The following is a 63,114-nucleotide window of genomic DNA, read 5'->3' as shown; positions in this document are numbered from 1 at the left end:
CTTGAATGACACCTCGCGTTGCGAATCTCGCCGTCGAAGAGACCTGTCTGTGGGTGCCCATAATTGCACCGCAGAAAATTTGCAATGCAGACCAGAATCCAACGTGGTGATTTCGAATGCCACACTGATAAAGGCAGAATGGTCATATGAAAAAGATTTGCACTTTGGCATGGTAAAATATTATTTTCTCCGTTTTGTGTCTTGTTCACGTCGTATAAAGTTTCGTACGAAGGATCCAGGAAAACAGCAAAAACACGCATGCATTTAATTTCTAGAATTAGCGCTTGAGCACAAACGCTTTCTTCCGCTACTATTGGCAGCGCATCATTTGATATGCTCATTAACGGTTAGCACGTGGCAGTGTCAAACAGCTCACAGTTCGCGAAAGCTTTCAAGACGCACAATCTTATGCTATCTCAAGTGGTGTAGGAATATACACATCGCCTCGAGGAAGTGTTGTCTTATCGGCCCATATCTGCATGTGGTACAGATAAAATTAGGCTTGTTCGCATGATACCTTTAGCCGCTGCATAGAGGGCGACGAGTCACTTACGCCACCTACCTGGTCTATTTCGCCTTTCGCCATATATGCAGGCTGACAGAAGAGCATGACGTCAAATGACGCGCTTCTCTGCCACGTCCAACTCAAGCGGACGGGGAGAGCACACCGCACTGGTTAGGCGACACAGATATAATAGCGTAGAGTGCGCGAATGACCTCAAAAGTAATCGACAGAGTCAGGTCACAAATGTGGAAGCGAACGTTGTAGAAACAAAACCATCTCCGACGCTTGGAAAACAAAGAAAGAAGTAGGTGGTCAACTTTTTGGGAGAAACGAAGTGCAAGAGGGGCGAAGAGTCAAACGATGCGGCCCCAACGACTGCTCGGAAGACCATGGAGGGTGCTGGCATAACAGGAAGTGGGCTGACGAAGGCGAGTCTCCTTGTTGAAACGTTTTCTCGAGGTTGATGATCATTTTGTTCTGCCACTGTAGAGAGAGAAAGAGAGAGAGAGAGATAATTGAGATACGAAAGGCAGGGAGGTTAACAGATAGATATCGAGTTTGCTACCCTGCACTGGGGGAGGGGGAAGTGGAGACAGAAAGATAAGGGAAAATGCACACACATAGAAAGAGAGGGAGAACACAGAAAAAAGAAAGAAAGAACACGTACACGCACAGACACGAAGGAACTCAGGAGTGTGACATTCGTTCAAACAGGTCGCTTGACCCGAGGAACTTCAGTAGTGCCTTCACGAACTTACGGATGAAGCTGCTATAGAGGGCTCCCGAAAATGCTCGGTATGAACTCATCCCATTATCGAGAACCAATGCAGCAACAAAGTTTCGCATATTCACGTGTGATGCCACACGATCCATGTGGAAGACGCCAGGTTTCCGGCATACTCGATTTTGCACCACCTGGACCCATCCCTCCGACTACGCTTTCCATCTGGACTTTCGCGAGTCGAGACAACTGCCACTGTATAGACCACTTCAAGTATACACCTTGCTGTGAGCCATATGTCTTGTTAGGAGGTGTCCTAAACCAGGAGGCGGAAATGGGACAGTGTACCCCGAGTTTGTCACGAGGTGCTCTTTCGGAAGGAAGACAGGGGGTGATGGGGCGAATCCGACACATCCAAAGCCACCTTAAATTAGGTAAGTGCGCGCCTACACGTACGCCACGGAAATGTGCCGTCGTTAACCCACTGCGGTCCGTGCAGTGATATATGACCCCTGAATGTGTACGAATGTAACAGTGATTACGCGCACTAATCGTCTGTGTCTGAACGACATCGTCTGTCTTGTCGTCTGTATATATAAGGGCGAATCAGAAAGTCATTGCCCCTGCTTTTTGTTAGCCAAAATAAGGTACACACAGGTAATTACAAATATGCGTACTATTCTACGTACCTTACACTATTTTTCCACGTAGCCCCCACACCGGTTCAGACATTTGTCCCATCTCAGCACTAAATTTGAGATGCCCCTGCGGTAGAATTCGTCCGGCTGACTGTGGAACCACCGTCGGACTGTTGTCTTGGCTTCATCGTTGCACGTGAATCGCTGTCCTGCCAGGAACTTCTTTCGCGGGCCGAAAACGGGGAAATCACTAGGGGCGAGGTCCGGACTGTACGGGGAGTAGTCCAGGCTCTCCCAATGAAATGACCAGAGTTTGTCGGCGGTTTTGATTGCCTCATGTGGCCTCGCATTGTCGTGGATGATAACCGCCATCATCAACAACTGACAGCAGCGCCATGCCGCGGATCTACCGGCAGGTAAGGTCGGGCCGGTCCAAGAAAGGTCCAGCGTTGGGAATGAATATGTTGACTTCGCATTTACAACCGTTATTTCGCTAAAAAAAAAAGAGCGACCTCTTTCTGATTCACCGTTAGATGCATTCGTTTCATGCAGGTCGACGTCGACATCTTGGTGTTTGGTGCGTGTACAAACCACTAATTGCCGTGAGAGCTGGCCTGTCTTTTTACTGTGTACAGTCGTGTTTCCTGAGCGGTCATGATCTGCGAATGTTTTGTATGCATACGCGTACAACTTTCCGCAATTTAAACAGCTTCGTAAACTGTGAGCTAACCGTACATACGTACCTCACCCAAACTTGCTATTAGAAAAAAAACGCAGCAATTAGCAAAAGGAAAGGATGAATTTGCATCTCAAGTAAGGAGAAAAAAAGAAATTGCAGACAAGACAGATGAAAGTTTTAGCGAAAACTATAGACCAAGAAAAAAGCGTGAAGAAATGTTTGAATATGGTCTGAGCGTGTGCACCGCCAGGCGAACTGAAGAAGCAAGGCGATGTATATTGTAAACTATACACAGAAGGTTAATGCTCAGTAAAAGACATTATCAAAGAGGAGAGGTCTTCTTGGCTATGTTTAGTGGACACGTCGAATGTTTGTCAAAAACGGAAGTGTGTGTGTTCGACACAAATAGGCATAATTTATGTTACTGTAACCTAAGCAACGCTCTATTTTACTTACATGCAGGAGCAGAGAACATTCCTTTAATGGTTTATGACGCAGCAACTTGCGTTGAACAAACCGTTCAGGAGATGTAAATCGAGAATATATGTTCTAATAGAAGGTCAGTGGTTGGTTACTGCAAAGTGCCTGGTATGAGGCAAAGAGTGGTTTGTATAAATAAATAAATAAATAAATAAATAAATAAATAAATAAAAGGCTGACAATGTTTGGCTTGGGTGCTCAGCCCCATAGATTATATGAAGAGCGAATGCGAATGCGCACTCTGGAGAATTACTGAGTAGATCAGAGCTCCACTTTGGTAAACACCAAGTGAATTTCCCCACTGCAGAAAGTGCGATTTTCCCTTCCCACAGATTGGAAAACGAATGGTGAGACTGACTTAGTTTCACCAGAATCAGAATCAGTTTATTCAGTGAAGTAGGAGTTGCGAGATATGTGTGTTCAGAAGGAAGTCTAACAGTCATAAACTCAATTGGGATAGTTTTCGTCAGACGACTTGCTCCCTGCTTCCTTTTGTTTTTGCATCAAGAACATGTCGAGAATATTAAGTTCTTTTTTACGACTAGGCACATAAATAATCCGGGTAGCACGGGTATATATATATATTTTTTTTGCGCCACAAATCTCCACACTGAACCCAAAAGACCTAATCAAGACCACCACCTTCCGTTTTCGCACCTGCAGACATTCTCACCTCAGACGCAGACATTACCTCCCCTTCGAGAGAAAAATACAGAATCAAAAAAATAAGGAATGATAAGAAAAAAAAGGGAAAGGAAAGAAAACAAAAAACGAAAAGGAGAGCAAGGCATCAAGGAGCAAGCTCTCCGCAGCGCATCCCAGCGAAGGGCGGTGCGCGCTTTCGACGAGCACGTGCGCGCGCGTTCGGCGCGGCGACGAGGGCGCAGGAACGCCAGGACGCGAGCCAGCCGCGGGCGGGAGTTTCATAGCGCGAGGAAAATACGGAGGGAGGAGAGGAGCGGGTCGAGGGGCGATGGCGGATGCATCGGGAAAGGCAGGCAGGCAGGCACTAGCGAGTGCGAGCCGGTTCCCCTCTATTCTAGTTCCGAGACGGCTTGCGTGGCGGCGCTAGCTGCCTCCTCGCTGTTCTTGCGGCCGGCCCGGCCCCGTCCCCGCCTCTCCTCTACCTCCAGCCCCTCGCTGTGGCATTTACTCCTCTCGCGCGACGTATTTTTCTTGCGCGCGCGTGGCGGGATCGCAACCCCCCCCCTCCCCTAGCCGACCCCCTCCTCCCTAAAGATGGGGGAGCCGCGGGACTCGGCTGCAAACGCGTCGTGATCGTCGGAGCCGGTGCGTGTGCGTGCGAGCGGCGCGCGGAGGATGCAGCAGTCGCAGCCGTTGTCGTTGGCTCCCGCGGCGGCGGAAGGTTGCAGCCCGCCGCCTCTGCAGCAGTCTTCGACGGTACCAGCCGCTTCGGTGGCTTCGCACAAGCCTGCCCGCTTCTCGCTCTACAGCATCGAGAGGCTGCTTGCCGGAGCGGCGGCGCATGCAGCCACCACGCCGTCGTCCGTGGCCTCCACCGTGCTCGACTTCAGCGTCGCCCAGCATCCGTCAGCTAGGATAGGTGCGTGCACGCGAGCACCCACCCTTGCGCCTCTGTCCGCAGTCGCATGGCCCTTCTTTTTTTTTTTTTTGGTCCGATCTTTGATACTTTACATAATGTCATCCTCAGTGCTGAGCCCTTTCACTGCTACAGTTGACATATTGTGCACTAGTCCTATAACTTTCCGTTTCATTCCTTCACCAACATTCATGAAGGTGTTTCTGCAGGACTTCAATGTAGTCGGTCTATATTACCTGTCCCCGTCTCGTACCTAGCAGATATGAGCTTAATCTGCTGTTTCGCTTGCTGCCGTGCTTGTCTCTGCAACTTTTTCGGACCGTAGCTTCGATTCTGTCTCCCTTATAGGTAGCGTAAGAAGAAGAAAAAAAATGCAAGAAAAGTGTTTGTTCCTTTCTTTACACTTCACACAAACGCAATCATAAGTCATGGTAGAGATAATCAAGAACGTCATTGTTTTGAACAAATTTGCGGAGCAGCATACACTTGGCACTTTTCAGACATTTCATTAGAATCGTCTCATGTACTGTTAAACTCGTGTGAAAGCAACTATTTTTTCAATGGCAATTCATTATTTCATTTCTCTTACCCACGGGAATCATGCTTTTTGTAACGATGAGACCTGCCACCCATTCGTGTGATCACTGCCTTTGCATTTCAAGCATTCGTGATAACAGGCGAACATGCACATCCGCGCCTAACTACCTGATCATGCAGCGTTCAGTCGTGTACTACTGGACCGAAGATGGACCGTATACAAGAACATAAAATAATAACGAAATACATGTTCCTATTAGGAAAAGGGATGCCTGAGAATTCACGTTGCGTGACGGTGGTTGCAGTCGCATGCATTCTTGCTGTTGCTACGGGTTGATAAATGAAAACTTCAATTTATGATATGGGTCCGCTATTTTCATGCTTAGAGTACTTCACTCGCTGTGCGATTTGCTATTATCACTGTAGTTTCACGAAAAGACCTAAAGGTGACGTGATAAAGCGGCTTTCTCCCTTCGAAACTAAATTTACGAGACGCGGTTTCGACCATGCAAGACAGTGGGGAGCGGTTAACAGAAATCAAGCGGACTTTGTTCACTCCGGAAGTTTGCTATCTTCAGCTGCCACCGGGCTCGCTTATGAGGCATAATATTAAAGGCAATCTGTCAGTCTGATCTATCCGCATTTGTAGACTTCCATATCTTATAATGATTCGACAGAGTTTCTGTGTCAGTTACTCAATATTTAGGGAGCCGGGGGAGGGGGAAGGGGCGTATAGGGAGAGACATAAAGAGAGAGATATATAGAGAGCTAAGGAGGGGCATGGACAAACACTTCTATGTATGTAAGCAATACACAGAAGTTATTTCAAAGAAATTGACTTAGTTGCCACTGCGAAAACAGAACATATTGATATTAGCCATGTGAATGTAATTGCTACATCGTGTCGTTAACTTCGTGAATAACAGCAGTTTACTAACACGAAAGTCGATACTACACACTTTTCGTTCTTTCAAAACTTCTTCTAACGCTCTAAGGCTTCTTCCCGCCTGCAGTAAATTGTCCTCCCTGCGAGTAACATCACTCTATAGAATAGCTGTCTAGATTTTTTGGGAAGTTTCTAGCGCACTTCCTGTTTATCGATTCTGGTTGTTCGTGTCTTCAATGACCTGCACCATTTTACGACATATTGTGTCTCGCTCTAATTCTGTGACTTTCACCGGGCAAGCAGAGAGAGAGAGAGAGAGAGGCATTAAAACACGTAAGTGTCGTGTGAGCATGGTTTAATTGCAACGAGAGCGTTTCATTTGTTATATAACTCCTTATAATTAGCTATGCATAGCGGCCCACTTTAAGGCTACAGGATCATTGGTCGAAATGCCAGCGGTAAGAAAAAGCGTTCCTTACCTCTGCGCCACAAATGAATCAAAAGATGGATGAGGTGTTGATACGGTCGGCCACCGGTAATCGGATGCGGGCACTGCCGAATGTTACATCCTTTACGTCTATACCACTTGGATGTCGCGAATATTGGCAGATGTTGAACAGGAGAAATGCGTATGTATTCCCGCAAGTAATCCAACGAGGAACGTATACGTTATATATATGTAATCGTTGCGTGAAACTGGTTTCGAAGTTCGCTCTCGTCTTGCACACGGTCGTATTTACGAATACCATTTTGGTCACATGCGCGTGGGCCCCAAGCTGCAGGGACCACCGTAATTGGCACGTGCGCGGAAGGAACCTTATTTCATACTGCCGTCTATAGTAACATCATTAGAATAATAGAAATCATTTGCGCTCAGAGCCTCGAAGAAAGCGAGAGAGGAGGGGGAGGGGAGCGTAGACAGACGTGAAGGAAAGGAGAAATGCAGTTAGTTTAACCAGAAGAAATAATCTGCTTTTCTACTGCATCGAGTCCCATTATGGGGACGTGAGAGCACTGCGTATTCAGTGCGCAAGCTTTATGTTATTATTTGTAGATGGCGCTGCCCTCGAATGCCACGGAAGCCATTCGCGCATTCGGAACAGATTGCACTAGCGTGCCCGCCGTGACCGGCATTCACGTACTGGAACCTTTCAAGGCTTTTATCTTCTTTCGAAAACGACAGGTTAGCTATAGTGTCATAGAGATGGGCATCACGCAGCACGTTTCGTTATGTTTTGATTAGTTTTTACCTTTCATCTTTAGATGTTTTGATGACATACATATTTTGATTACCCTACTTCATACCTGGGTCCAGGTAAAAAAAAAAAAAAAAAACATTTCCAAGTAGTCAATAATACATTTGCTCTTGTTACGTCCTTGTCGTCGCTTTTTTTTGCTTTTCTTATGTAAGTGCACTTTGTGGTGGATTTGCAGTCATGCACCGGTCAGTACTCAAGGCTTCTCAGAAGTGTATATGATCGCCGCCACAGAAATACATGTTACCCTTCTGGTTCTTTGTGCTCCTGTGACCTCCGGCTCGCGGAGTTGGTTGCACAGCGAATCTCTTATGCCGCTGTGGCGATTTCTACCGTGTTTCGTGAGAAGTCACCGTTGTGACATAATGATATTGATTTGCCTAACCATACACGTCGCTCTCTAAAATTTTTATTACTCTTCAATATGTCTATGTACGTCATGCCACCTTGGCCTCTTCAGAGGACAATCAAATGTTACGCAAGAGCTGGAAACAAGAGTTGTTGATCAATCAATCAATCAATCAATCAATCAATCAATCAATCAATCAATCAATCAATCAATCAATCAATCAATCAATCAATCAATCAATCAATCAATCAATCAATCAATCAATCAATCAATCGTACCTCTCTACATCCAGAGACTGCGGGCCACTTCCCAGGAGCCTTGAACGGCCGTTCGAAGGGCAGCACTGCAGCTTCCTCGGACAAGAGTGCCACTCCTTCGCTCCACTACAGCGGCGACAAGGGGCCGGCTTCATCTCTGCATCAGCACCAGCAGCCGCAGCAAGCGTCAGAAGACGGCGGGCTGTCCGGCAAGCCGCGCAAGATCCGGCGAAGCCGCACCACGTTCACCACCTTCCAGTTGCATCAGCTGGAGCGCGCCTTCGAGAAAACGCAGTATCCGGACGTGTTCACCAGGGAGGAGCTGGCTCTGAGGCTGGACCTAAGCGAGGCCAGGGTCCAGGTACGGTGGCCCCCGATTTTGTTTTTTTTTTGCTTTTGTTATGCCTGTGTGTGGGGGGGGGGAGGGGGGGAGAGGGGCTTGTTGTAGGCAACTGTATACTTATGGCTGCCAACTTTCTTCCGAAGAAAGTCGAGACAGGATAGGGATATGTTCAAGGAAGGCATGTGCTGTTAAATGCGGACTTGAATTAGCGCATCTTTGGGGCTTCTTTTCTGACTAAAATAATACCTCTCGTGACTCCTGCCTGCCATTAATACTGTATTGTGCGGTCCTTCGAATAGTAATCGTGGAACTTCTCTTGGTTCAGGCAGAATTTTACCACATCATGGCCCGGCTGTTGCACGTTCCACACGCATGTGATTTCTGCTTGAAATACGCCATGAAATCCATCCGTTTTCTGCCCGAAAAGCTGCATGCTTTAGAATATTAAAGGAAGAACAAGGTTTAGGAATTAAGTTACAGCGAATCGCGCACTGTTTGCGCTCATACCCTTGCCCAGTGAGGCCTCAGTGCGACGTAGACACCTGCCCCCACTGGATCGAGTCGGGACAATTTGAGGAAGTCAAGAACAATCTCCCATCACACAGGATGGGTGCCAACTCTCAGCACAGCGCGTGAAAGGAGGCGGAGGAGCTGTCCAACAGATGACAGGAGTGCCGTTTGTCCTCGTGTATACGTCACTTAAGCAGCGCGAGACAAATGTGCTGATTGGCTTGCGTTTTGTTAACAGGGAATGACGAGTGAACGGTTTATCCGTAAGACGTCCCATAAGAGATCTTGTTGAATATCTGCTGAGCGCAAAGCAAAAGAAAAGAGAAAGACAGCCGCCTTCATTTCACCATGGCAAAGTGGTGCATAGAGAAGCTGTCGCCGACGGGATACAAGGTCAACCGACGTTGGACAACTACCACCAGTCGACCAGACGTTAGATGACGTTAGACAAGCACCTCCACTACAAGCGACGTTAGACAGCCACAAACGGCTGATGTAATGTTTTTATGTCGTTATAGTTGTAACGGTGGCCTTGTGGTCGCTGTGATACACTGCGATGGGTTCGGCGACCTCCTTGGACACGTTTGCAGCCAAGACCGAATCCAGGCAAGATCTGTACCGTGTTCTTGGATCCTTTGTGTCGTTGAAGCATGAATGTGCAAATTTTCCGTCTGAGGGGCCGCAGCCGCTAGTAGGTGGTGGTGCTGGATATACGATATATATCCAGCACATTTGTCCATATATATATGGACAAACCAAGGCAACAGATATATGAAAACACCGAAAAAAAAACAATAACATTAAAGGGGAAGAGAAATGCAGCCATAAAGAAACACAGAGTGCTATGGGGATACAATAGATACGAGGTGCCCCGGGGTATGTCGAAAGGTGTAATGGTTCCAGGACTTACATTTGGAAATGCGGTTGTTGGTTGAAATCAGGGGTACAGTCAAGAATGGATGGCAACCAAAGGTCAGTGGGACGCCGCGCATTGGGCGCTCACGGGAAGACTACAAATGAAGCTGTGCAGAGTGATATAGGCTGGACTAGTTTTGAAGTGAGGGAAGCTCGCAGTAAAATTGATTACGAAGAGCGACTGCGGAATATGGAAGAAAGTAAATGGGATGGGAGGCTGTTGAGGTATTTGTACAGGAAAAAAACATTGATTCACAGTGGAGCAAAAGAACTAGGAAGCTTACCAGCAAGTATGCGGCCTGTAGGGCGAACAATACAGCAACAAAGAACGTCAAGCGGAAAGTCAGAGAGGCTGAAATAATCTCATTGGTGGCGGCAATGGAAAAGAAACCTGCCATGAGTAATTACTTAAGAGGAAAAAACGAAATCAGGAAAGAAACAATATATGACAACTCAAAGGGAAGCTCATTACTTTTCGAATCGAGATCAGGATTCCTTAGAACACGCACCTATAAAGCGAGATATAAGAAGGAATAAGAAGCATGCGCTTGCTGCGGTAAAGCTAGGGGAACGATGGAGCTTGTTCTATTAGAATGTGAAGACATCTGCCCAGCGGTCGATTTAGGTACCACTGGCCTCCTTGAAGCTTGGGTTCAGCGAGAGCAGGGGGAAAGTAAACATGTCCGCAATAGAGATTAGTAAGAGGCGATTGGAAGATTAGTGGAAGTAGGGAAACGGCAAAAAACGGAGACATACAAAAACAAAGTTCACAATAGGTGGTCAAAAATTTGGTTATGGTAATTCGTCGTGCATTTTGTTTTTCTTTTTTTTAAACCTAGGTAGGACATTAGGCAGTATAATAGCAGAGCTTGGTGGCGCAACCCACCACTCCGTTCCAATGTGGACGCTCATAACATCCATCCGTCCATCCATCCATCCATCCATCCATCCATCCGTCCATCCGTCCATCCGTCCATCCGTCCATCCATCCATCCATCCATCCATCCGTCCGTCCATCCGTCCGTCCGTCCATCCATCCATCCATCCATCCATCCATCCATCCATCCATCCATCCATCCATCCATCCATCCATCCATCCATCCATCCATCCATCCATCCATCCAGTGTTTGCCATAATGTATATTACGGTCGCAGCACGCGATGTGCGACATATTCAATGGGCAGAGCGCCCACGCATCAATAACAGATGAATTGTGGACACGCGTACACCACGCGCGCACGCAGTGCAGTGTGCGGAATTGCAGCCTACATCCTCATTCTTTGTAGGCCCTCCGCCAAGGCAAGTGCCTTAATGAGTTATTTAATTTTTTAGAGTAAACTGCGTCAGAAAATTCCTAAAGTACGACTTACACACAAGCTGCAGACGAGATAGCTTAGGACTGTAAATCGAATATACAGGGTAACATAATTACGGTATGAGCAAACTCAGACAAAATCCTTTTCCAGCTGACGTTTGAGGGAATGGCCACGGCTGCTAGGTGGCGGCACTGTTTTTGGATGAGCCCGAGCCGACGGAAAATCCCGACGAACTAGTGGCTAACAGGTTCGCTGTAAGATAACAATACCTTAAGGGATTTGATTAATTGATGAGGTATATAGGAAGAAAGGTAAGCTTAACACCCCAAAACAACATTTGTATGGATAACAGACACCCTTGCAGAGGATTCCGGATCTTGACCTCGTGTATTTTTCTACTAATGTAAAGCTAAATCTCCACTCCGCAGTGGACGTAAAATAAGCAGCAGCTACTGCTGATCATGACGAGATGAATATATGTACGCGCGCGTTAGTACGTTAATTTTGCTTACACATAAATGTACCGTGGTAGCTGAATATCGTCGTTGAGACGACGGTGATCAACTGGTAATATTTAATGACCCAGAAGCAGACACGTGAGCTATTTAAGATTCTTTAGTGAAAAGAAGAGGAGGGATTTTCCTCATCTACGATTCTCTAATGTGCCCCGATAGCTAACTACGCAAGCGTTTTTGAATTCGGCTCCTATATAAACATGAAGCCTGGAATCGAACAAGCGCATGACACAACCTTACTCGGCGGCTGAATTCTATTACCACAACTGAGCTACAGCTGAGGGCATTAAAAAAGATCACCGGCGATTACGATACTCCCTAATTGGAAATTTGAGCGCAGCTCTATACGTGTTTTCATATCGCGATAGAATTGGCTGGCGCGGACTTTCTATCTCGTGCGGCACGTTGCAAACGAGACGAAGAGTGGGGCAACTGCCTCGCTGATCGGGAGGTCGCGAGAGGCTCGGTTACGTCGACGGAGGCCGAGGGCACCGAGGCCCGCCGACGCTCAACGAGGGAACGGCCGCCTAAGAGTTGCGCTCTAAATAATAAAGATATCTACTTTTGGTGGCGATGCGGCACAGGACTGATAGGGGGATGAAGCATACACACTAAGGAATATTGCACTCCTAGGGGTGTTTTCTCGCGTATATTTTTCTTACACACTTATAAAAGGCTGTTACAGAAAACAAATACACCCGTTTGAAAAGGTGATTTCTCAGAATTGGGCCCTTTCCCCCTGTGAACACTACGTTTTAGTTTTGCTGTGATATATTTTATTCGATCACTACCCTAGTCTTTCGAACGTCCGCTGAAGTAATCAGCTACCGTCAAGCACAAGCAGAAAGAAATTACTAGCGCTAGGCGTATACACCACCTTTGAGGAGCTAGCAAGTGCCACGCTCATAGCGCAGAGGGAGCGCCTCAACAAGACTCAACAGGGAAGACACCTTCTTCAACGGCTAGGGTACCCGCTGACACCTCAGTACTGCAAAGAAGTAACACAACTCTTGCCTAACCACATTAGAGAGAACATTGTAGTAGACCCTATCCCCAAGAACATGCACCCCACCCACAATCAAGAGAGGAGAGCAGCGCGTGCCCGCATGTTGCACAAACGCTGTTTCAGAGACCCAGATACGTACTACACGGACGCTAGCCCGTATCCCTCGTCGCCACGTTGCGGGCCCAAATACACACTCGCCGTTGTCAATCAGGGGAACCTGGTAGCCTCAGCCTCCATCCGCGCCACATGCAGCGCAGCAGCAGAAGCAGCAGCAATCACTCTCGCACTTCGCGACGCCGAGAGCAAGGGAAGGTCCGCCCGCGTCCTTACGGACTCACAAGCGGCGTGTCGTTTATACATGAATGGAACACTCCCTATACAAGCCATTCGAATCCTGGGTCGCAGACTAGAATGGACCCACGGTATCGTCTGGTGTCACGGGCACGAAGGCCTGCGGGGCAACGAAGAGGCGGACTGCGCAGCTCGAGGTCTCACTAGCCGAGCGGCAGACCACACCGTTCTTCAGCCCCTGACAGACCGACGAGCGACCCACGAGTTATTAACGACAGGTCAACAAATACTACAGGACCAACGGCTCGGAAGAACGCAATACGCTCCCCCACACAAAGCTCTCAATAAACTCCAGGCAAGGGACTGGCGCCGCCTGCAAACTAACACATACCCACACTTGTCTCGTCTACACGCAATCTCCCCAGACAGTTATACGTCCCGAACATGTCCCTGGTGTAGCAACCACATAGCGACACTCGCGCACATAACACACGAATGCACCGACAGTCCGGGCGACGCAATTTCGCCACGAGTCACAACACACACACTCACTACGTGGTCTTGGGAGGCGAGACTCTCCGAACTGGACCTGGGAAGCCAACTGGCGACCCTCGACCAGGCCCGGCGAGCCGAGATCGCCAGTGGAGCCCTGTCAGAGGGAACCACCCAGGAATAAACCGCGCAACGGTTTCTGCAATAATAAAGTACCTCCTCCTCCTCCTCCGCACTGTTTTCCGAGACGTATATACACATATATATGAAGAAAGGGCCGCGCAGCTTGGATTCGAACTGTCGACCTACACTACAGATTGCCAGTCGGAAGTGTTTCCCCTCGACCACTCCGCCAACGTTCTTTTTTTTTTTTAATTAGTGCAAAACAGACGTAGCGGTCTGCAAAGATCTAGGCTAACAGTCTCCCAATATATTCAAGCAGACAGACACGTGCATCACATAAAAACGTGCAATCTGGTGTCTGTTCTTGCACCGCACACGCACTACGCACTTAATATGCAGTTTCAGGGGAAAATGACCTCGTAGACCGAGGAGCTTCAGCGTGCGTCACAGTCCGCCAACACAACTGCAGGGTATAATACAGCCCCCTAAGAGTGCAGTAGCGCCTCTAGCTGCTCTGATATATTGACGCCACGCTCTTCAGTGCTTAAGTTTATCTATCAGTCAGCACCAAGGTGAAGCAATTTAAGCGAACCTAGCAGTAATATTTGAAAGGCAGGAAGGCGGGAAGAGGACGAAGTAGTTGTGTCTTTCCACATTAAGACTTGGACCCGCCTCCTCCACAATATATGTGATATTCTTATCGGTAGTAGATGGTTGCGCCATGCACCTGCGATTGTTCATTCCAACCGATACTGCATATCTCCTAGGTAGCACAAGGCTGACGCGCTTACATCCATGATGCCATGCTACCTTTTCCGACTGCCATAGAATGTAATCTGAAGCTTGTAAATGGAAATTTCGGTCCAAGTAGCATGACGTCATAAAGCAGAGTGCGCAGAACTGCCATCTAGGAGGCTTACTGCGCATAATATTTCGTCGGCCCCGATGCTACATTATATTGAACATGCGCTTGAAGAACCGCTGTCGTTCGTTGACGATTGACAGCTGATCTATTAAACAACACCGAGCTTTAACAACTTAAACAAAGCCAGTTGTAACAAGCAAAGGGCAGGGTAGGAAATAAAAATTGACAGTCATTGAAGTATCCTTACATGACTTGAATGCGAAAACATTATGACTTCACTAATTAATTGGTAATGTCCGTGATACGTGACATCATACATTGTCACGCGTCCTTCGCAACTCTACCTTAATCCATCTTATTTAGCCTTAATCCGCCTTGCCCTTAATTGTACAAACTTTAATCCCCTGTAATCCACTTTAACCCTCCTTAATAGACTTCAATTCACCCTGCTCCCAATTTGTACTTACCTTAATCCATCTTGCTATAGATTGTACTAACCTGAATCCCCCGTAATTCACCTCAATCCACTTTATTGCACCTTGATCCACCTTAATCCGCCTTGCACCAATTTGTACCAACCTGAATAAACCTTAATCCACTTTACTCCATCTTAATAAACCTTAATTTAACTTAATTCACTTTAGTTCTCCTTAATTCCCTTTACTCCACCTTAAGTCATCTTACCCTAACTTACACTAACTTTAATTCCCTATACTTCACTCTAATTCATATTAACCACCAATAATTACTACTGATTAACGTTGTTATACTATCTACTATCTCTGTATTACTATTGATGCCATAGAAGACACTGATGAAGTCATTGATGATGCTGATCTTTGGTACCATCGATTAATCACACCGGATTTTCTGCCTCATTGGACGTATAATGCTTTCGCATTAAAAAGAAGAAAAGCCATGTCTTTCCACTTCACCACAGGAGACGCCATGCGCATGAAGTAACAGGTGGACCTCCATAGACTGATTATTGGCAGCGAGGACTTACGGAGTCGCCATCTGTCGGAAGCGCCTCGCTTGTGTAGTATGACGGATAACGCGGTGCGCTCCTCACAGGCTTGGCTGTCGACGTTGAATAAAAACACCGCGCGGGAGCCCTCCTGGACATTTCTGTAAGTATTGCCGAAACGACAGAAGTTATTTACTGTGAAAATAATAATATTGGGCGAACAGAAAGCACATAATAGCTTACAGACGCCATTTCTTTACCGAATGCCTACAGTGAAGGCCCACTGCGCGCGGTCGCCGCGATGGAGTCCTCCAAACCAGTTACTTGTGTGAAAGGTAGACATTCGCTGAGAGCAAACTATGTGAAATATGTTATTATAGTGGGCTCTCTGCCTAACCAAATAGAACGTAACAGAACGAAGCCTCAATGCAGCGATCGCATTGGTTCGCAGCGACCGATTGCGCGTCTGCATGCAACTCCGCGCACAATGTTTCGCTTTCGCTGCCAGTGCGTTTTCGGACCGTGCCGTGGGCTTTAGGCCGCAGAATATGAGCATTTTACAGTACACAAGCAACCATTGTTGCGGAGATGCTCTCAGAGCTGTTCAGAAATAATATCGTTATAACTAGGGACTTCGACGCCTACGGGGACTTGTGATGTGCCGTCGCGACGACTCAATCTTTTTTTTTAGTCGTTTCTTCTAAAATCTTGGACGTTTCACTATCATTATTTCTTAGGTTGCATCGCACTGCATGTTTATTGGTCTTCTCAGCGAGCCATCTTCCACTGCTTCTTTTTCTTAATCCAGCATTCATTAATTCTTTGGTGCTAACACAAACACGAACATATGCCATGCCTTGTTTTTTAATGTACTTCTTGCCGTTCCCTTTCCATTCGAGTGAACTTGCCAGTATCTAGCATCAACAAGTTCATAGATCAAAGCTTCATGACATTAGCCGGGCAGCGCGTGCGGGCGAGCGAGTCAGTGCGCGCTTTCTGCTACTCACTGAACATCGCAGCGGAAGTGCTTGCTACACCCCCGAGTTGTAGCTGATGGCTGCTTGCTGGTTCTAAGTTTCGCGATCCAAGCTTCAGGCAGCTTCTTGTCCTATGGGTACGTGTGAAGGCTGACACCGGGCTCCGTTGCGTACTTCCGGCACTGCGGCACCGAGCAGTAGCGTACCATGTTGGACGCTTTCAAAGGCAGCCACTACCTATTATGGTGCGTTCAAGTGTTGTCAAGTAAACACCCGAGCGCGAAAACCTCCCCACTTAATCAGAACTGAAGCGCAGGTGGGACTTTAAACTTTCGTTTTCAGCTTGCTTCGGCGCTTCTGAACAGCTGACGCTGCCACTCTGTCTACGTTATCCCTCATGCAACGTCACGCCGACGGCAGGGCCAGCTTTTCCAGTGGTGGAGCTTGCCTCCAATAAGCCGCGCTCGAATAATGATTGACGGAAACCACTGGGTGTTGAAATGTTAAAATGCTTGAAATGTTAAAAATGCACGAGTATCCTTAATTTCTGCAAGGTATATGTACCGCACAAGCCACTCTTTTAGCACCATGCAAATAATGAAAGGGTGCACTAAGGGTGTTCTGCTAAGAAATGCACCCATTTCCAGAACTCTCGGAGAAATTAATGGTGAAAAAAGGGCGTTTTGACATGCAATCTACCCTCGAGGGTGCAGTTTCTATTAGTGTGTAGGTACGTTCAACAGGGACGTTCAACAGGTCCGTATACTGCTCTCTGAATCGGTTTATAACGATGCGGAGGCCTCTCACCATTGGAGACAAAGCACGCTGGAGCCGTACGTTCACAGCAGCTCCCATAGCAGTCGGAGGAGCTACGTGATAGAAATAGTGCCAGTTCTCGGTCGCGCTCCCAGTTGAAAGGTCAGAACACCTCCGATCGCTCCGATACAGAGCGTGGCGCCCTGAGTGAATCGAGCGAATATGTCCCGAGCTTTCGCTTTCGATCAGCGGAGTGCGAACCGTACCGCGAAAACGTTCGAAAGCGACCAGTTGAATGCACTAATAGATAAGCGTATTATGGGAGTCTATTGTTGAATTTTAGAGCCCAGCTCTTAGGCGCCCGTTCCTGCGGCGAGCATCGGCGTCGTACCTCGTAACCGAGCGAACGAGCACAGCGAAGGATAAGGGCGAACGCAGAGGGCAGCGGGAGATGAAGGGCGGTGACAGCAAAGAGAGCGCGAGGAGAAAAGCGGAAAAGGAGGGTATGGCGAAAGCATGAGAAGAAAAGCACAGTGCCGCGCTAGACGGACTCTGCGGCGATGATGGCTACGAGCTGGCGCCAGAGCTGCGCGTGTCGTCTGTTCACAAAGCACTGCATGAGCGGAGGTCTGTCTGCGGCGATCTGCTGCGGATCGCGCCCACGCGTCATCCCCGCGCTGCCTCTCGCGGTCTCCTGATTAGCGAGGCAGCCGCGCCACACTTCGCTCCATTTGGAACGCGCCGCCCGAGACAGATTGTCTGCGCCGGCTAATATATCGCGAAATGAAAACACGTACAGAGCTGCGCTCAAATTTCGCAGTAGGGAGCATCATAACTATTGATGAATTTTTATTTATCACAGAATACGCTGAAGTAAGTGGAAAGGGGAGTGCGATGGCTATAGGGAGGATGTGATTTATTCTGCTTACCTTAGTAATCGAACGATCGCTGCGTAGATGGATGAATTACTATCACAATAATTTAATTATCTCTGCCTTTCTTTCACTCGCATGATTGTCTGCAAGTTGATAATGGTCCATATTGCAGCGTATTCCAAGTTTTATCATTAGGCATGGAATATTGCCATAATAGAAATACGTAAATCAAGAAAATAAATAAATTCATACTTCTTTTTTGTACTAGATTGCCTGTTCCCTCTGAGCGCTTGTTACTACGCCATGTTCGAGGTAAACGCTGACCTTGCCAAAGTCTAGTTGCGCTTTGCTAAACGGTGAACAGAATAAAAGAGGTAAAAACAGCATACAGTAGAACGCCTCTACAGCGAACGCCTCTATAGTGAACGGCTCAACGAAAAGACCTGTATAACGAAGGACTGATTACGTCCCGGCCGATTTTCTATCTTTCTTGTCTATACTGTGAACGCCTCTACAACGAAGACCACTATAAACAATTTGCCGGTGTGTGTGTGTGAAAACTTTTATTGTGATGAGGTCCGGAGGCTCGACTTCTCAAGCCAAGGCGGGTCGCTCCCACGTTGGCACTGTCAGGCCAAGCCTTTCAGCGACATCATGGGCCCTCTGGACTGCCCTTAGTTGGTCCTGAAACAATGGGCTTTGAATCATTTTCTCCCACTGTGTCCATTCTTCAACGAGGTTGGGGAGAGCCGCGGGACACCCAGCCAGCATATGTATGATTCCAATGATGCCATTACAATCATTGCAGTCCATCTTAATCTCCCTCTCTGGATATATTTTATTAATGGTGTACGGTGTGGGATATGTACCCGTTTTCAATAAGCGCAGTGAGACTGCCTGAGCCCTGTTCAGTTTTGGATGTGGCAATGGGAATTGTCTCCGTCCTAAATAGAAATGTTTGGTAACGTCATTGTATGTTATTAAATGATCTCTAAATTCCCTGGCTTGATGGTGAACGGCTCGGTTGTGACTGTCACGGTTAGCAAGTCCTCGTGCCAAGTCATGAGCAACCTCATTGAGGTTTACCCGAGTCTCGTCCACTTTCCCCATATGCGCAGGAAACCATCGGATTTCAGTTGTCATAATCCCAATGTTTTCAAATAGTTTAGCTGCAACTCCAGCTACGTAGCCTTTATCAAAACACTTTACAGCGGATTTCGAATCACTGTAAATGCAGGCCCACTTATTACTTCTGATGGCTAGGGCAATTGCCGCTTGTTCCGCCACCATGGGGTCCTTGGTAAGAATAGTGAGAGCGTATTGCACCTTCCCTTGAAAATGTGATACAATGGCCGTATATGCTTCTTTACCTTTCACCCAGGCAGCATCAACTATAGCTGCCAGTTGGTTCTGCTGCTCTATTTCCTGCAAGAGTGCTTTAGCTCTTGCCTTTCTCCTTTCGACATTATATTCTGGATGCATGTTTCTGGGGAGAGGGTTGGTTCTGATCTTGTTCCTAACTTCAGTCCTTAATTCTACTTCAGCCTCTATTGGGCTCCTTGATGTATTTAGTTCTGCGCCTATTGCCTGTAATATGTTCCTGCCAGCTCGTGACTTTGTCAATCTTTCGTGTTGCGCTAGCTGTTGGGCCTCCGCAATTTCTTCCATTGTGTTGTGCACCCCTAGACTCATGAGTTTGTCGGTTGCAGCGTTACTGGGTATGCCTAGGGCAACTTTAACGAGCTTCCTGAGCATCACATGAAGTTTGTTAAGTTCTGCCTGCTTCCATTTGAATAATCCAGCCACATAAGTGAAGTGACAGAGAGCAAAGGCATGTATTAGCCTCAAAGCGCTGTCTTCTTCTAAGCCTCTGTGTCTATTGGTAATTCTCCTTAGTAACCTAATGACTTCATCTGTTTTATTCGAGATATGTTGTATTGTCCTATAGTTAGTATTGTTTCCGTCTATGTGATACCCAAGAACCTTGATTTTTTTCAACTAGCCTGATTGCGGATCCTTCATGAGTGTATAAGCACACTCTTGGCTCATCTTCCGGAATGTAACCTCTTGGTTTACAACCTTTTCTGCGATGTTTAATGACTAAGAGTTCTGATTTGGCTGCCGAGCATTTCAACACCAATATCTTTCAGTGTGTTCTCTACAACGTATAAACTTTCCTGCAATCTGGTCTCTGTCTGTCCTACATTGCCCTTAGCACTCCATATGGTTATATCGTCGGCATATATCACATAATGTATACCCTCAATTTTCTCCAGATTTCTCGCAACCTTGGACATTGCTAAATTGAATAGCATGGGTGAAAGCACAACCCCTTGTGGAGTGCCCCTATTTCCCAAATTCTTAGCTTCTGATTTAAGCTCACCCAGCATGAGTTGTGCAGTTCTATTTCTAAGAAAGTCCTTAATCATGTTAAAAAGTCTCTTACCTAAACCCATCTCCGAGAGAACGTCAAGGATTGCCTTATGCTTTATACGATCAAAAGCTTTTTTTACATCCAATACCAAAAGAGCTTTCGTATGCGCTGGGCTGGCCTGTATAAGTTGATGTTTGATCAGCAGCATGGCATCCTGAGTTGACAGCCCTGGACGAAAGCCGATCAAGTTGTATGGGAGGATCTCGTTCTGCTCAACGTATTTCGTGAGTCGATTTAGGATGACATGTTCCATAGCTTTGCCTTGACATGACGTTAAGGAAATAGGACGGAGGTTGTCTAGAGTTGCTTGCCTGGCTTTGGTATGAGTATAGTATTGGCCACCCTCCATTCCTCGGAGTATACCCCTTTTCTCCAACATTCATTGAAGTGTTCAGTTAGATAAAAGATTGATTCATCATCTAGATTTCTTAATATCTTGTTAGTTATTCCGTCAGATCCAGCCGCCGATCTACCATTAAGACTGTGAAGAGCCGCCCTCACTTCACTCTCAGTGAAGTCCCGGTCAAGTTCACATATGCCTCCCGTATACTCGGGGCTCTCGTCTCCTTCGTTTGGTTGTTTAAGTGGGAGATATTTGGCTGCGAGACTACCCATGATATCCCTCTCTGTTTTTTCTTGGCTTTCCTGATGAACCAACTTAGCTATAGCTGTTCTCTTGCTTGTCCTTGTTTCATTCTCGTTGAGCAAGTGCTTGAGGAGGTTCCAGCTACCTCCATGTTTGAGTCTACCATCAGCCGAATTACAGATCTCATCCCACTGTTGCTTCCCGATGGTCTTCGAATGATCATCAATTTCTCTGTTCAATTGCGCTATTTTTTTCCTTAGCCTTCTGTTAAGTCTCTGCATTTTCCATCTCTGTAATATAGCCTGTTTGGCCTCAATCAGATGCGCCAGCCTGCTGTCCATAGCTTCAATATTTTCCTCTGTCCTGATTTCTTTAGTGGCCTCCTTGACGTCCTCTCTGAGCTGGATGACCCATGTCTGAAGGGTATCCTGCTCGGCATTTAGAGGCCCCACTTTCCTTCTGTTTGCCGTAATTTTTCTGAACTGATCCCAATCAGTGAACTTGAAGATTCTAGTTTCCTGTCTCGGTATGCGTATGGTTATGTGTATGATGTAATGATCGCTTCCGAGATCCAAGTTTGAATTTTCCCAAATGGCTCCTCTTGAATTGTTTACAAAAGTAAGATCTGGTGCGGAGTCCCTGCTTGTGGACGTGCCACAACGGGTGGGACACGCCGGATCAGTAATCAAGCATAACCCCAGATCCATGGCAAGACTCCATAGCTCCTCTCCCTTCTTTGTGTTCCAAGTGTATCCCCATGTGTGATAGGGAGCATTAAAGTCCCCTCCAATAATGAGCGGGGAGTTTTTGGCAACCAAAAGCACCTTGTTGAAGAGCGCTCTAAACCTCTGTCTCATGTCGTTAGGACTGCTGTAAATATTCAAGCAGAAAATGCTTTGCGTCTTACCTCTGCTCCTTTTAAGTATAACCTCATCTAGAATAAATTCAAACCTGGAATGTCTAAGGTGAATATCATGCTCAATGTATGGCAACTTTTTGTCAATGAGGGTCGCCAACCCCCTCCCCATGTTTTTGTCTCTACATATAACTTTGTACCCAGTGAGCATAATTTCGTCCGCTAAGGTTTCCTGCAGGATAATTACCTTTGGCCTGGCCTCAGATGACTTGATCACCTGTTGCAGTGCTGCTTTTTTGTGTTGGAACCCACGACAATTCCATTGCCACACTTTAAATCCATGATTACTGTCCATTGTTATTAGGTGAGGCTGCCTTTCTATTACCCGCTACTTTCCTTTTTGTGATGGCCCCCGACAATCCAGGCATGGACTTTATACTATCCGCCTCCGATGGCAGATACTCATCGTCGTCATCCCCTCGCGCCTCCATTTTCCTAAGTCTTTTCTCCGCCGTTAGCCCCCATTTCCACAATTTGTCCACTTTAAAGTTGGTCGTTTCCACTGTATCTCTTATCGCTTTAATTACCTCTTTTATTTCACTGAGGGCTGAGAAGACTGAATCACCCTCGGAACTCACCGCCCTCTTTTTAGGGGCAGGGGAGCTGGATTCCCCTGGATCGTTGCGTTTGCTCACAGGTCTATCTATCTCTACTCTAGCAGGGCTTGACTGCTCTTTTTTACGAAGCTCTACTACCTGCCTGGTCAATTCTTCATTAGCTTTTCTTAAAGAAGCTACTTCTTTAATTACTTGCTCTATTCTGGCATCATTGTCATCACCCACAGCCGCCGAGGCGCCCCCAGCAACCCTCGCCATACCTTTGACTTTGTCAGCCCAGGTGGTTCCTGGCGTCGTCTTCTCGCCAGGTATTGAGTCCCTTTGCACGAAGCGCACCTGCGCTTCCCTTGACTTGGAGCGCCTTCTCTCCCTGGATAGTGAGCGATGCCTGGATCTGGTGCGACTCCTGGAGCGTGAGTGCTCCCTGTCCTCGGGGCCCTCGGGGCGATGGTCGGGCGCCAGCTGTTGCGCCTCCGACTGCGCTCTTGTTGACGACCGAGTCCTGTTGCGCTCTCTTCGACGAAGTCGTACGACGTATGGGATTTGAAACCTTTGCTTACAAAACTTGTCGCCGGTAGGGTGACCACCGTCACAAAATTTACACCTAGGTACACACACATGTTCATCTCCTGGGTTGCGAGTTCCACAACCCCTGCACTGAACAAAGTCAGGTGTTGGACACACATCAGAGCGGTGCCCGACCCTTCCGTAGGTGAAACAGACGTCGAATTGCTTCCTGTAAAGGTAGCATCTCACTAGTGTGGATCCATACCTGACAAAATTGGGCACTTTGAGTCCATCGAAAAGTACAATGACCGATTCCGACGTCTTGATGCGCTTAGCAGCCAGCGCAAGCGGGTTCAAGTCATGCACGATATTTCTTGTTATCATAGCTTGGGAGTCTCTGATGTCCACTCTTCGGATGACGTCTTTGCATGTGGCATGTGGTGCCGCTTCGTATGCATTTACCTCGTATTCCGCTTCCATGATCTTGAAAGACTTGATTCTGACGTACTTCGCAGCATGTTCGGGATTAGGTGTGCTGACTACGATGATGTTTTGAGTGAAGTTTGGGCAGACAACATCTTCACGGGCCTCGTCTTCCGTTAGGCCGGACGCCTCGATGACTGCAGAACCAATCGTGGTGGTGCTCACCTTGTTCAAATTGAGCCCTCCTCGAGGCCGTATAATGATCTTTCTGTGCTCCTCAGGCAGTTGAGGCATTCTCGAAGCTCTGATAACCCGATTCTTAACCATTCCACCGACGGCGGTTTTCTTGACGCCATGCTCTCGCTGATTGCGTGGCAATGTGCTCTCCTTATCCACAGCCTTTGCGCTAGCTCGTGATCTTCGGCTAGCCACTACTTGCCAGCCGAAGTCGTCCTGAGCGTTGTTTCTTTCATTTCCAGAAAAATCTTCATCTTCCATGCTTGTATCCGCCATGCCTGCGGGCAGGTGGGCTTACTAGGCCCAACAAAGGCCCCACTCCTCACTAAGCTTAGCTCCGCTAAGCTCAAGTCGGCGTCTAGGAGCAGAAAAGGTTCCGCAAAATTGTGAAAATAGGAGCCCCACCTCGAATCTTGGTGTCAGTCGATTCGCCGTCGCTTCGTGGATCCAGTGGTATGCTTGTTTTCGTTGTACTCTCGATATTGGCGAGCGGAGCATGGAAAAAAAAAAAGAACAGAGCCGATGCTTCCACGTCTGCACTGCTCGGCGCTTCTTCTTCTTCCCCCACAATTTGCCGGTACAACGAAGAAATTTAGGAGTCCTGACGGCTGATTTGTTGTTTTACAAAGAACATCATCATAGTGGTGCCCCCTGACTTCCGAAGACGCCACTTGCTATGCTCTGGACTATATCTATAGAGCTAAATGCACTTGAGGAGCGTACCGGCGTCAGCGAGTGTTACAGTTCTGCTGTACTGTTTCGGGAATCACTCACGCGCTGCTTGTTGCAATACAGCACTGCATGTGGTGACTGATGAATATGCCGCAGTTGACGACGGCGTGATGATGTTCTCGTAACTGAGGACCGACCGCGTTTGGGTCGGGTTAGCAGTCGAAGGTAAACTCGAAAAGGTTCACGAGAGATGTAAACTTCAGTTGGATAAGTCGGTGATTCCTCTGTGGTGCCGGAGGTTGATGAGCACCGCGGCTGGCCTATAGGCATGTTTGCAGTGCTTGGTCCTGAAGGCTCTCCAGCGTACGAAGACAACTTGAATGCATATTTGATGACACAGGCATGCTATAGCATAGGTAAAGCCCAAGACAGCGCCTGGCATAGCTGCAAAAGACTTTGTTCAGAGAAAAAAAAAACGTGGAATTTTGACGACAAAGAAGGTGATAGCTATATTCGACGATGGCGATCTGCAGGTTCACCTGGCGTAACTTGCGTGTTTCGCCGAGGAGTACGCCGTGAACGTCGGCGCAATGAGGTCGGCTGTAGTCGCAAATTGTGCAAGACAAGTGTGAACAAGAAAAAAAACAGCGACCTCCTTCGCTAAATCTCTCCTTGAATTCAAGTTAAATAAATGTTTTCTTCTGTTGAATGTGTTTAGGCTGCTATATTGTGAGCGGTACAGTGCGCGATCTCGACAACGAAGTCATCTGTATGATGAAGGACTTCAGTGATCCGAAGCAGTTCGTTATAAAGCCGTTTGGCTGTGTTTAATTTCTCAATATCGGTTGCTGCGTGTATTTTCAACACGTTTGTATACCGAGCTCAGCCATTCTGAGCGTTCGAGCTCGTGCACGCCATATTGCACTGCCGTCAACGGCGTCTGCAAATCATAATCACCAGGCGCAATCGCCAAGGACACGACACTCATTACAACAACGGGCCTGTCTTCGGGCCGCTGTCACTCGTTGTTGCGGCTAGGGTGGTGTTCAGGGCATGGAATCCGCCAAGCCCATCGACTACTTCGTCAGGTCGTAGAAAATGAAAGAAAAAGGGTTTGTTTAGCTTGGTTCCAGCACGGAAGCCCACTCCATGCAGGAGCGAGCTAAACGTGTCAATTCACCTCAGGACCCTCTGTCCCGACTCTCGAAAAGTCTCTCCTTTTAATACCATCGTCTTCCCTAGGCGAGTCGACTAGGGAATCTGAAGACTGCTGCAGCAACTCACCATCGTCGACACCATTACATTACCACGCCCATGCTCGCAATAAGCCGCAGTAACTACCCACCGAAGAAACTGGCCTGAAATCTGTGGAAGAAAGGAATCATCCGGCGACACCTCGTTCGTTCGTCGTTGCCCCCCCCCCCCCCCCCTTTCGTCTTCGCTCAGGCTGCCAGAAAGGGCGGGGTGAGGGCCTTTCGTGGAACCCTGCAACAGCCGGTTTACACGCTGTCTTGACGGCTGGATAAGTGATGAGGAATGGGTGGTGATTTGACTTGTCGCAAACGTTTAACTGCGCCTCTCAATTAGTTGTCGTGGTTCCCTCCTTTTCATCTTTTGCTGAGGTTTCTAGGTAATGGCGGGGTTAGTGCCTTTCAACCGTCAGTGTCCACACAGCGTTGTCGTCTAGATAGGAGCTGCGGTGGTTTGACGCGTGGAAAACGTTCAATGACAAGACCTTTGTGTTATCATGTTACGTCTCAACACCTTTGTGGTGTTGAGACGTAACAACGTGTGGGGCATTAGTTATGATTTACTCGAGCAATTGATTGATTTATGGGCTTCAGCAAATTCCTATGACGCGGCTAAAGCTACAGTTTCTCGATCAGGACTGAAGCACGTACATATCATATGACTTGCTGCTAGGCGAATTGGCTACTGCCGACATAAGGTTCTTTTGTTTCCTCGATAGCGCTACGATTCCATATAGGTCATATGCCGGGGAATTCATGTTCTGGGTACCTTCCAGGGATCATACCAAAATAGTTTAATGGGGAGGCTCGGGCGCGCACTCTTCACGTGTCATTTCTGCAAAGTACAGTACCCCCCCTCCCCCTCCCGTTTTCCCTCGATGCTATTGATGTAAGCAGCAAGTGTCAGAAGCAGAGTGGCATGGGAGGCTTCCCTTCAAAGCTTAAATGAATATCAACTAATAAAGCTATTAAGATAATCGAGACTGGAATACTTTCTCTCAAATAACACGCAGGTCACTTCGCAAATATGGCCGTAAATATTCGTACGTAGCAGCAAGGTACCAGCGCCACCTAGAAATTTCCGCGCCAACCCCTACGCAACAGGCTGCGGTACCGTCTGACTGACGCTATACCGCTTGTCCCAGCTTACGTTAGCGAAGCTGCTAAACGAAAAAAAAAAAAAAATTAAGGGAAGACGGTGCAAGATACATATATGACTTATGATGTTCGATTGTCAGAGGACTGACACCCGAACATCCTATAGGTCTTAAAATCGTACAATGCGCCATGTTTTTAAAATATTTCTTTTTTTTTTTTCGTTGAACAGCTCCGCTAAAGTTAACTGGGACACCCTATATAGCTTGCTGCGTACAAATCAAAAGAAAATATTATTTCGCATTGTAACACAGACACAGCTCAACCTGTTAACTTAAATAAAATGAAGCAAAGTACACGAAGATAACACAAAGCGCCCTTCCCTCTCCCCCCTCCCCAACCCGGCCCCCCTCCCTCCCTCCACGTTACGCAGTAACATCGTCACGCCGCGGTTACGATGCGAATAATAATAATAACAAATCAAAATCAAATTAGAAATAAAAAGGCACTTTACGTCTGCTAATAAGCCATACGCTAATAAGCCATCCGGTAATAAGCCATGTGCTAATAATCCATCCTAATAAGAGCGAACTGTACTAACCTAGCCTGATTTACAGTCCCTTTATGCTAGGGCCGCGTCCCTGCCGATAGCTCACGAGCGAATCAAGGACTAAGAGCGCCGACATTGGCAGCATCAGGCGACAGTGCTGCGTTATTTTTTTAGCAAGCAGAAGGCTTTATTGGTTAGGGAGCGGCACTTACAGTGACGTTGCCGGCAAAGTGGCGTTAGGCGCGAAGTATTTTCGCACCTCGACGGCTGCAGAGAAGCACTGCTGCACCCGGGAAGGGGAAGAGGGTGCTTGCACGCCCCTTCTGATTGGCTAATGAAATCACTGCTGCGCAGGCCAGCGTGCGCGAGGCACGGACGACTCGTAAACGCGTTTTTTCCCTGGGAGCGCGCGGCAAAGCAAACAGGGCGTCCCTTGCTCTCTCTTCAACGGGGGCTTGCCCCCGCCCGCGTTGGGACATTCGCAATAAGGCCCTTTTCCGGCAGCCCGTCATCATCGACCGACTCCAGCGGCGTCTCGTATTTGACCTGGCCGGAAATGACGTCACGCCCGGAAGCGCGGCGCTAATGCACGCGCAGCCGTCGCAGAGAAAAGCGTGCCCGACTAGCGCTCCCCCTTCTACGCCGCGCAGGTCTCCCATGACCGAACTCGCCTTTTAACACCCATTTCACACCCTCTCCGCGAACCCTCGCCTTTCACCTTCGCTCATCTTGTCAACGCCTGCGAGGACGCTGTGGCACTCGACGCACCGCAACTGTGTGTCATTGCTTCATTTTTTTTCCTTGCAACTCTAAGTCCCGCCTCTTTCTCCCCTTTACTTGACTCTCTCACCTCTCAAAAACTCATTTTGGGCGGACTTGCTTAGCGGCCAAACTAAATTAGGGCGCCAACAGCTTCACATGCTAAGCCACGGCGTCCACACGTCCACAGCAGCTTTTTTCCCTTATATTATTTCCCGAGAGGAGTGTGGGAGGGAAAGGGTGATGGCGGATAGCGTCACCTATTGACCCACCTCAAGAATTATCACTGTACAGCGTGGCGCAAAAGACAACGGCGTTTGTTTCATAGATCCCTCGGCAACCACGTAATAAGCGGTATATACGTCTTTCTTTCGGCCCCTGCTTGGGCGTCGGATGTCGGAAGCGTAGCGCGTTTCTCGCCATTTTTTGTAAACTCGTCAACTGTGCACGCCCCTTGCTGCATATTGCTGGTCCAGTCTACATTACGCGTTCAGCAGATGAGGAGGAGAAGCTGGCGGGCGACGCTATATTCAATATATAGCACTTATCTAGCCGCACTCATCTCCGTTTTGCTGCTTCCCTTTTTCCCTCCCTCGCTTCCCATCTTCCCTACGTGCTCTCCTTCAGAAACGTCCCGCCGTCAAGCTCTATGCCGAGCACTGTACAAACACGCCCAGCAGAGACCCCGAATTAAATAGAAAAATAACTGCTTCCAAAGAAAAGAAGAGAAATCATGGTGGTGTGCGCGCTGGTTATGAACACTTAATTTGCGTCCTTCATCAGAGAAAAGAAGCGAGGGCTCGGGGGGTGTACCGGCCTCTTATTAAGCGAGACACCCGGGGCAAATGGCGATTAGTTAACGTCTTTTCGAGGCGTGCGCGCGAGAGACGGAGGGCGCTGAAAGCACTAAGTGGCTATTCGGCTGCAATAACGTTGTCTCGGGGCGCTGCTGCGTTACCTCGGCGGCACTTTGCCTTGTTCGAGCGGAGCGTCCGGCCCGCCCCCCAAGCAGGCGAGTGTCGTCTGCTCTTTTGTCTTCTGCTTTTATCGTCTGCTTTTGTCTTCTGAAGCTTTCGTTCGTCTGGCGCCGTCCAACTCCACAACCCCTCTTTTTCTTCTTCTTCAGCAAACGTGCCCACCATTTAGCCTTTTGTTTCTGCGATGTCTTGGGTCGTTTTCTGCATCATCTATATAGTTTCTTTTTCGGCAACAAGGGTTACCTTGTTGCCTTTGTCTCTGCAGCTTCTCTTTGCGTGGCTAGAAGCCGTCTTTAATCGATGGAGGCGTCACGGTTCTGTTTGTGTTATCCCTCTCACTTTCGGTTAGCCTTCTTCATGCTTTGGCGACTCTGCTCCGCTGCTTTCTTTCTCTTCGTCACTGGCTGTCTCATTTTATCTTTACCGTCAGCCCGATGTACTCGAGCCTTGTTTCTGGTGATTAACTGGCGCGAAGAGGAAATTTCTGCGGCTCGTTCGTCGAGGCTGCTGTGCTGAAGATTTTGAGAGAAGAAAGACAGAATAAGAATTAAAAGAAAGAGAGAGGGGTAGAGAGAGAGAAACATGATGTCGAGAAAATGAAAGCCCAGTAACGGGATTGTTTTATTAATAAGATGAACTTGCCGTGCAGCCTCTGAAAGGCGGGCTCGTTTTATTAAACATGGCGACCATAAAATCTTTGCCGAGAGCGCTTTCTCTCGGCGCGAATAGAATTTACGTTTAATAACGGCGCGGTGCCCCGATAAATTTTTTTTTGTTACTCTTCCATTTCGCGAAGATTAGGTAGGAATATGGCATAATCGATTCATTTTGCGCGCAAATCGTCTTTTCTAAACACTTGATCGACAAGAGAGCATAGTTTCTTTTTCTTTTCTATAAGTTGGGGCGGCGGGGGCGGGGGCAGCTGCGCGATTGCCTTATTTTTATCTTTATCTTTTTTTTTGAATATGTACACATTGCATTTGTGTGCTTTAAGGCTTACAGATACATTGCAGAGAACGAGAATTTTACTCCTTCTCGTCGTTTTTGCTTTTATATACGGCTTGATACTGGTGTTCAAAATGGATTGTCGATAAACGAGGTTTTTGTATTTTTCCATATTTTTTTTTAATATAACCCCTCGTTTAGTTGCAGCTGAACAATGCGATTTGTCTCAAGATGTTATGCATTATCTCCCTGAGTGCAGATTTTAAGTACTTTCTGAACACGAGTTTGCTTTAGATTATAGTTGTTCTTCGGCAGCGTGCAAAGTCGCAGCGCGAAGAGCGTTTTATGGGCAGACACGGAGTGCGGCAAGAACTGGCTGCTTCTTTAAAGCGGATCTTTCATTGCCTACCCGCCTGTGTTTGGCGTGGATGCTGGCTTGGTCACACACACACACACACACACACACACACACACACACACACACACACACACACACACACACACACACACACACACACACACACACACACACACACACACACACACACACACACGCACACACACGCGCACACACACACACACACACACACACACACACACACACACACACACACACACACACACACACACACACACACACACACACGCACGCACGCACGCACGCAAACACAAATTCATTCGTAAAACGTAAAACGTATGTTGCCTCACAGGTATCTCTAAAACACACATACCTGTTAATGGAACGATGAATTACACTGTTGCCGCGCACTGAAAACAGGAGACGAGGACACGTATTACGAAAACATGCCGTTTAAGATGACGACGATTTTCTTAACCTGGCACATATCCACGTCGGGGGATTGGCCAAGAAATTGACGCCGTACTGTCGTCTTCGGATCTTTCTAAGAGACGGAGTATGCTAAAGCTCCTGTCGTCGTCTTCATCGTCTAAATAAAGCGGAAAGGTCGATTTATAGCTGATTCTTTGATTTACTTTATGTTCTTTGATTTAGCCATTCGGCATGTACCACGTCAGCACTGTGACGCAAGAGCCACTGAATCCTTAAGTGTTGCTCGATACGTGTCGTACTTTCCTGTGCGTACATAACCTTCGTTCTCGGGACCATCGTTCCGTATAGACGACCACACGCCAAGTTTCATCCTAGACGCCAGCGCTCGTTTCTCCCCTGGCGGAACGATTTCATCTCCAACGGGTGTAAGTTTCCGCCGCCGCTTCCCTTAGCGGTCGCGCCCGCGTTCAGTTCGCGCTGCGCGCGAAACGTCTCTTGTTCGCGACGGCGCCTCTTCCGATGACCGGAAATTATTATTGTGTTTTTAACTGTCACGACAGCAATGTAGACACGAAAGGGTTGATGCCACCAGTGAAATTCTGCCGATTCACAAGAAAATAGTACGAAAAAAGCAGACGACAGACATGGATTACTGCGGTGCGCCGAGCGAAGTAAACAACTGGCAAACGAAGCGAGCTCGTTCATTGATCACTCCTGAGTGTATGACGGTTTTTATATGTAACCCACATGAATTTAAGAAATACTGGGTACATAACCCTTTTATTCATATAAAAACTTTAAGCTGTTCGACAAACGCTTGTCCTGCCTTCTTTCTCGCGTTTCGTTTGTGTATGCGCTGCCCAAGAATGGAAACCATTTCTGTTGTATGCGCTAGCAGTGGCCGAACTTCACGCGTGCCGAGAAACTGAATATGTGCACGATGCATTGAACATGACCGGAGTTCATTCCGGCTTCAACACTGCACCGATCGATCGAGTTACTGGACGATACACGCCCGCGTCTTGGTCGCGCCAGCATTGGTGAAGCAGGACTGATTACTACTACTTTCAACTTCCGTCTCTTGAGCACCGTTAAAAATGGCCAAGCTGTCTACATTGCTGCCTCTATTCCATATTGTAGGGGACGTACTAGTTGAAGTTGTGTGCGCATGTCGTACTTGTGCTACGCAGCGGTTTATTTTGTTCATTTCCGCACAGTGTCGATGGAAGTCCGTTGTCGCCATCAAAGACAACACAGATTCGTAGCAAACACATTGTGAGAAACTGCAAAAATGACTTTAGCTCGTATGTGCCGCATCGTATGTGCTGACGATTCTTCCGGCGGCACTACGATGTCGTTTCCAATTACCTGTTCAGCGTCACTTGCATGGTTAAGCAGACGCTGCCCTGTCGCCGTATTGCAGCCATAAAAATAATCGTCAAGCGTACAGATCTTCTTAAAGGCAACTAGAAGCGTTTACAGTCTGCTTCACGCTTAGGGGGAAAACTCGAAACGTATTGGATCGCGATGCGGCAAGCAATGGAGTCGCGCGGCGGCAGCAGCTCGAGCAGACGCTCGAGGGGCGGAGTCGTGATCTGCGTCGTCTGTTACGGCGGCGCGCGCTGGCCGCATTGTCAGGAAGCGTGCTACTGTTAGGGGCAGTGCACCGATTTCATTGGTACTGCGGGAACTGAGCTGATATTCTTTACTAAACGTTGTGCGTCGCCAAACTCTGAGCCTTCATTGGCGATAATGGAGTTCCACAAAGTTCTTTTGACAGCTAGCTTCGTTTGTTCTTTCGGAAGGCCGGGGTACTGAGTGCGTGCACGTGTATTTCTTCCCTGTGTGTGCTACCGTAATAAGCAGCGACAAGACGCACCAAGATGTGCGCGTAACGTGCTCAGTCTTTGTTTGACTCGAAAGGAAAACAAAGCACTCAACAATGATAACTATGGGGGGTCGAACACGATGAAACAAACGGATACGATTAAAGGAATGTTTTAGGTTAAGAAAATGAGCTGGAAGTGATTTTTCTCGACAATCATTCACTACACCAGACAGACCCTGCCCGCCGGCGAGGAATTGGACACGTCAGGCTCGGAACTTCAGTTAGTATCTCGTCATGTATCTCGACAGCGCTCATCCTGGAAGGCAGGGAAGTGTAGAATGACTTGATCAGGGCTGTGTTCATTCGCAGCACGTTTCAGTCGCTGACGATGGTGGTTCGAAGCCTATCCTCGCGCGACTGATAGAGGGGATGATGCGGCAGCGATACTTTCAACGAGCCCCAGATATTTTAAATGATGTTGCGGTATATACGGGGGATATATACGCCCAGGGATTGAGGCGGCCACACCAAGAGAGTGACTGCGCGCTCTTCCAGCAGTTCTTGCACAACACGAGCAGTGTGGATCGGCGACCTATCACGTTACAATGTATAATCGCCTTCCAGAAACGGGCCGTCAAGAATGTATGGAATCAGTACGTTGTCTATGACTGCCCTGCAGCGATGAACTTACCTTCGAGGCGTATCAGCGGGCGTCGCACAACGCTTAGTAAAGAATACCGGCTCATTTCACGCAGTAAAGATGAGATAGGCGCCCTGCAGCTGACAGTAGAACGTTTCCCGACAATGCGGCCAGCGCGCGCCGCCGTAGCAGACGACGCCGTTCAAAATCCCGCCCCTCGAGCACCTGCGGGAGCTGCTGCCGCCGCCTGACTCAAGTGCTCACTGCATCGCGATGTAATGCGCTCCGAGTTTTCCCCTAAATGTGAAACAGACTGTATATCGCCCTTCGAATGAAATGTCCACGCGCGCACACGCAGGCACACACCGCGCGCGGCGCGAAACGTGCCCAAACACGTGCAGTGCAGGAGGCAATCAACGCGATGCGAACGAGAGGTGGGAGAGGGGTACCACCCGTTAATAGAATTTTGCTTCGCATGCGGCGCTCTCAACGCCGGCGCAGCAGCGCCGCTCTCGGTGCCGTTCTTGTCCATAGACCTCTCACGCTGTGTATACGCCTGACTTGGAGTTTGCATTTCGGCACAGCTCGTGAACATTTCACGAGAATAAAGTTGTGACTTTTGCGGTGGATGAACATAAACAGGGCATGAAATTACAGGCTGCATAGGACGAAAGTGAACAAAATGGTACGCATCGCCGTTAGCTGTAAATAATTTAGCTAACCGCTTCACTAAAGCTTGAAGCTATATGAGCTTAGCTATGTGAAGCTTTACTAAAGCTTCGCTTCACATAGATTTCAACATGCGTGTTGAGTCTGCACATTTTCTTTCTTTATTTTGATGTCTTTGGCATATCCGTGAGGCTTCCGGTTTACTTATAAAACTTGAAAAATGCATTTTGCTTATTGTTCGCCGCCGAGTCTTGATTTATTACGACCGGTTTCATCAAATATGGTATACTCCCGGCGACGACGGCGAAGTATTGTTGTTGAGGAAAGCCGCACAGAGCAACATAAAATATTTCTGAAGGTCCTGCGGTAGTTATTTCTTTCTTTCTTTTTTTTTTGCACCTATCAAGCCTTAGTCGATTGCTAGTTCCGTGCGACAACCGGTAGTATGTCACTGATGCACATCCTGTTCCGGGTTTTGCGCTATTGACTTGTTTCTCATGGCCCTACCGGGTGACGACTGACGAATTCTAGATTTCCAGAACCAAGCGATTGAATTACAAGAACGAGTGATTTGGTCGCGTGGCGGCCCGTTTCGTCGCTCGAAGTCGTCGCACCTCTCTGTCGCACATAATATCACTCAAATGGGGTTCGGGTCTAAAGGGAAGCGCACCAGGGTCCCATCGGCAACTATATAGTGGCACAGTATAAGTTGTAAAACGACGTCCAGGGGGCGTTACATTTTGAAAACTTTTGAAAAGAATTTACGAATAGTAGCCGAAATAAAAGGAATGATTGTGTGGTGCGAAGAGGCGACCTGCCCTTCGTGCACAGAGGCTCCTTTCCTTTGCTAAAACAGTGCCAACATGCGGCCTTATTTCTTGCTTCCTCCCACATGGGAGACGAAAGTTCACCTCTTATAGGTGCTTTCTGGCATTCGCCAGATTATATGCCAAATTTGATGTCTTCTTGATAACTAAAATGTTTGTCGCTTTAGAACATGTGGTTCACTTTTTCCTAAGTGGTGTAAGGTAGAGAAGTTCGTGGATTTGAGACTAACTTTACAGTTATATAATTTAAGCCTTAGAGAACAACCCAACAGAAGACAGTAAACACGTTTTCGCAATGCGGGAATGTTGGAAACGTTACATAAGGATGCAAGGTGCCCTCGTATATTCACACGCATGCAAACTTTTACCTACAGAATAAATTTGGGAAACAAACAAACCAGCAAAAGGTTGTCTCCCAGTTCTCGTTATTCCGCATTTCCTTTTCGGATTTCGCTTCAAGAAACAATCACCAGCCTGTCTATTATAGACGGAAAGCCCTATGTGCGTCCTCGGACGCAGCAGCGTCCGAGGTGGCCACCTCCATGCATATAGGCGTAACAGCAACGATAGCAACGCTGACAACGATGACACCATGATCTGCTTGGATGACAGTGATAGATCTTTCGACGACGACTTCGAGGTTATGCTGAGCCGCAGGACAAAGAGAATAATTCTCACCATGTCATCCCGTTCGAGTAGGTCAACTGTATGAGAGCTCCGCGAACTCCTCAGCCATTCACCATTCTATCCTTCTCGTGCTTCACGAGAAATATGAGACAGCTCAACAGGCAAAGTATATCTATGCACCTCGAGGCACCGGTTCCAAATGAGGTAATGCCGCCAGAATCAACACCCTCCAGGAGATCCTTGCAGTGGATGTGGAATATGCAATGACATTATAGTCCTTGAGCCACGCCTCGGTGGTATGCAAGTCAGCTCTCATGTTTCTCCCCTGCTCAGTCAAGGAGGTCGCCAATGGTGTTATCTACGACATCGACGAGGCCATATCCAATGCGGGTTTGCCGATACTTATTAAGCCATTTGCAGAGGGATATGTTATGACGCACGTTTCCCGCATCGGCAAGTCGCTCTGTGTGAGGGTTATAATCAATGGTGAATCGCTTCCGTCACACGTCAAAGTTGGCTATTTTTGCCATATAGTTCGTCTCTTCATTCAGAGAGCACTCTAATGCAGGAAGTGCACGAAGCTTGTACGCATGAGCAGAGTGTGCACAAACACGACGGCGTGCTCCCTCTGCTCCGATCCTTATGGCATTAACAACTCCAATGTCACCGCACCGAAGTGTCCTGCCTCGGATACCGTGATGCGTCTTCCAAAAAGTGTCCCGTCATTCAGAAAGAAGTGACCATGTTGAAGCAGATGTGAGGGAGCACTGATTCACCGAGAAGCTGCCGACGTTATTATAAAACGACACCCCGATGACGCTCCCGCCGCCATCGTGCATCAACAACCTCCACAGAGACTATTATACGCAAGTCACGTCGGTCATCGCCAACTCCTTGGCCATCAAGGCCAAGTAGACTTGACACCAAGGTCAAAGAAACCAAGGACAAGGAAGCGACAGAGAGAGTGGCATCTGGTTCTTGGCGTATACACTCCAGACAGACAGACAGACAGACAGACAGACAGACAGACAGACAGGACAGACAGACAGACAGACAGACAGACAGACAGACAGACAGACAGACAGACAGACAGACAGACAGACAGACAGACAGACAGACAGACAGACAGACAGACAGACAGACAGACAGACAGACAGACAGACAGACAGACAGACAGACAGACAGACAGACAAATGGACGGACGGACGCTGCCAACAAAATCAAGTTTCATTTTTCCTCTTTTTTTTGCCTTCTTTTCCCATTAATGGAGTATTTCTGGAGGGATCTGGGAGGGATCTCCAGTTATGGAGGGATCTGGGACATAATGTATGTCATATACAGTGCATAAGCTTGTGGCGTCAGCAAACTCAGTAAAGCAATTAAGAACTTTGTGCTCATCGTGTGTGCCCCCTGTGTCATCTATGAATCTGAAGCTGCCTAATGTAACGTTTTGCGCACATACACTGTTCTCATGTTCTTGAACTAGCAGTTGCCAGTGTTCACCGAACACCAATTGCTGTTATGCTCGTTCTGTGGTTTATATCGAGTGCGTCGCATCCCATCGCATGCACGATACGTTCTAATCATCGTACGTACCTGAATCATTGTACACACCCCTGTTGTACGTATATGTACCGGATGAATAAATTTTCTTTCTAGTCTCGCTGAAGCCAACACTACTACTCGTGTTTTCACCATGTGCCAACGTGATGTTGTTAGTGGCGCACGTTTTATAGCGAACAACTTTCTTTGAGTCTCCGCTCGTTTTCGTGGTCGGTTTGCCGCATACATTCTCTGCCGATGGAGAGGCGTCGATCCGAAGTGCACGGGCTCTCTGGCAACCGAGTTCGTCGTCGAACGCCAACTAGCTAATATTTAGCACATAATAACTTTATTGGAAAAGGCGTAGTGGGCGTCCTCTAAAGGCACCAGCATATCTTAAACATCATGTAATTACAATAATAACAAAAAATCCGACGATACCTGAACAGTTATGAGTTGTGAATGAGAAAGCATTGAAGTTTAATTGAACGCCCCTGAGCGGTCCTTCTAGTATTGCGCTGCGAGTAATGTTTTCGAGTTTCACCGCGGGGTGTGTTATCGAGTTCTTCGATTAAATTGGTGCGGGCAATTTTTTTTACAGTTTCTACGCTAGTATGTTGGCTGTAGACCGGGATCATTTGGGCGATATCGCTGAGAAAGTAAGTGCATTTATTTTCATGCAATGCGTTCGCTAATGTCCAAGGGGAGAGTCAAACTGACGATGTCTTCTTCTTCAGTGGCCACAATGCCTTCATCGTTTGACGGGTAGAGCTCAGGTGTATATATATATATAGTCTTCGCATCGCAACGGCCTCGGTGGGGCTGGTGGCGGCGGCTAGGGTCGACCGCAGCGAGCATATAGCTTTATGATCCATATAATACGTCGAGACGTATACCTGCGCAAAGAGAGGCTGGGGCTGCAGCAGCGGCCACCAAGGTCGGCAGGCGCGCGCAGCAGCGGAGCCCAGTGTAGGTGAGAGAAGGGGGGAGATATGGACTGCGCGCCGGCTTCCGAGATCCAGTCACTCCCTCTCCCCCTTCTGCTCCGTCGAGGCGCGCTAGTGACATGGCGTCTCAACCAATAGCAATTCAGGCGCCGTTTCGCTGCTACAGACGCCGGCTTTTTAGCTCAATGGGTCATTTGATGCTTTCGCGTTGAAAAGCAAATGAGCCGGCGATGGACGCATCCATAGCAGGTTCCGAGAGCTTGATTTATTGGTTCACGGTATGGTACATATACACCTGCTTTGACGTCATGTGTTTCAGTGATAATGATGGTCGTTATGAATGACTACGGGGTAGTTATCGCACTAGCTTCGACATCGAAACATGGGAAACAGCTGAAAGCCTCTTATTGCTTCTGTACTGCATTTGTCATCGCTTCAAGTGCGAATTCACTAATATACGCGTTAATACGTATGTGTATGCTTAAAAATGCAGCTTTCTGCACCAATTTCAATTTCGCTCACTCTCGTATGTGACGCCAAGCGACGATAGAGTATAAAAAACAAATAAACGGATGAAGTAATTATTTATGGAACAAATAGATGAATTGAATGAAGCAGCTGGAAAGCTGTATGTTTTTAACGTGTATGTTTGAAATCTTCTTTATTAGGTCGAAGACAAAGAATAAATAAATTATTGAGGCAAAGTGCTCAAGAAAAGTGTATATACTTGTTTCTGGCTTCAGCGCCCATCAGGCGCGACCTTTAATATTTTAATTTAAGTAAGCCTCTTTCTCCGAGCCGTAGAAAGCAGTTCCGTAGGTCCACCGATGTTTTCGACAAAACCGCACAGCATGACACAGGCTAAAAGCACTTGCTATTCATGGTATGTCAGAGATGGCAGTACTTATTCGTTAAAGCTCCTCGCCTTTTTGTGCTGCCTAATAAGTTACAGTTCTCGATTTGATTTACAAAGACAGTCAATGTCCAATGCATTGAGACGTCCGCATGAGTGTTTATACTGCCCATCTATACACGCTACTCGAACGCCTTGTGTCAGCGCCTTTGACTGCGTGGAGCTCTCCACGTGCATTCACGCGTACAGCACGTCTTTCCTTGCTCTGTCTCTCTCTTCATTTGGTTCCCCTGTTCTCTTCCCCCAGTTTAAGGAAGCGAACCAGACGCTTTTATAGTTAACATCTCAGCACGCCTTCTCCATTTCCTTTCTCTCTCTCTCTCCCTCCTCTGCTGGTGCGGGAGCATAGACACGAGCCTTTCACTAGCATTATTTTCTTCTGTGAATGCTCTGTCGTCCAGCGAGTTTAAAGCGGCTGCAAAGTCTATATTTCATTATTGAAAGAAGGACAGTGAACGATGATAAGTACTACGGTCTCACCGCAATCACAAAGGCCGCCCGAGGCACTGTCCATCATGACGATACGGACAGAGTAGGCCGTATCGCCAGCCGAAAGCGATGCGGTAATGTTGCCACGCATCGAGATTAAACCACACGGAAGTCGAAGGCGCGATGAAGGCGAAATTAAAACCATGGACTTGACCGTCCGCCGGGCAAAGAGCCACGGAAGTACTGCTGCACTTTCTGAAGACGACGGGGCTATTGCGGCCGCCTTTGATTGCGCGGTGAATGCTGCTCTACGTGCGCGCGCACCACTTATCTGTTCGCTTCTCGCTTTCCTCCTTCCTCGTCTGCCTGCTTCTCCCTTCCCCCGGTGTAGCGTAACAATTCCAGATGCAACTTGATTAGCCTCCGTCCGTGCCGTTCGGTTTCTTTGTTCTCTCTCTCCCACATTAACAATGTGGCCCTTCTCGCGACGCAGGTGTGGTTCCAGAACCGGCGCGCCAAGTGGCGCAAGCGAGAGAAGGCAATATGCCGAGACAGTCCACCCCCGATGGGGGCTTCTTCGTCCTGCGGGGTCGCGTCTTCGGCGGCGTCCGACCGCAGCCTGGGTCCCTTCTTGCAGGCTGCGTGCGGAATGAGCGCCACCCGGGCCGAGCTGTTCGCCGCTGGGCCCTACGGGGTCGCCGAGCCCTTCTGGGGCTCCCCTTCTCTGGTCGCGCCCGCCTGGCCCAAGCTGTACGGGGTCAGTGGCGCTCCTTCACCTCAGCACGAATGTCTCTGACGTTGTCATGTACGTCGTGCGCATGGTCCGCATGACAGGTAACGTTATCAATTCGAGTGTCCCTCTCTTGCCGTTACGCTAAACGACGGCGGCAGAACAAGTGGTAAAGCGTTGAACTGCTAACGTTTTGGCATCAACAAGAGAGAGCATCAGCGTGACCTCTGCTGTAGCACCACTGAGCTGTAGAAACATTGTAATTCCCGCGGTCAACCAATCTTTGTGAACGCATATATCGCTTGTTGTCTCTTTATTACTTTCTTTCTTGCACGTGTTTTGCATCCCCGTTTTCACTTTCTCCTATCGTCTTCGCCTTCGTATGACGTATCAGACCGGATCTTATAGCATCTGGTTAATTTCTCTCACTCTTCTCGTCTTCACTCTTCCTATATCTCTCTCGGAGCTTCACACTCATTGAAGTGTTAGCTTAAGTTTCCTTTGGCACTGGTGTAGGAGCTTCTTCCGTCACTTACCTTTCGTGTTATAACACAATGCCAAAGTTTATTTGAAGAAACGCACAATTGGCATTCGCCAACTGGTTTCGCACGCACCAATGTCGCATCGCGAACACAAGTCATCATTTTCAGTTTATGCGTTCGTGCACCAACATCGCAGTGTGCACATGAAACAACAATGCTGAATGAAACGTGGACCGAAAATATTTGCGAATTTTCTCCTTTTATTGCGCCTCTACAAGTCCCTGAATATGCATTGTAGATTGTGATCAAATTTGAACTATGATTTCTGAACTAGATCAACTAATGCCCTAATGCCAATGGCTGCAGCAGCAGTAATAAGGGAATGTAGTTAAAAGGATTTGTCGAAGCATCTTGCGCAACCTTTGCGCAATTGCCCGAGTGCTTCAAAACGACCGGTGAAAGCTGCCGGAAATTTCATGAACGTTGACTGGCCCTATTGAACTAGTAACGCATACATTCTATCTCTTAACTTATCGCAGTACATGCTGCCCGCCCTGCTGCCGGCCCCGCCGTGCTCTTCAACCTCTGTTCTGGACCTCGGCTCCAAGAAGACGACAGCGCACGCCAGGCTGCAGGCGTCACCGCCTTCAGCAGCGCCGCCAACGTCATCGCCGGCCCTCGACCTCCTCAGAGTCAAGGCACGCGAACACGCCGCCAGGAGGGCGGGCTCGGAGTCCCCGAAGTCTGCCTCGCCCGCTGCCGAACGGACCGAGCCGTCTTGACTGCGCCTTCCAGTGCTCCCGTCTAGTGGTATCCGCCGGTTCATCCTGTCGCCGTGTCCCCCGAGGTTGGCGTGACATTACAGTGTGCGCGGATGACATGTGTGCATCGTCGACCCACGGACTCGAGATTCGCTTCGAAAGCTTAAGGCTCGAGCAACACAAGGAAGTACCACAGTGTTACTGCGATCGCATTTCCTTCGGCATCTCCCGGAGTGTTCTAATCTCGAAATATTTCTATACGTCGTTGTTTCGTTCGGGCTTAAGCATATAACGAGCCTGATTGTGAACGAACTTGTTGTGCCCGATGACTTTGGGGCAACCATCACCGATACAGAACACAATCCCGCTTATTCTAACAAGGTTGAAGTGAAGTAACTTGCCAGTCGTGCGTGAATGACGTGCAGGTTGTCTTGCGCACACTTAGGCTTCACTTCGAAATGATCCTATACTTCTGATACAACGGCAACATTAGAGGCCCGAGTAGCACACGAAAGCACTACTGCTGTTGGCAAAGAAATCGCGCAAGGAGGGAACAACAGGTCAAGGGCACATTGGACGGCGGTCGTCCCGTGTCTTTAAACTGTTGTCCTGTCCTTGCACAGTTTATCCCCACACACCGTGTGCTTCAAAGGAGACAATAAGTGATTGTTAAACACAGCTAAACTGAGATTAAGGAACTGTGTTTTTTCTGCAGGGAGAAAAAAAGAAGAAGAGAACAAGAAAAATTCATCGACATTTATGATACTCTATAATGCGACATTTGAGCGCAGCTGTTTACGTGCTTTCATTTTGCGATATATTATATTGGTTGGCGCGGACAATCTGTCCCTTGTGGCACGTTGCAAACGGAGCGAAGTGTGGCGCGACTGCCTGGCTAATTGTGACGCGTGGGCGCAATTCACAGCGGCCGCCGAAGACAAACCTCCGTTCATGCAGCGCTTTGTTTTCGTGCAGATGACGTGCGCTACTCTTGTGCCATCTCATAGCCATCGTCGCCGCAAAGCCCGTCGTGCGCAGCGCTACGCTTGTCTTCTCGCCCTTTTGCCATACCCTCATCCTCCATTTTCAGCCTCACGATTCCGCTGCACCCTCTTCTTGCGCTTTTCTCCTCGACCTCTCTTCGCTATACCAGTCTTTCATCTCCTGCTGCGCTCCGCGTTCGCTCTCATCTTTCGCTGTGGTCGTTCGCTTGGTTACGAGGTAGGACACCGGAGCCGACGCTCGCCGCAGGAACGGGCACCTAAGTGCTGCGTTCTAAAAAAGTGAAACAGGATGCCAATGCATGTCACTCGCTCTCCGTGTACGAACATTTGCATGGAAGCTGGTGATATAGGCACATGATTCCTAGCCAGCGGGTATAGTTCGCTTACGGAATGGCTTACATTTTACCCCCGCAACGTGCATCTCGTAGTAAGTAATTACAAAGTAAACAATAATTACCCCATAAAGACAGACGTCCGCTGCCGCGAATGATGGGCTATATATATATATATATATATCGGCGACGTCCATTGAGCCATCGATCTTCGCATGAGTTGCTATTGTTTAAACACTTATTTCTATGTTTTCTAACCTTTCAAAAACATGGTGACTGACCTCGCACATTTCAAGTTCTGGCAAACGATCTGTTGTGCATGCCGCAGGTTAACATTAGGTGTTTATTTCCCTTCTCTTTCACCACAGCTCATCGCTTATGCATTGAGGCAACACCTAAGGACAAAGTGAAAGCACTATGGCTGGCCATAGAAGCAGGTAGTTGACCCTAGCAAGCGGCTTCGCATGAAAGTGAAGCGGTGAGAGTCTGCTAGGAAGCGTGTTGTCCCTCAAGAAGGCTTCAGTGGAACTCGCTGCCACCTTGTGGGAACGTCATCGTGGAATGTATTATGTTTCAATAAATGACGCTTGGCAAGGACCATTCTTTTATAAATAACAACCAATTTGTCCCAACGACTGTTATACTTACAATGCAACTTGAATAAGTTTCGAGAAGGTGTAAACAGGTGTTGAATTGCGAAATATTGTTCTTTTAAGCTTCGCTAATAGGAGGTTATGCATTTTCTTGCATGCTCAGAGGAGCAGGTTGTATGCGGGTCATGCGCTGTATGGAAACTTTGTTGCAGCGAGGCAGGTTCGTGTACCGAAATAAGCGCATACGTTGGATCCGCTAGATGGACCCGCTACTTCTTCCTCACCAGAGTGGCTGCTAGAAGAATAAACACAGCCGTGGTGAGCCATTCTTTGCGTATACTCTGCTCAAGTTATGCTCGGCCATCACCCGAGGCATAACCGCCCTAACAGTGAACATTTTCTTCTTCCGAGCGCTGTGTGCAACCGCCCTCAACCGCTGTTTCCTATTGTTTGGACGCGGCATTTTGGGCTTTGAGCCCTTCAGTCACGTGGTAAGACTAACATCCCATTGAAAAGCACGTCTTGAAAAAAAAAATGCTTACCCTACTGGTACCACGCATTTTCCATTGAAATGCGGGATCTATCGGCTATCCCACGTGACATCACGGCTCGAAGTGCGCCGGCCTTCTGTGATTTCGAGGGTATTCATAATCTGAGCGTTTAGATCACGGAGGAAAACGGACACGTCTACTTGCCTCTCTTGCAATGCGTTTGGGGCCTCGTAACTTGTCTCGACGACACATGGAGGCTTTATTTCTGCCGAGTTCAGGCCACATCTGTTGCTGGCGCAAAATGCTATTCGTGTACTACCACAGTTGCTTAAGTGTGCCGGTCTGAATGATCGTTTATAATTCTCCTGCGCCATCTTTCTTTCTATTCCCCCCTCTTCTTTCTCTTCGGCGTATATATAGGGCAGCCAGCCAGACGCTTTTCTGTTTAACATTCTTGCCTTCTCTTTCTCTCTCTCTCTCTCCCGCGTGCACGCAGTGCCCCTCTCCGGCTCTTTTCCTCTTTTTCTTTGTCCCCTTTTTCCCTCCCAGTGCTGGGTAGCAAACCGGACGCTCGTCTTGTTGACCTCCCTGCCTTTGCTCGCCTTGCCTTCTCTTTTTTTTTTGTCGTTCCTCGCGCATTTCTCCCGTTATTTCTTCACTTTGTTTCTTCTCCAGTTATCGCAGAATTCGTGCCGTATTGGGGAGGTATGACGCAGAAATGACGAACCGTAGAAACTATAACCTCCTGTGTTTTTACAATGCCCGCTCAGTCACTCCGCAGTGCCTTGGAAGTAAGTGGTCCGCAGTACGCAGTGGTCCGTTGCCGCTGCAGCACATTCCCAGTTACTTTATCTGCGTTATTTTGCTAGAGCATGGGCTTCTGCGCACTGCACAAGCAAGGATGATGCGTTTTGTCCTTGTGTGCACTGTACGTTGAAGATTATGCGCCGCCCACTCGTAGAAGCCTTAACGCTGTGTAGCGAACACGGACAACTTTCTCGGGGCGTTGCCGCCGCTCCTTGCCCGCTCCTTTGCTTCCGCATGACGTGCGATGAAAGAAAGTTGACCTAACCCATAAACTCTGACCAACTACTGAGAAGGTGGCACCCTTTAAAGGGAAGCTGAAACACTTTTCGAAAAAAATGAGTTCTCTGCGGCATTCTACTGTTCTGAGTCCCCTGAACACGAATATCTGGTTCAAAAAGGGCGGAAACAAACGCAAGCGGCTGTTTTTTCAAGAAAACGCGCACCAGCGCCTCAGGGCATCGCGCGAACGCCGCTGTTGCCCGTGATTGGTCGGGGCCGCTGTGACGTCGTTCGCGGCAGTCGCCGGTCGGCGCCGCCGTTTCAGAGCGTAGCACGGTAGCACGCTGTTCTGTTCTGGCTTCATAGCTGAGTTGTAAGCATTACGGAACGTTCTCGCGGTCTCGGACAGCTTGTATTTTCGCCGTACATGTTCGACCCGACAGCCGATACGGAAAACGATGGCGGCAACGGCGGCAACGACGATGTTGAGTGTGCTAACAGCGAGAGCGATGTGTGCACCTTCTAGCGCGTTGGAAATCTTAGCTGGTACGTATGCTTTTTTTTTCATGTAGCTGCACGTTCCAATGACGTTTCAATGACGTTCCAATGACGTTCCAATGACGGCTAAAGTGTCACTGGGAACTTGCTGCTGGAAGAATGCCGAAGCACTAACTTCTCATTAGATTGTAAACACGGGTGCAATTCCGCGATGTCAAGCACCTTGCCGCTGCTTGTCTAAAGTCCCATGCTTTTGTGAGTGTTGATAGATGATCGCGAACATAAGTGCCACGTTTCAAAGCACGCACATGCAGTGCTGTGAGGTACAGTCATGGAAGTTGCTTATCATACACATCCAGAGATGGCCAGAGGTATTACATGTGCAATATTCATACTATGGTTCGACGATTTTATGATTGTGGCTCGATCAAGAATCGGTATGCGTGCTCCATGCTAGTGTTGACATAAAGATATTAGGCAGTTTTAGCACCACCGTGTGGTAAACACGATAACTGCAACCGTACGTCGAATGTCACTAGGCAAGCCTATACTCCATTTCATACCTCAGGTGCAACGCTGTGGAAGCTACGCACGAAGTCCGGTCACCAAAATTTATTACTGCGCGTGTTTCCGTCTATGCTTCGCAGCGTGCCAGCGGCGTTTGCTCGCGCGAGCATGCACGTGAAGCTGCCGCGACGGACTGCAATTAAAAAATACCGAAAAGAAAATTGATTTAAAAGAACGTGTTAGCAGCCGTATAAGTACACGGTTTGTTTCCATGGGTAAATTCTTTTTTTTTTTTCATTCAGAACTGAGCTTATATATGGAAAACTTTCTCAAAAATCGAGTGAAGAAACACCGAACTTTTTGTAAGTGCGAACGCAGCCACTTCCAGAAGTATCTCAAGCGGAACAACGGAACAACGCCGGGCTTCAGTCGCGCCGATTTAACTGGAATACCGATTGCCCGCATCGTTGTCAAGCTCCGATGATAGTCACAGTGGCGGAAATGGTCCGAGCACAGCACAGTTGATTTCGTCGGCACGATCTTATCTCTCCTCGCCGCACGGACCCACTGCGCGGCAAGCTTCTTGTCCTTCGGGAACCTGTGAAACACCACATCGTCTCGCCCGCCTGTGTTCGCGCAGCCGAATGCTGCACAGAACGAGGGCATGTTGGGCGCCCTTGGCTGTAGGCACTCACGCAGCACAGAAGGAAAGAACAGTTTACGAAAATCGCAAAAGAAAACAAACGTGAGCGGCGGCGGCGGCAGATCTCTCGTAGCGTCGTTCAGTAAAGCGCAGGACGGAAAGAGGCATGCCAGCACATGCCAGCACGCCGGTCCGGCAGCTCGGTCCCCACGAATGACGTCACTCTCGCCGGTTCTCTCCTCCGGCAACCACCTCACCCGGCGCTCCGGGAAGCGATGGGGGCGTGTCCGCGGGGGTGATTTAGAAAGCGATTTCCGCCCCTTATATTAACAAAACGAAGAAAAAATTTAGGAACCGTAAATTATTAGGTCTGTTCTTCCCAATCCCAGCAATTCATGGAAATCGAAAACCGTTTCAGCTTCCCTTTAAGTGAGCCCTCGTTTTCGCGTCACTGGGCTGGCATGGAAAATGCATACTGGAGAAAAGCGGTGCTGCCCATCTCCAGACTGACAGCGCCAACGTCACGACATGCGGCCGCATTTGCATGAAGCCCGACACGCGTACGTTTCATGGATGAGTGTCCTTCGACAGTTATCTGAAGCTGGAAGAAGGCTCGATGGATCCGCCCATTGGGCCCTTTTCCGTCCATCGGATCCCTCCAAAGGCCCAAGCTACTATGTAATAGCACGTGTTGTTGCCACTGTATCGGAAGGCCCACAGCTGCGGCTAGGCGACTGGTAAATTCGGCGTCAGCTGTTTCGACGCTAAATTCGAAGCTATAAAGCCAGCCGCACATTAGATCGACCGCCTTATCAGGTAAGCCGGCTTTCCTCTTTTTTTTTTTTCTCAATACTGCATCTTTCAGGAGCCCATGAGCTAAGCTTGCCACTAACGACCATGGCCTGTCAGCAGACGGCAGGCACATCGTGAGCCATGCACAGAGGCATTATTTTTCGAGCCTTGAGGGCCTGCCCGCAGTTGGTGTACGTACTTTTTTACGCGGTGTAGTGATGTCGAAGGTTTACCTGTACGGTCTGGCCATTAAGATTTCGATCATCTTTACAGTAAGTGGCACACGGCATGCAAGTATAGACTGGCGCAGTGGCATGCATGTGCTATTTATCTCCGTTCGTATATACGCAGTAAGTGGCTGGACAACGTGCTGGGCGGACTTGATTGAGCGTCGTCTGGATCAAAAGGCTCGCGCGCTTTGTGCTGCGATGTCACCCGCAAATGCAGGGAATGCATTAAACACGAAGCATCGAAACAAAATAATGGCAGTGGCTTAGCTCGCCTATGCCAGGATATACATAGCGAAAGCTAAGGCATAGCATGGTTAGCCTTGGTTTATCTTGATTGCAAGTCCAGGCTAGTCTGGTTGTCTAGCCATGTTGAGGCGTTTAGCCAGTCGTTCGGCGTTCGTCTGTTTCCTGGGCGATTCGTTTCCTCTTCATCTCGTTCCGATGTCCATTCCGGGCCTCCTCCTGCTTATCAGAATTGCCGCCGTCCATACTGCCGCCTCAAATGTGGATGCGGCGCACGCGAGCTCTCCTTTTCAATCCTCCGACATGTTATCAGACATGCGAAGCAGCTGGCGAAGCGAGCGGAGGCGAGCGCAACAACGAGGAACGTGGTGTGACGTCATACCAAACGGCTGCGGCGGAAAGGCGCGGCGCTGCGCAGCGGCGGAACACCTATGGCTCGGTGCTACTAGTGGCGCATGCGCAGTAGTGACAAGGGAGTGAGAGAGAGAGAAATATCCGCGGCGAGGCGCGTGTTGTGACGTCATGTGCCTCCTCGGAGCACCGCCACGGTGAACTCGCAAGTTCGCGGCCAGTAAAGCTTTCGCTTCAATAAGGAAACGCAAACTTTCGCGACACGGCAAAATCGGAAACCAAAAGCCACTGAAGCCAAGTTCTCCGATATGGAACCAGTTCGCGGCGCAGTTGTGGTTCATAGACACATTTACACGCTTTTAAAGCGAAAGCTTTACTGGCCGCGAACTTGCGATTTCGCCGTGGTGGTGCTCCGAGGAGGCACATGACGTCACAATGCGCGCCTCGCTGCGGATATTTCTCTCTCTCTCGCTCCCTAGTCACTACTGCGCATACGCCACTAGTAGCACCGAGCCACAGGTGTTCCGCCGCGGCGCAGCGCCGCGCCTTTCCGCTTCCGCACTTTGGTATGACGTCACACCGCGTTCCTTGTCGTTGCGCTCGCCTACGCTCGCTTCGGCAGCTGCGTCGCTTGCCTGATAACATGTCGGAGGATTGAAAAGGAGAGCTCGCGTGCGCCGCAACCACAGTTGAGGCGCCAGTATGGACGGCGACAATTCTGATAAGCAAGAGGAGTCCTGGAATCGACATCGGAACGCGATGAAGAGGAAACGAATCCCCCAGGAAAGAGACGAACAGCGCGCCGAACGACTGGCTAAACGGCGCAACATAGCTAGACAACCAGAGTAACCTGGTCTTGCAATCAAGATTAACCAAGGCTAATCATGCTATGCCTTAGCTTTCGCTACGTATAACTTGGCATAGCCGAGCTAAGCCATTGCCAATTTTTCACTTTTAAGGGTGTAAATTATTTTACAGTGTGCTGAAACTTTCGCACGTCAACTCCGGGAACCAGCTCGATCTGGACAAGAGAGTGCGTCGGCGGTTACGGGTCATGGGGTCCTGGACTGAGAATTCCACCCACGACCGAAACCTTCCGGTGGGGAGTGCCTCGGTGCAATCTTGTATAGTCCTGCCCTCTTTCTCTGTCTGTCGGGCGCGTGCATCGACAGCGGCGCTGTTTAGCGCTCAGCTCAGTGAGCGTAGGAAGCCGCTATGAGAAGCATATGCTGCGGTGCTGCGGTTTATCGCCAAAAAGTCCCCACCTATATTGCTTCGGAATATCTGACCTGACTTAATGAGCAAACTGGCACTCTACAGGTGTCCCAGCTAACGTTAGCCAAGCTCTTAAAAATAAAATATGGAATATACGAGGGCGCAGCCAATAATATTCTGTCAGTAGTGACGTATCGAACAAGGAGGGCTTTTTCTTTTACAACTGAACTCTCGATAATTAGATGAGATTAATTAACGAAATATTGTAGCACTCTTCAATGAAGCACAATAAACACACTGGTTTATTGTGGGCGAACTTGTGCCCGGAAACTCAATATTAAGCATTCACACAATTTAAGAGAAGAGTTAACAGCAGCCTATTCCACAGACAACCGCGTCTCTCCGCCGAACGCACTTTTCACGCGCCCCGAAGGCCAAGAGCCACGCCGTGGCTTCTCATTGGACGGCAGACTCGGGCGCTGCCGTGAGCGCGTGCACGGGAGACACGCGCTGTATCGCCATGCGCGAGGTGTTGCTGGCGCTCTTCTAATGGCGATGCGACGAGTAATGGGTTTTAGCGATGAGACGCTTGGAAAGGTGCCTCACGAGAGTGCTCGTACCTGGCATGTGGAGAGCTCTCTGCGGCAATATGTTATTATTGTATTGAGGGCGCGAATTTCTGACAGAAAGTAATACTTGTGTTTCAAAACACCCGATTCAGTTGTCTTCAGTGCACTATGTCTCGGGTAATTATTTATCCTGCGTTATAAAGGAAACGCGCGAAACATGAAAATATCGGACGCGTGATCATGCGGCTATTTTCATATTTCGCGCGTTTTCTTTACAACGCGGAAAAAAATAATTACGTGAGGCATCGCACATGTAAAAAACTGAATCGTGTTTTTTGAAACACAAGTATTACTTCTTTATAAAGTTCGCGCCCTCAGTTTAGTAAGAAGAATTTCCGTTAATTAGTCTCATCTAACTATCGATAGTTCAATTACTTAAGATATTATTCTTCTACGGTACGTCACCGCTGACAGAATACCATTGGTTGCGTACTCACATACTCTATATATTTTATTTCTAAGAGCTGAGACACGCTGTACAGTATATACAGTGTGAATCAAGTTGTGAGTCGTGCTTGTCCAGTTTAGCCTGAAGGCCGCCTGCGGAATGCGCTGTCGTTAGCTGATTAGGTCGCACAGCCATGGACCTTGGCACAGCTGCGTTGGCTGTGTGAGCGGCTGAAGCGACATGGCCATGCGCGGACTTATCGCAGCGTTGGCTTACACCTCAAAGGAAAGAAGCAAGCGTCGACAACAGTCACGGGTATTATAATTCGCGATTTCATGATATTTTCGTGGAATTCTAATCTCATAGTTTCAACATTACCTACGCACCTGTGCGTCGATAAGCCGCGTAGTGGCTTCTGGTGGACGAAAGGAGGCGTTTCCAGCTGCCTTGGATGCTGCATATTACCGGTGTGGCTTGAAAGAACACTGGTATTTCCTAAATGGAACATGAGTTTCACTCGCGTAGCATAGGTAACACCGACGAAAAATATGTAATTTGAGATAGATAGATAGATAGATAGATAGATAGATAGATAGATAGATAGATAGATAGATAGATAGATAGATAGATAGATAGATAGATAGATAGATAGATAGATAGATAGATAGATAGATAGATAGATAGATAGATAGATAGATAGATAGATAGATAGATAGATAGATAGATAGATAGATAGATAGATAGATAGATAGATAGATAGATAGATAGATATGTGCTGTCTTTCACAAAACCGTGGGCATGTTCGCCTGACTGAAGGCCTAGCATGATACGCGTAGAAAGCTGTGCATTTGCCTTGTGCTGTGTTTTAGAGGTTATTGAAGACCCCGAGAAGACTGTAAGTCTGTGTAACCAGTGCGGTTTTGCATAGGCACTTACTAGTTACCCAGGCAAGTTATTAGCTACCTTTTCTTCATGCACAATAGCTTATCACTAACAGTGATTGAAAGTCGAAAGCTGGAATACCACTTCTCGTGCTATTAAAGCTACGTGCACGCTTTTTATTTGCTTTTAAAGATGATCGGAAGTAGCAAACGAACAAGCTCTTATTATTGAATCGTACCTGATGAAAACAACACCGAAAAGAATACCACAACTAAATAATTAATTTCTTAATTCTTGAAAGGCATTGCATACGATAACGACATTGAAGAGGCATGTCACTACCGCATGAGATGGCACTTTATAAGTAAACACCGATTCAAACCGGGATTTTCGGAACAAGACGTTCGGGAAAGGGATTCCATACCTAATTCTTCGTTTCCGCTTATTTTGAAACGCCGCTGCTCGGCTGAATTGTTTCGAATTCGACTCTTCAAGTCACCCCGCTCCACACAAATCAGTTTTTTTTTTGTATGGAAAAGAGGTTAGATTTGAACAACTTCGCTTCGTTTCTGTATGCGTAACGCATAAAATAGAGTTCGGGAAACGGGTTCTCGGGGGAGTTGCCCGAAAGGCAAGGGAGCCTCAGAAGCGCTTTAAAATTTCCAGCGAATACAATTGGAGGGTAAAAGAATTACGAATAGGCACTTTTCTTTCCTTTTGACTCCCATTAATGCGTCAAGCGAATAAAAAAATAACAGAGCCCTTTCACTTTCGTAAGGTGGCACTTCGAGTGCACGGGTTGTCCGCTGATTCTCGCACTCTTCCTAAAAATCTCTGCCTCCCTTGAAGTGGCGGCATGGGGTAAAGTGGTGCTTGCCTCTATGTTTCTTTTTCTTTTCTTTTTCTGCTTGCAGCGACAAAAGGAGGAAAGCGGATTTAATGTCTTACTTTCTTCCCTATTTTCTCTTTTTTATTTCTCTTTTTCTTTTTTGCGCTGCCGCAGCCGTTTTGTCGTTCCAATCCCCCCACTTTTCCGGGAAACAGGCACAATTGTCGCAAATTTAAAGCGCCTAGCTGATTCAAATTTTTTGCACAAACTGCAGAATTAGAATTCAAGTGTAACCGCGTTTGCATAAAAATATATAGTTTCTCTCTTTCTGGCGTTCAAAATTTGCAATTCTGAGGCTATCGAACGATTTACGTCTCTATTTGCTTCTTTTTCATTGCGGGCAGTAGGTTGTTTAACCATTTTCATATGAGAAAACTGTCGAATGTTTTGAATCTGTCTCTGCACATAGGAAAGTCAAAGGGCTACCTTGGGCCTTAAGAATAAGCTGGAATGCTCTTAGTACTCCTGTCTTAGAAACGGTTCCAGACGTGTTCCTTTATTCATGCCTGGTGAGGAGTAACCAAAGGCAATCTCGGAGTCCATGCGTTTGTGTACTGCTGGAGACAAACATGTCATGGCCACCATGTTTTAGACATCGCTTACTGTAATTATAACGCAATATTTTATTGAAATGGAAGAATTTGCAGTCTCAAGGTCATTTGAATCCAGAAAGATGAAGCTAAGGGGAATCCGTGCCCATTCATGTCCTACCCATCATTCCCATGCTGAACCAGCACCATACTTGAAGAGCTGCCGTATAATATATATATATATATATATATATATATATATATATATAATAATATAATAATAATAATATATAATATAATATAATATATGGTATAATATATATTATATATATATAATGGACAATGGTCGTGGTCGTCAAGTCCGATCAGGTATGAACCTTGATTTCTTGCTTTCGCTTTAGCTGAAGCAACATGGAGAAGGGACGTTCTCGCAAGAACCTCGGCAGGCACTAATCTGATAACTTTAGAGCGCAACATTTCCCATTCCTGGGTTGAGCGTCGCCGTCCCTCGGCATAACCGCGCGAACGCGCTCGTGCCACTGCTCGCGCGTTCGTCGTCGTCTTCCACAGCCGGCTCCGACGCCAGTCATCATGCGTTTCCATACTGCTCGTCCCTCTGCGAAGGCGCTGACGGCACTGGCCTACTGCCAGTCGGTGCGGTACAGTCCACAGAGGGAATGCCTTCGCCATGAACTTGACCAACTAGACGCCAAGCGCTATCGGAAAAAGGAATTCTACGCCATCTAAAGGACCTAACGTCACACAAGAAGGCCGTGCAAGCGCTATTGCGCTTTTTGCGATCTACCGTCCTTTGTGAACGTTTTTAACTGGAACGCCTTTTGTGTGTGTGTGTCTCCGTATGTGCGTGTGTTTTCTTTATATTTTTATTAACGTTTTCCTCTCTGTCCTCTTTCCAACCCCCATCTCCCATCCCCAGTGTAGGGTAGCAAACCGGAGAATCTGGCTAACCTCCCTGCCGTTCTCTCTCTCTCTCTCTCTGTTTCTAATTCTTTTCCTCAATATATCGCGAAATGAAAACAGGTATGCAGCTGCTCTCAAATTTCACATTAGGGAGTATCATAATCGTCGGAAATTTTTGATAAGCGATGTTCGTCGATACCGCGTTTCTAAGCGGCTCCCGAAAAATCGTTATAGGTTCCACGGGCGGCATTAAGATCAACAGTGGTATACGTCATTGTATTCAGCTTAGTTTCTTCTTTATGCTAACGTTAGCGAAACTAAACCTAAGCGTGCTTAGGTGGTAACTTTAATTGAATAGTCGTCGGAAATAAGTGTTAAAGGAGCAGAGCCTGCAATCTCGCTCCACTTAATACCGCGATTCGAAACTTCTCCCCCTTTCTACCTCTGCTGAACCGAAAAAGTAAAAAAAAAAAGATATAAAGAAATAGAAAAGAGAAAAATAAAGTATAGAACATCACGAGTAAACGTTGCTGATGCCCTACTACGCCCGTAAAGATTTCGGCACAAAGCAAACCACAACGAAAATTGCTCACTCAATCCTCACTCGCTTTTCTCTAATTTTGTTCATTTCATTTTATTTAGTTCCAGTGTCCTCTTGTTTCTCCAATCCTTTGGGCGATGGTGTTGTGTGATTACGCCATGTCTGGCCCCGCGGCAATCTCCGGCGCCTGTTCCCACATTGCCGAACCTCGAGCTTGAGCGAGAAAGCAAACTCGGTTTCTATCGCATTATGGTCGGCTGACGACCGGTTTTTATTGCTGTCTAACGACGCTTGAGGCGCGAACGCTACCAGCGCCAAATTCCCGTCTGGCGCGCCACCTCTCCACTTCGGTGATAGCGGAAAGCGAATTAATATAAAGGATCGGGGGTTTACTCATGGCGGATAGGGAATGGAAAGAACGACAGGAAGAATGACGGAAAGAGAGAGAGAAAGGCTCCTCTTTGGTGGGTCGAGTCGCTTCGTCCCGTTAGCGCGCCCGGATGAACCCTTTCTCACAGCACTCCCCGCTGCCTCTGTTGGATGAGCTAGAAGCCCTTCCGCTTCAGCGTTTTCAGATTGCTGCTGCACGGTGTTTACGCTGGTAACGGCGCCAAAAAGCACCCCCTGCCGTTCTCCTCTCTAGATATTCTGGAACACCCCGAGGGGCAGATGAGAGGGGTGTAAAAACCGTTAAGAAGAAATAAGAAAAAGGAAACAAAAAAGAATACAAAGACGAAGATCACCGAGAGAAGAGAAAAGGAAGTGCTCACGCCCTGTTGTCACAAGCGCTTAGTTCCTTCCGTACTAACTAAAGAAGCAACGAAAACGTATGAGGATGTTGAAACCTGCCTTTCCTATATACTCACGGTGTTCCCCCTTGCAGTTCCAACTCACTATGGGCCCTCAAATTCTCCGGTAATGTTATATAGTGCGTAGCCGAGGTGACGCGCGGCTTTCGTGACTCCCCCACCTCCGTCCTAAGCTGTCAGGATTGAAATGGACTTTATTAGGTGCGAGACGGCGGAGTGAGAAAAGTTTGGCCGAACAGAGGATGAACAAATCTTGAAGCGGAACTGAGGCGTGGAAGAAAAAGAGGTTACACATCTGGGAATGAAATTTATTAAAATACATCTCAGCGAATTGGATTCAGCTCGAATGTGCTCTTTGTTCCTCGGTTCTTCGTCATAGAGACGGAATCTGTTTACAAGATAACAAATCTAGTAACTGGAACAGAAAATCAATCAATCAATCAATCAATCAATCAATCAATCAATCAATCAATCAATCAATCAATCAATCAATCAATCAATCAATCAATCAATCAATCAATCAATCAATCAATTTTACTAAATCAAACCTCGCTGAGTATTAGCTCACAACGAGATTTTCTTGCTAGCTTTACCGAATAAGACATGTAATTTATATACAGTCAGTGAACAACTACCTCTTCAGCCTGCGGGGTTTTTCAGGGACTTTAGCTGAAGCAAGTAAAAACGAAAACGAACGGAAAAATATGAAGAACAGAAACGCTTACGTAGGGAAGTCGAAAAGTGCTTTGTCGTTCGTACGTCACTGGCGTGGTCTTACGACGAGAAGTGCCTAATTAGGATGTGAAAACTCCTGCATGGGCGAACGCTCGCACATACAAGAGCAGCTATGCTAATACGAACCGCTGGACGCGGTGTTTGCCTTCTTCCCTTAATTAAAACCTACTTCGCTAATGAAACGAGACCGTGTTCCGACTTAATCCGATTTCGCCCTCCCCAGAAACACTTGTGGCCCTAAATCTTCTTCGAAGCGCGCTGAGTATTGCTTCCTTTTCCGTCGTTTTGCTCTTCCTGATTGAACTTAATTAAAACGAATGACGGGCTTTGATACATTTAAGTAAAGCCGACTGCGCCTTGGATTCAGCCGCTGAGGATTGCTTATTCGAGCTCTGTAAACTCCCGAGGCTTCGACGTTGCTTTACTTTATTCTTTCCGATTAAGCATATTAAGAGCTAGGAACGAAAGCTTATAACGTACAGATACACCCTGAGCACGTCAGGCATTATAAGAATGCTTTCTACGTTCCGAAAGCCCGTCACGCTGACACGAGGTATATAATGCTTAGGTCGCATGGTTCCCCTTGTATTTAATGCGAAGCGTAATAGCTGAAGGAAGTTCTCGTCAAGGTCACGCAAGGTCACTTTCAATTTTTTGGTTCACCATAAAAAGAGATCACTTTACCGTTTATAAATACGGAAACATAATGCTACAATCTTAAACCAGATCTAATAATGTCTATAATACTTAAAAATTCTGAGTATAAGTGCCAGTAGTTCATTAATAAATATTTAAATAAAACTCAATTTCTTGGCTTGATAAGGAGTGCGAAGCGATGAGCTACCTTAGGAGATTGAAAACAGCCAGTTCCTATTATCTGTGCAGTGAGGGTTCATTAGTCACGTGACCGTCATATAATTTGGGGTTCCTGGGTCCTCCGGGCGCGAAGGCCACATCAGCCGCAAATTCCCGAAGCTTCACGCGTTGAAGCGCAGCTACCGAGCAACTGTCGCACACCTCTCGCGGAGGCGCGCGTTCATTGGTGCAATGCTTGGACGTCGGGTGCCGCTCGCCACAGCTGCCGCAGCTGCTTCTGCTCTCGGGAGGACTAGTGCAAGCATGCCTCGACCAAAGAAGGTGCCCGCGTTGCTTCTGCGTCATGCGTCAGGGCAGCCAGAGATGGGTAGCGCTGCCCCATATCTAACGGAAGAAGGTTTTGGGGAAATATTAAGTTTCGGTTAATCCTAATAGGCTAAATGAGTGATACAAATGTTCTTCTGGGTTCCAAATTGATTTATGTGGTGATCGTAATTTTTACGCAGTGTGTAATTGTGTTCTGTGGTCTACATGTGTGTTTTGGCTATTCAAGATATCTGACTTTATATATGCGTATGTGCACTGAACTAATGCACACAAAACTTTGCGAGTCATGTACTGTTAGACTGTGTAGCCTTTATTCATCTGGCGTTCTAGTGAGTGCCATATTTTGGGACATTATTCTCCCTTTTTGCGCATATTTGCTACCTCTACTGACAAGGAGTAGCTGGCGCCGTCGTAAAGGCGCCAACCTCTCCTATTATTCATTTCAATATAAAAGAAAGGAGAAGCAAGAGCGTCTAGCTCGCAAAGGCGCAAATAAGCGGCCACTATGTAATGCTTCGCACCAACGTAATTCCCCTTAAGGGAGTTTCAGTCATAACTTATTTTCGTTTTGTTTTACGGAGTACAGGGTTTCATTCGTTATGCACTTTGCTCTTATATAAAAGAAATGCACATCAAATAGCAAGCATTGGAAATCAGAGGGGCAGTTGACTTATGACGTCATAACCGTCCGGCTTGGCCGCGGGTATTGGAATCATACCGCGGCTAGAGGGGTAGTTAAATGTATAGTCAAACTGGAAAGAAGCAAACAAAAGCGGGGATGGGGAGGAAGATAGTGCACCCACGTTATCCCGTCGGCACGAGGCGGACATTGCCTCGAGCAACTTTCGTGAATGCTACTAAACTATAACACATGCCATCGTCTGCTGCCAGTTATTTTGATAATGAAAGACAGACAGAGCGTGCCGCTTTAAGCCAACTGGACGACAGAGCGCTCACGGGAGGAATACAGTATAGTGGGTCCATGAAACCGACCGGTCACCTGCACGTAAACCCACCAGAGCCCTGCTGACGGAGGTCTACTCCGGGCTACCGTCAGTTATACTCCGCTCCTCGATGAGGCAGTCGAGAGTGTCGAGCGAGCTCCTGAACAACACTTTTCAATGTGGTGAAGGCGGTTTAAATCATGGATCCGGGACCTCAAAGCAGTGCTACGTAATGCTAACGCATTTCTCTCGCATTTACTGCTACATCGCCACTGAACTTCTTTTTTTTTTTTTTCTGTTCGAGACCATGACTAATCTTGCCCCAGAAGACCGAACACAAGGGCAACGAAGCTTAACGTAAAAATTAGAAAACGAGAGTACGCGTACCTTATCTAATCGTTCCAGCTTAATTTTGGTTTCTCGTTCACCTGTATTTTAGGTAAAAACAAAACAAAGCAAAACAAAACGAAATAAAAAGAAGCGCAAACGAGGCGTACCAATAGTAAAATGAAAAGAGGCATTCTCGGCCTATAGAGCCGGGCGACCGGCGTGGCGTTTTAATTTAATTTTCCTAATTACTCCGAGCAGCGCCTCCCGTTTGATCACAGGGCTCTCCTTGACTTTTCATTAGTACGATTTGAGCTAAAAGGAAGCCAAATATTTGCCCTACCTGTCGTTCCTTCGCGGCGTTTAGCGATTTATTTTTGCTGATAACGAAGTTTTCGAAGCATTACGGCCAGGTCACTTAGAAGCACTGGACTCGAGTTGGGAGTACCCGCTTTTAGGAATAAGTGAACTCTCATTTTCATTTGCAAAAATGGCTTCTTTTCTCGTTTTTTTTTTTCGTCGGAGGTTTCAAGAAAGACATTATTTCGTATCGTTTCCAGCTTCTTATATTAATTTTATATTTATCCTACATGTTCATTGTAGTTGCTGCATACGTTTTATGATTTTAGCTTTTTCTGAGTAACCCGATGCTGTTCGCCGTATTACTATGACGCACGTATAAACAGAAGGTCTCGAACTCAGTATCTTGAGCACGAGACCTCTTTTTGCCGTGTAATCATTCTCTGAAATTATAATTTTTCAAATTTATGACAATAACAATGAAACTTAATAGCCTTCGAAGATAATGAATGAGCAGTCCTCCGAAACGCGCATATAATGGCCTCTAGGCATATAGGTTCATATAAGCGCGTCTATGTAAAATCCACATATGACCTATAAGGTATCTCGTATTTCTTCGAAATTGAAACTTTTTGGCACGTAGATTTCTCTCGGGACATTAAGCAAGCTTCTTGCTCTGTCCCCGTTACGCAGTGCGAAGAAAAGTGCTCGTGACCGCTCTCGCAAAACTGGACAATCGCCCCTCTACAGAGGAAAAAGCTCTAGGACATTGGTCCAGACGGGCTTCGGCACTCAAGGCCTTAAGGGCTTTGTTGAAGTTTTTAAGGACATGCGAATTGTGCGACCGCCTTTGAACGTTGTAGCGCGTAGTTTCGCGTTACTGTGTGAATTTTCTTTCTTCCATTTTTTTGCCCTCTTCTTCTTCTTTCTCCTTTTATTCCCTTTACCCCTTTCCCCAGCACAGGGTAGCCAGCCAGTACTTACACTGGCTAATCTCCCTGTCTTTCCTCTCCTTTGTCTCCTCCTCCTTGCTCTGTTCCTAAAGTGCGCTGGTAAACTATGGACCACTTGAATAAGTAGCTTACTGCAACAGCTGCCAAAAACTTAAAACCTAGCCTTTAATTTCTCAGGGTATGAAACTGCTTCCACTTCTTGTTCTCCCGGGCCAACGGCGAAACTCTGTGAGCCTTTCAGATAACGCCTCTAAAATTACGATAACAAGTGTTTATAAATCTTCTTTTAACCGATAATTAATTGAACTACACACTTCAACATTATCCCGCACATTGACTCTAACGGTCTCCCTCTTTTCTAAAGATGTTCAATTTGTCCGTGATGTAGTTCGTCGAGAACACCGCTGAGAACGCCGGATTTCTGAAATGCGCGCCACGACACTCGGCTTCGATTTTCATTTTTGTTAATTCCACCATCGCCTTTTTTTGCTAGTTGCTACTTTGTTCACCCGAAACAGCTCGCTTTGTTAGCTCTTCTCAGTGTTGTGTTAAACCGCTCACATTAATTAAGTTGGGGGAAAGGGGAGGGGAAGGGGTGGGGGCGTGATGTCGCGAATCTGCGGGATTATGATAGACGTCGCAGTAGAGGGCTCCAGATTAATTTTGACAACCTGAGGTTCTTTGACGTGCACCCAAAGCGAGGTACTCGGGCGTTCTTGCTTCATCCCGCGCTGCAGACGGGAATCGAACCCGGGACATCGTGCTCAGCAACGCAACGCCATAGACTCTGAGCCACCCCGGCGTGTTTCTGCTAACTCTGACCTACGGGTAGTAGAGAATGGTGGTAAGGAATAATAAAAAAAACAAAGACGCTAAGCCAACTGCTCAGCTTTAGAAGAGCGAGAATGCAACGAAGATGTACAGCGGACCGCAGTGATGAGCGCAGAGAAAGCCCTCGATTTTGAGGCGTCCCATCGCGTTGACATGTGAAGCAACTGTGACAAACAAAAGCAAGTTAGACGCAAAGTTTATGGCTTAGCAATTCATGTCAAATAATTTGTATGGCAATGAGGCGTCTCATATCAAGTTCATGTTTATTAAAAAAAAAAAAGAAACTGGCTCGTATTCATACTATACTGTCAAGCCGAGCCGAGGATGGTGAGGCGCAAGCACGCACATAGTCATTTTTGCAGGCTTGGTGAAAGAACAAAAAAAAGGGAAGAAAACAGAGAAACAGAATTCCGAGATAGGTCAGCGCAGTCCGCAGCGCCGCCAGGGAGTTCCGCTGTGTCAGTCAATCAATCAATCAATCAATCAATCAATCAATCAATCAATCAATCAATCAATCAATCAATCAATCAATCAATCAATCAATCAATCAATCAATCAATCAATCAATCAATCAATCAATCAATCAATCAATCAATCAATCAATCAATCAATCAATCAATCAATCAATCAATTTTTTCTGTTGTAAAAGACAAATAGGGTAGCCACAAAAATCTTCCTTGTCAAGTAGCTTGACGAAGTGACTGTCTCTGCATAGGCGTATTGGCTACAACGGAATGCGCGTCAAGAAATTAATACACGTACTTGTATTTACATACGTATAAGGTCACTGGTCACTTCATAAAGGAAAGTATGCGAAAGACTATTTCTTATGCACAGTGAAATAGAGTCAATAAGATCAAACCACTATAAAAACAAACAGATAAATAACATCTTTTCGCACTCCATTTCTGGGAAAGAAAGGCAGCGTCATCCTTTGGGGGTAGTTGTCACTGCGTTCCAATAATGCTCCTTGAATAGTTACTGCGATCTTTAGTTTATTGAGTAGCTTACAACGTCACCGTAATTTTGGCGTAATCGCAGCAATTGCAAGTTACGTGCAAAACTTGCCGTTGTTTCCAAATCCGGGCGGATAAACTAACCGAGCGCTATCAAGTGTCTTCAGCACCAGCGATGTATAGAGAGATGTATGAGAGAGAGAAGGGACACGTCGCGCAGTTCGCAGTTCTCGAGTGCGCCAAATGACAAAAAAGCAAGGTAACACTATCAAAGAGTGCCTCAATCTCCACGTAATGAAATAGTTAGCAAGTGTGCAGCCGAGCAGAGTTGACCAAAGTTGACGTATACTCTCGAAGAACATTTATGCAAGAACTACTTTCTTCTAAATATTGCCGTAAAAACTTCCCATGTAGGCCGAAAACTTTCGAAACAACTGGGCTGTTTCGATAGGTCCCATGCTTTTGCAAGGGAAATAAAGTGGAAACCGTAGCGTGCAAACGAAACACCACTTTTACAGTGTCGAGCCTGAAGCACGAAGGTTTGACCCACCGCTCCATTCCGCGAGTCGGCTTTCGCAAGCGTCGGCGATCTTTGCTCTTGTCATTTGAACCGGAGCCGCCGAGGGCTTTCATTATACTCGTCCGGTTAAATTTCATTGCTCCACCGGGGCCACTCTATCGTTTACCTTTTTCCACGAACCCGCGAGGGAATTTCCTCCGGTCGCAACCGCGTCCGCTAGTACAGAGGGAGCAGCGACTCGGGAGAGGGTAGACGTTGTGGAGAAAGTGTAAGGGTGAAGCCGTTGATGCGATTTTAATTTAACCAGCGAGGCGAATGCGGGAGCTGGCGCTTAAATGCAGTTTGCCGCCGCATCGAGCGCACGCCAAGCGGGGCCAATTGAATCTCGGGGTGGGAAAAGCAAATTTGGCGAGGGTGATGCGAGGACGATAAAGAGCAGGAAGGCGGGTTGTGTAAGGAGGACCGGGACGCGTCTCCTAACCACGCTGCCATGATGTCACAAAAAGCTCTCTCGCGCCCGCTCCGTTTCAAGAGGTTGGTTCGCGAGATCTTAATATATCGGAGGCGCGGAGTGCGACTTGCTTGGGCTGAAAGGAGGGCTCTAGCATCACCAAAGGCAGCGTAAGGAACTAAAAAGAAGGGTACGAGAAGAGGAGCGAGAGAAGTGGGGGGGGGGGGGGGGGGGGCGCAGATTGCATTCGCTGCTTCGCGCACTGCTGGTTGATTTGCCTTCCTGAAAAGGGAACGCGAGGGAGAGGGGGTTCTCGCGGGGACGGCGAGCTCGAGTCACGGTTCGACGGTCCGGGACCCAGACAGAGCTTGGTGGCAGTTTGTGCTGTTGCTGCTGCTGCTTTGCGTGGTGTCAATATTTGTCGACAGGGGGCGGCACACGACGCGACTAACTGGCCTTCTAGCGGGCGCCATATATCTCGCGCGTCCACAGCTGCAGCGCTCCCTGGCAAGCGATTCCGCCGCCCACTTTCCCCGTTTCCTTCCACCTCGCGCGTAACCTTTCCTTTCTGCTTTCCCCAACACTACTCCCTGAAGTCATTTATTTTTGTTGCTTTCTGGCTGTTATCCAGCGCTAGCTCGGTGAGCGCTGTCGAGCTAACGCGCTGTATAGCAGCGACGCTTGCCTTTCTCGGAAAGACGGAAAAGTTTCGTTGCGGGGAATTAATTAAAAAGGGTTTCGCGCGATGCCGGTCGCAAATATTGACAGCGGCTCAAGCGGCAACGGCGGCGGCGAGGCGCTCGCGTGAATGTTAATTTGCGCGGGAGAAATTTAGCCGGCCTCGCTAGGTCTCTTTCTCGCTCTGGCAGCCGCATTAGAGAGATGCCGTGGTTGCCGCCCGAGCCGACGCTTGCGGGAGGATTCCGTTGCTCGCGCTGCGTTGAAGCGTCGTGCCTGCCCATTTTGTGCGAGGGTGGTGGACGGTCGAGATGCTGGTGGCATCGAGGTGGGGGATTGCTCGGCCGGAATGTGATTTGACTGCCACGATGAATAGAGGACATGCAGCGGTCGTATATTGCGTGCTTATTAGCTGCGACAACTCCGGATCTTTCTAAAACCTATGTTGCCCTCCCCTAGCTTAGGGCTGACATCCGGATGCTCAATCGGTTGACGTTCGTGTACTTTATGTTTTTTTTTGTTCACTCTATTTGAAAAATTTGGCTGCTAACGAGCCGGTTACCACGACTTTGTAACTAAAGGATCAGAGCTCTGCGAAATTGAAAAGAGAGGAGACGAAATAACTAAGACGCGTGAAACTGCCTATAGAGAAACGATCAGATAAGCACTGCAAACGGACATCTCGGAAAGTTGATTAATAGTGTTTAACGGCGTCCCAAAGCAACGCTGGGGCTATGACCGATGTCGTATATAGAGCAGGGCTCCAGATTGTTTTTACCGCTTCAGGGTTTAGATAAGGTGTAATCAACACCGCCGCAAAAACGTCTGAAGCTACTCACAAAGATAAG

The 63,114-nt window shown here is 47.7% G+C and overlaps 1 protein-coding gene across 1 annotated transcript; it reads left to right on the top strand.

Moving 5' to 3' along the window:
* The first annotated feature begins 2,811 nt into the window (after positions 1 to 2,811).
* LOC126541768 (uncharacterized) lies at positions 2,812 to 42,868 on the top strand. Its single transcript, XM_050188700.2, has 4 exons — positions 2,812 to 4,587; positions 7,905 to 8,230; positions 39,435 to 39,698; positions 40,693 to 42,868. The coding sequence occupies exons 1-4, from the start codon at positions 4,344 to 4,346 to the stop codon at positions 40,933 to 40,935; spliced, it is 1,077 nt and encodes a 358-aa protein (XP_050044657.2). The 5' UTR covers positions 2,812 to 4,343; the 3' UTR covers positions 40,936 to 42,868.
* The last annotated feature ends 20,246 nt before the right edge of the window (positions 42,869 to 63,114 follow it).

The sequence above is a fragment of the Dermacentor andersoni genome, chromosome 2 (assembly GCF_023375885.2).
Source record: "Dermacentor andersoni chromosome 2, qqDerAnde1_hic_scaffold, whole genome shotgun sequence".
In the NCBI taxonomy this organism is placed as follows: Eukaryota; Metazoa; Arthropoda; class Arachnida; order Ixodida; family Ixodidae; genus Dermacentor; species Dermacentor andersoni.
This window is presented reverse-complemented; position numbering and strand designations above follow the sequence as displayed.

What these genes read in the sequence shown, in the direction of transcription:
- LOC126541768 (XM_050188700.2), top strand. Translation starts at nt 4,344, where the DNA reads ATGCAGCAGTCGCAGCCGTTGTCGTTGGCTCCCGCGGCGGCGGAAGGT. An exon ending in GCATCCGTCAGCTAGGATAG is followed by an intron (nt 4,588 to 7,904) that starts GTGCGTGCACGC and finishes CTCTACATCCAG; the next exon opens with AGACTGCGGGCCACTTCCCA. An exon ending in TAAGCGAGGCCAGGGTCCAG is followed by an intron (nt 8,231 to 39,434) that starts GTACGGTGGCCC and finishes CTCGCGACGCAG; the next exon opens with GTGTGGTTCCAGAACCGGCG.